Source organism: Eriocheir sinensis, unplaced genomic scaffold, assembly GCF_024679095.1.
Source record: "Eriocheir sinensis breed Jianghai 21 unplaced genomic scaffold, ASM2467909v1 Scaffold708, whole genome shotgun sequence".
Taxonomy (NCBI): domain Eukaryota; kingdom Metazoa; phylum Arthropoda; class Malacostraca; order Decapoda; family Varunidae; genus Eriocheir; species Eriocheir sinensis.
In genome coordinates, this window is record NW_026112063.1 from 77512 (window position 1) to 149600 (window position 72089).

A 72089-nucleotide genomic window follows, 5' to 3' on the forward strand; every position below is an offset into this window, starting at 1 on the left:
GTGTATTCGTATATATTTTGAAACAAATTTACATTGTTTATATGTATAATTAAATTTGCATTAAGACTAATATACAAAATGCGTATATAATAAGGTAAATTTGTATTGAAAAAATATGCAACATACACGTTTACTCATACAAATTTATATTATTTTATTGGTATTTTGTTTATTTATTTTGATACGAATTACATGATTATATGTGTATTTTCTACATATTTTTTTATACGGATTTACATTATTTAATGTGTATTTTGCTTATATATTTTCATTCAAATTTACGTTATTATATGTTTATTTGTATAAATATTTTGATACAAATTTACTTTTTTTCATGTATTTTGTATATATATTTCAATTCAAATTTAGCTTATTTTGTGTGTATTTTGTATATATTTTCATACAAATTTAATTACTTCTGTGTAATTTTGTATATAGTTTTATATAAATTTACGTTATTCTATGTGTATTTTGTATATTCATATTTATACAAATACACATTCTTTTATTGATATTTTGTATATTTATTTTGATGCGAATTTACATAATTTTATGTGTATTTTGTATATATATTTATACAAATACACATTCTTTCATTGATATTTTGTTTATTTATTTTGATACTAATTTACATTATTTTATGTGTATTTTGGATACATTTTTTGTACGTATTTACTTAATTTTATGTGTATTTTGTATATATATTTTTATAGAAATCTACCTTATTTCATGTGTATTCGTATATATATTTTGAAACAAATTTACATTGTTTATATGTATAATTAAATTTGCATTAAGACTAATATACAAAATGCGTATATAATAAGGTAAATTTGTATTGAAAAAATATGCAACATACACGTTTACTCATACAAATTTATATTATTTTATTGGTATTTTGTTTATATATTTTGATACGAATTACATGATTATATGTGTATTTTCTACATATTTTTTTATACGGATTTACATTATTTAATGTGTATTTTGCTTATATATTTTCATTCAAATTTACGTTATTATATGTTTATTTGTATAAATATTTTGATACAAATTTACTTTTTTTCATGTATTTTGTATATATATTTCAATTCAAATTTAGCTTATTTTGTGTGTATTTTGTATATATTTTCATACAAATTTAATTACTTCTGTGTAATTTTGTATATAGTTTTATATAAATTTACGTTATTCTATGTGTATTTTGTATATTCATATTTATACAAATACACATTCTTTTATTGATATTTTGTATATTTATTTTGATGCGAATTTACATAATTTTATGTGTATTTTGTATACATTTTTTTATACGCATTTACTTCATTTTGTGTATTTTGTATATATATTTTTATAGAAATCTATGTTATTTTATGTGTATTCGTAAATATATTTTGAAACAAAATTACATTGTTTTATATGTATTTTGTATCTATTTCAATACAAATTTACCTTATTGTATGTGTTTTTTATATATTTATTTTAATACAAATTTATTTTTTTATGTGTATTTTGGTATATATCGTAAGGTAAATTTGTATTGAAAGAGATATTCAAAAATACATATAAAACAATGTAAATTTGTTTCAAAATATATATACGAATACACATAAAATAACGTAGATTTTTATAAAAATATATACAAAATACACATAAAAAATGTAAATAAAAAATGAATACAAAATACATAAAAAAAATCATAATAAATAAATAAAATACTAGTAAAAAATGTGTATAAATATACAAAATACACAAAAAATATCGTAAATTTGTATAAAACTATATACAAAAATACACAGAAGTAATTAAATTTGTTTGAAAATATATATACAAAATACAGCTAAAATAAGCTAAATTTGAATTGAAATGTACATACAAAATACATAAAATAATGTAAATCTGTATCAAAATATTTATACAAATACATATAATAACGTAGATTTGTTTAAAAATATATAAACAAAATACACATTAAGTAATGTAAATACGTATAAAAAATATGTAGAAAATACACATATAATCATGTAATTCGTATCAAAATAAATAAACAAAATAGCAATAAAATAATGTAAATTTGTATGAGAAAACATATACAAATAACGCATATTTCTATAAAAATATATGTACAAAAATGCACATAAAATAAAATAAATTTGCATAAAAATATATATACAAAACACACACTAAATAATGTAAATGCGTACATAAAATAACCTAAATTTGTATAAAACTATATACAAAAATACACAAAAATAGTTTAAATTTGTTTGAAAAGAAATATACAAAATACACATAAAATTAGGTAAATTTGTATTGAAATACATATACAAAATACACATCATATAATGTAACTTTGAATGAAAATATATAAACAAATACACTTAAAATAACGTAAATTTGTATAAAATATATATGCAAGATACAGATTAAATAATGTAAATGTGTATAAAAAAATATATACAAAAACAAATAGAATAATGTAAAATCGTATCAAAATAAATACACACAATATCAATAAAATAATGTAAATTTGTATGAAAATAAAGATGCAAAATTCCTAAAAATTATCGCATTTTTTATAAAAATATATTTACCAAAATACACATAAAATATTTAAATTTGTATTGAAATAAATATACAAAATGCATATACAGTAAGGTAAATTTGTATTGAAAGAGATATTCAAAAACACATATAAAACAATGTAAATTTGTTTCAAAATATATATACGAATACACATAAAATAAAGTAGATTTCTATAGAAATATATATACAAAATACATATGAAATTATGTAAATACGTATAAAAATATTAATACAAAATACATATCAAATAATGTAAATTCGTGTCAAAATAAATAAACAAAATATCATGAAAAGAATGTGTATTTGTATGAAAATAGATAATAGATAGTAAATTTGTATAAAATATATATGCAAGATACACATTAAATAATGTAAATATGTATAAAAAAGTATATACAAAAAACAAATAGAATAATATAACATCGTATCAAAATAAATACACCGAATATTAATAAAATAATGTAAATTTGTATGAAAATAAAGATGCAAAATTCCCATAAAATAGCGCATTTATTATAAAAATATATATACCAAAATACAAAAAAAATATTTAAATTTGCATAGAAATAAATATACAAAATGCACATACAATAAGGTAAATTTGTATTGAAAGAGATATGCAAAAATACATATAAAACAATGTAAATTTGTTTCAAAATATATATACGAATACAAATAAAAAAAACGTAGATTTCTATAAAAATATATATACAAAATACACATAAAATTAAGTAAATACGTTTAAAAAAAATGTATACAAAATACACATAAAATAATGTAAATTCGAATTAAAATAAATAAACAAAATACCAATAAAAGAATGTGTATTTGGATAAATATAAATATACAAAATACACATACAAAATAAACATAAAATAAGGTAGATTTGTAATAAAATATATGTACAAAATACACATAAAATAATGTAAATTTATATGAAAATATATATACAAATACACATAAAATACCATGAATTTGTATAAAAATATATATTCAAAATAAATATTAATAATGTAAAAGCGTATAAAAATATATATACAAAGTACATATAAAATAATGTAAATTCGTATATATATAAATCAACAAAACACCAATAAAATAATATATATTTGAATGAAAATAAATTTACAAAATACACATAACATAACTAAAATTTGTATTAAAATATATACAAAAATACATAGAAATAATTTGAGTTTGTATGAAAATAGATATACAAAATTCACATAAGACTAGGTAAATTTCTTTTGAAATGTATATACAAAATAGCCATAAAATATTGTAAATTTGTGTCAAAATATATAAACAAATACACAAAAAATAACGTAAATTTGTATGAAAAATATATACAAAATACACATAGAATAATGTCAATTCCTATCAAAATGAATGAGCAGAATATCAATAAAATAACGTAAATTTGTATGAAAATAAAGATGCAAAATACCCATAAAATAAAGCATATTTTTATAAAAATATATATAGAAAAATACACATAGAATAATTAAATTTGTATTAAAATTAATATACAAAATGCATATACAATAAATTTAAATTTGATTATATTGAATGAAATAAATATACAAAATAAACAGAAAATAAGGTAAATTTGTAATAAAATATATGTAAGAATACACATAAAATAATATAAATTTGTATGAAAATATATATACAAATACACATAAAATAACATGAATTTGTATAAAATTTGTTTCAAAATATATACGAATACACACAATATAATAACGTAAATTTGTATGAAAATGTATATATAAAATACACATAAAATAATTTAAATACGTAGAAAAATAAATATACAAAATGCACATAAAATAATGTAAATTCGGAAAAAAATTAAATACACAAAATTCCAATAAAAGAATGTATATTTGTAGGAAAATATATATACAAAAAACAAATAAAATAACTAAAATTTGTATAAAAATATATACAAAAATACACAAAAATAATTTAAATTTGTTTGAAAATTGATATGCAAAATACACATAAAGTTAGGCAAATTTGTATTGAAATACTTATACAAAACTCACATAAAATAATGTAAATTTGTATGAAAATATATAAACAAATACATATAAAATAACGTAAATTTGGATAAAATGTATATACAAAATATACATTAAATATTTTAAATATGTATAAAAATATATTATATTATATATATTTTTATTGATATTTGCGTTATTTATGTGTATTTTGTATATGTTTTCTCATAGAAACTTACATTATTTTATTAGTATTTTGTCTATTTATTTTGATACGAATTACATGATTATTTGTGTATTTTGTACATTTTTTCAAACGTATTTACATTATTTAATGTGTATTTTGTTGATATATTTTTATACAAATTTACGTTATTATATTTGTATTTGTATAAGTATTTTGATACAAATTTACATAATTTTATGTATTTTGTATATATATTTCAATTCAAATTTAGCTTATTTTATGTGTATTTTGTATATCTATTTATTTTAATACAAAATCAAATATTTTATGTTTTTTTGTGTTTATTTTGTATATATTTTCATACAAATTTAATTACTTCTGTGTATTTTTGTATATAGTTTTATATAAATTTACGTTATTTTATGTGTATTTTGTATATTTATATTTATACAAATACACATTCTTTTATTGGTATTTTGTTTATTTATTTTGTTTCGAATTTACATTATTTTATGTGTATTTTGTATATATATACATATATATAAAATACGTTATTTTATGTGTATTCGTACATAAATTTTGAAACAAATTTACATTGTTTTATATGTACAATAACGTAAATTTGTATTGAAATAGATATGCAAAATCCATATAAAGCAATGTAAATTTGTTTCAAAATATGTATACGAATACACATAAAATAACGTAGATTTCTATTAAAACATATATACAAAATACACATAAAATAATGTAAATTCGCATCAAAATAAATAAACAAAATACCAATAAAAGAATGTGTATTTGTATAAATATAAATATACAAAATACACATAAAATAACGTAAATTTATATAAAACTATATACAAAAATACACAGAAGTAATTAAATTTGTATGAAAATATTTACAAAATACACACAAAATAAGCTAAATTTGAATTGAAATATGTATACAAAATACATGAAATAATGTAAATTTGTATCAAAATATTTATACAAATACACATATAATAACGTAAATTTGTATGAAAATATATAAACAAAATTCACATTAAATAATGTAAATACGTATAAAAAAATGTGTACAAAATACACATATAATCATGGAATTCGTATCAAAATAAATGAACAAAATACCAATATAATAATATAAATTTGTGTGAGTAAACATAAATGTACAAAATACACATACAAAATAAACATAAAATAAGGTAGATTTGTAATGAAATATATGTACAAAATACACATAAAATAATGTAAATTTATATGAAAATATATATACAAATACACATAAAATACCATGAATTTGTATAAAATTATATATTCAAAATAAATATTAAATAATGTAAATGCGTATAAAAATATATATAAAAAGTACATATAAAATAATGTAAATTCGTATTAATATAAATCAACAAAATACCAATAAAATAATATATATTTGAATGAAAATAGATTTACAAAATACACATAACCTAACTAAAATTTGTATTGAAATATATACAAAAATACATATAAATAATTTGAGTTTGTATGAAAATAGATATTCAAAATACACATACAACTAGGTAAATTTCTTTAGAAATATATATACAAAATACCCATAAAATATTGTAAATTTGTGTCAAAATATATAAACAAATACACATAAAATAACGTAAATTTGTATGAAAAATATATACAAAATACACATAGAACAATGTCAAATAGTATCAAAATGAATGAGCAGAATATCAATACAATAACGTAAATTTATATGAAAATAAAAATGCAAAATACCCATAAAATAAAGCATATTTCTATAAAAATACATATAGAAAAATACACATAGAATAATTAAATTTGTATTAAAATTAATATACAAAATGCATATACAATAAGGTAAATTTGCATTGAAAAAATATGCAAAATACACATAAAAGTGTAAATTTGTTTAAAAATCTATATACGAATACACATAATATAACGTAGATTTCTATAGAAATATATATACAAAATACACATGAAATGATGTAAATACGTATAAAAATATATATACAAAATACACATTAAATAATTTAAATTCTCGTCAAAATAAATAAACAAAATATCAATAAAAGAATGTGTATTTGTATGAAAATAGATATACAAAATACTCATAAAATAACCTAAGTTTGTATAAAACTATACACAAAAATACACAAAAATAATTTAAATTTGTATGAAAATAAATATACAAAATACACATAAAATTAGGTAAATTTGTATTGAAATACATATACAAAATACACATAAAATAATGGAAATTTAAATGAAAAAATATAAACATATACACTTAAAATAACGTAAATTTGTATCAAATATATATACAAAATACTAATTAAATAATGTAAATATGTATAAAAAAATATATACAAAACACAAATAGAATAATCTAAAATCATATAAAAAAAATACACAGAATATTAATTAAATAATGTAAATTTGTATGAAAATAAAGATGCAAAATAGCCATAAAATAACGCATTTTTTATAAAAATATATATACCAAAATACACATAAAATATTAAAATTTGTATTAAAATAAATATAAAAAATGCACATACTGTAAGGTAAATTTGTATTGAAATAGATATGCAAAATACATATAAAACAATGTAAATTTGTTTCAAAATATATATACGAATACACATAAAATAACGTTGATTTCTATAAAAATACATACAAAATACACATAAAATTAAGTAAATACGTATAAAAAAATGAATACAAAATACACATAAAAATCGTATCAAAATAAATAAACAAAATACCAGTAAAAGAATGTGTATTTGTATAAATATAAATGTACAAAATACACATAAAATATCGTAAATTTGTATAAAACTAAATACAAAAATACACAGAACAAATACACATTCTTTTATTGGTATTTTGTTTATTTATTTTGTTTCGAATTTATATTATTTTATGTGTATTTTGTTTACATTTTTTTATAGAAATCTACGTTATTTTATGTGTATTCGTATATATATTTTGAAACAAATTTACATTGTTTTATATGTATTTTTGCATATCTCTTTCAATAGAAGTTTACCTTATTGTATGTGCATTTTGTATATTTATTTCAATACAAATTTAAATATTTTATGTGTATTCCTACAAATATAGTTCTTTTATCGGATTTTTTTTTATTTATTTTGATACGAATTTTCATTTTTTTAAGATGTATTTGATATATATATTTTTATACTTATTTACATAATTTTATATGTATTTTGAATATATATTTTCATAGAAATTTACTCTATATGTATATGTATAGAAAATACACATGAAATAATCTAAATTCGTATCGAAAAAAATGAACAAAATACCGATAAAATAATGTAATTTTGAATGAAGATATATATAGAAAATACACATAAAATAACGTATATACAAATAAATATATACACATAAAATAATTTGAATTTGAATGAAAATAGATATAAAAATAAACATATAATAAGGCAAATTTGTAATGAAATATATATACAAAATACACATAAAATAATGTTGATTTGTTTCAAAATATATATACGAATACACATAAAATAACGTAGATTTCTATAGAAATATATATACAAAATACACATGAAATGATGTAAATACGAATAAAAATATATATACAAAATAAACATTAAATAATGTAAATTCGTGTCAAAATGAATAAGGAAAATATCAATAAGAGAATCTGTATTTGTATGAAAATACATATATAAAATACAAATAAAATAACGTAAATTTGTATAAAACTATATATAAAAATACAAAAAATAAATTAAATTTGTATGAAAATATATATACAAAATACACATAAAATTAGGTAGATTTGTATTGAAATACATATCAAAAATACACATAAAATAATGTAAATTTGAATGAAAATATATAAACAAATACACTTAAATTAACGTGATTTTGTATAAAATATATATACAAAATACTCATTAAATAATGTAAATATGTATAAAAAATATATATACAAAACACAAATAGAATAATGTAAAATCGTATCAAAAAAATACACAGAATGTTAATTAAATAATGTAAATTTGTATGAAAATAAAGATGCAAAATACCCATAAAATAACGCATTTTTTTTTTAAATATATTTACAAAAATACACATGAAAAAATTAGTTTGTATTAAAATAAATATACAAAATACACATACAATAAGGTAAATCTGTATTGAAATAGATATGAAAAATACATATAAAACAATGTAAATTTGTTTCAAAATATATATACGAATACACATAAAATAACGTAGATTTCTAAAACAATATATATACAAAATACACATAAAATGAGGTAAATACGTATAACAAATGTATACAAAATACACATAATTTAATGTAAATTCGTATCAAAATAAATAAACAATATACCAATAAAAAAATGTGTATTTGTATTAATATAAATATACAAAATACACATAAAATAACGTAAATTTATATAAAACTATATACAAAAATACACAAAAGTAATTAAATTTGTATGAAAAAAGATATACAAAATACACACAAAATAAGCTAAATTTGAATTGAAATATATATACAAAATACATAAAATAAAGTAAATTTGTATCAAAATATTTATACAAATACACATATAATAACGTAAATTTCTATAAAAGTATATAAACAAAATACACATTAAATAATGTAAATACGTATAAAAAATATGTACAAAATACACATATAATCATGTAATTCGTATCAAAATAAATAGACAAAATACCAATGAAATAATATAAATTTGTATGAAAAAACATATACAAAAAACACATAAAATAACGCAAATTTCTATGAAAATATATGTACAAAAATGCACATCAAATAAATTTGCATAAAAATATATATACAAAACACAGATTAGATAATGTAAATGAGTATAAAAATATGTATACAAAATACCTATGAAATAATCTAAATTCGTATCGAATTATATTAAGAAAATACCAATAAAATAATGTAATTTTGGATGAAAATATATATAGAAAATACACATAAAATAACCTAAATACAAATAAAAATATACACATAAAATAATTTAAGATTGAATGAGATGAATATACAAAATAAACATAAAATAAGGTAAATTTGTCATGAAATATATGTAAAATATGTATGAAAATATATATACAAATACACATTAAATAACAAGAATTTGTATAAAATTTGTATCAAAATATATACGAATATACAATAAAATAACGTAAACTTTTATGAAAATGTATATTCAAAATACACATAAAATAATTTAAGTACGTAGAAAAATATATATACAAAATACACATAAAATAATGTAAATTTGTATGAAAATATATAAACAAATACACATTAAATAATGTAAATATGTATAAAAAAAATATATACAAAATACACATAGAATAATGTTAAATCGCATCAAAATAAATAAACAGAATATCAATAAAATAATGTAAATTTGTATGAAAATAAAAATGCAAATTATCCATATAATAACACATATTTGCATAAAAATATATATACAAAAATACATATAAAATAGTTAAATTTGTATTAAAATAAATATACAAAATGCACGTACAGTAAAGTAAATTTGTATTGAAATAGTTATGCAAAATACATATCAATAATGTAAATTTGTATGAAAATATATATACGAATACTCATAAAATAGAGTAAATTTCTATGAAAATATACATAAAAAATAGATACACAAAATACACATATAACTAGTTAAATTTGTATTTCAATACATGTACAAAAAAAAACATAAAATAATGTAAATTTGTATGAAATGAAAACAAATACACATAAAATAACGTATATTTTATATAAAATATATATACAAAATACACATAGAATAATGTAAAATCATATCAAAATAAATACACAGAATATCAATAAAATAATGTAAATTTGTATGAAAAAAAAAATGCAAAATACCCATAAAATAAAGCATATTTTTATAAAAATACATATACGAAAATAAACATAGAATAATCAAATTTGTATTAAAATTAATATATAAAATGCACATACAATAAGGTAAATTTGTATTGAAAAAATATGCAAAATACACTTAAAACAATGTAAATTTGTTTCAAAATAAATATACGAATACACATAAAATAACGTAGATTTCTATAGAAATATATATACAAAATACACATGAAATGATGTAAATACGTATAAAAATGTATATACAAAATACACATTAAATAATGTAAATTCGTGTCAAAATTGATAAACAAAATATCATGAAAAAAATGTGTATTTCTATGAAAATAGATATACAGAATACAAATAAAATAACCTAAATTTGTATAAAACTATATACAAAAATACACAAAAATAATTTAAACTTGTATGAAAATAAATATACAAAAAACACATAGAATTAGGTAATTTTGTTTTGAAATACATATACAAAATACACATAAAATAATGTAAATTTTAAGGAAAATATATAAACATATACACTTAAAATAACGTAAATTTGTATCTAATATATTAATAAAATAATGTAGATTTGTATGAAAATTAAGATGCAAAATACCCATATAAAAAAAAAATATATATATATATATATATATATATATATATATATATATATATATATATATATATATATATATATATATATATATATATATATATATATATATATATATATATATATATATATATATATATATATATATATATATATATATATACGAAAACACATAAAATATCTGATTTTGTATTAAAATAAGTATACAAAATGCACATACAATAAGGTAAATTTGTATTGAAATAGATACGCAAAATACATATAAAACAATGTAAATTTGTTTCAAAATATATAAAGGAATACACATAAAATAACGTAGATTTCTATAAAAATATATATACAAAATACACATATAATTAAGTAAATACGTATAAAAAAATATATACAAAATACACATAAAATAATGTAAATGTATATAAAACTATATACAAAAATACATAATAAATAATAAAAGAATGCGTGTTTGTATAAATATAAATATACAAAATACACATAAAATAACGTAAATTTATATAAAACTATATACAAAAATACATAAAAGTAATTAAATTTGTATTAAAATAGATATACAAAATACACATAAAATAAGCTAAATTTGAATTGAAATATATATACAAAATACATAAAATAATGAAAATTTGTATCAAAAAACTTATAAAAATACACATATAATAATGTAAATTTGTATAAAAATATATAAACAAAATACACATCAAATAATGTAAATACGTATAAAAAAATATGTTCAAAATACACAAATAATCATGTAATTCGTATCAAAATAAATAGACAAAATACCAATAAAATAATGTAAATTTGTATGAGAAAAACATTTACAAAATAAACATAAATAACGCAAATTTCAATGAAAATATATATAATATAATATATTTTTATACATATTTAAAATATTTAAGGTATATTTTGTATATATATTTTATCCAAATTTACGTTATTTTATGTGTATTTGTTTATATATTTTCATACAAATTTACATTATTTTATGTGAGTTTTGTATATGTCTTTCAATACAAATTTGCCTAACATTATGTGTATTTTGCATATCTATTTTCAAATAAATTTAAATTATTTTTGTGTATTTTTGTATATATTTTTATACAAATTTTAGTTATTTTATTTGTATTTTGTATATATAATTTCCTACAAATATACATTCTTTTATTGGAATTTTGTGTATTTAATTTTTTACGAATTTACATTATTTTATGTGCATTTTGTATATATATTTTTCTACGTATTTAAATTATTTTATGTGTATTTTATATATACATTTTCATAAAAATTTACGTTATTTTATTGTGTGTATTCGTATATAATTTGATACAAATTTTAAACAAATTCATGTTATTTTATGTGTATTTTTATATATATTTTCATACAAATTTAAACTATTTTATGTGTATTTTTACATATGTTTCTTTAAAAATTTACCTTAGTTTATGTTTATTTTGTATATTTATTTTATTCAATTTTAAATTATTTAATGTGTATATTTGTATTTGTATTTAGGTTATTTTTGTGTGTTTTCTATATATATTTTCATCCAAAATTACATTATTTTATTAGTATTTTCTTAATTTAACTCGATACGAATTTATATTATTTCATAGGTATTTTGTATACATATTTTTATACTCATTTACATTATCTAATGTGTGTTTTGTATATATTTTTTTATGCAAATTAATTTTATGTGCATTTTTGTACATATATTTTTATAGAAATTTGCTTTATTGTAAGTGTATTTTGTATCGTTTTCTCATACAAAATTACATTATTTTATTGTTTTTTTGTTTATTTATTTTGATACGAATTACATGATTATATGTGTATTTTGTACATATTTTTTTATACGTATTTACATTACTTAATGTGTATTTAGTTTATATATTTTTATACAAATTTACGTTATTATATGTGTATTTATTAAAAATATTTCGATACAAATTTACTTTATTTTACGCATTTTGTATATATATTTCAATTCAAATTTAGCTTATTTTGTGTGTATTTTGTATATCTATTTTCATATAAATTTTATTACTTCTGTTTATTTTTGTATATAGTTTTATATAAATTTACGTTATTTTATGTGCATTTTGTATATTTATATTTATACAAATACACATTATTTTATTGGTATTTTGTTTATTTATATTTATACGAATTTACATTATTTTATGTCTATTTTGTATACATTTTTTATACGTATTTACTTAATTTTATGTGTATTTTGAATATATATTTTTATAGAAATCTACGTTATTTTATGTGTATTCGTATATATATTTTGAAACAAATCTACATTGTTTTATATATATATATATATATATATATATATATATATATATATATATATATATATATATATATATATATATATATATATATATATATATATATATATATATATATATATATATATATATATATATATATATATATATATATATATATATATATATATATATATATATATTTTGATACAAATTCAAATATTTTATGTGTATTTTGGTATATATAATTTTATAAAAAATGCGTTATTTTATAGGTATTTTGCATCTTAATTTTCATACAAATTTACATTATTTTATTAATATTCTGTGTATATATTATGATACGATTTTATATTATTCTATTTGTGTTTTGTATATATTTTTTTATACATATTTACATTATTTAATGTGTATTTTTTATATATATTTTATACAAATTTGTTTTATATATTTTCATTCAAATTTACATTATTTTAAGTGTATTTTGTATATGTATTTCAAAACAAATTTACCTAATTTTATGTGTATTTTGTATATTTATTTTCATACAAATTTAAATTATTTTTGTGTATTTTTGAATATAATTTTATACAAATGTAGGTTATTTTATGTGTATTTTCTATATCTATTTTCATACAAATACACACTCTTTTATTGATATTTTGTTTATTTATTTTGAAGCAAGTTTACATTATTTAATGTGTATTTTGTATATATATTTTTATACGTATTTATATCATTTCATGTGTATTTTGTATATATATATATATATATATATATATATATATATATATATATATATATATATATATATATATATATATATATATATATATTTCTATAGACATTTACGTTATTTTATGTGTATTTGTATATATATTTTGAAACATATATATATATATATATATATATATATATATATATATATATATATATATATATATATATATATATATATATATATATATATATATATATATATATATATATATATATATATATATATATATTTTTTTTTTTTTTTTTACTTATTTACATCATTTTATATGTATTTTGTATGTATATTTTCATAGAAATTTACTCTATTTTATGAGTATCCGTATATATATTTTGATACAAATTTTCTTTATTGATATGTATTTTGCATATCTATTTCAATACAAATTTACTTTATTGTATGTGCATTTTGTATATTTATTTTAATAAAAAAATAATTATTTTATATGTATTTTTGTATATATATTTTTATACAAATATGCGTTATTATATGGGTATTTTGTATCTTTATTCTCATACAAATTTACATTATTTTAATGATATTTTGTTTATTTATTTTGATACGATTTTACTTTATTCTATGTGTATTTTGTATATATATTTTTATACATATTTAAATTATTTAATGTATATTTTGTAAATATATTTTATCTAAATATACGTTATTTTTTGTGTTTTTGTTTATATATTTTCATTCAAATTTATATTATTTTATGTGGGTTTTGTATATGTATTTCAATACAAATTGACTAATTTTATGTGTATTTTCCATATCTATTTTCAAACAAATTTAAATTATTTTTGTGTATTTTTGTATATATTTTTATACAAATTTTTGTTATTTCATTTGTATTTTGTATATATATTTTCCTACAGATCTACATTCTTTTATTGGAATTTTGTTTATTTATTTTGATACAAATTTACATTATTTTATGTGTATTTTGTATATATATTTTTCTCCGTATTTACATTATTTTATGTGTATTTTGTATATATTCTCATAAAAATTTACCTTATTTTATTGTGTGTATTCGTTTATATTTTGTTACAAATTTTATACAAATTCATGTTATTTTATTTATATTTGCATATATATATATATATATATATATATATATATATATATATATATATATATATATATATATATATATATATATATATATATATATATATATATACATTTTTTTTTTCTTTCAAATTTACATTATTTTATGTGCATTTTTACAAATATTTCATTAGAAATTTACCTTATTTTATGTTTATTTTGAATATTTATTTAATTCAATTTTAAATTATTTAATGTGTATATTTGTATTTGTATTTAGGTTAATTTATGTGTATTTTCTATATATATTTACATAAAAAATTACAATATTTTATTGGTATTTTGTTAATTTAATTCGATACGAATTTAGATTATTTCATAGGTATTTTGTATACATATTTTTATACGCATTTACATTATTTAATGTGTGTGTTGTATATTTATTTTTATGCAAATTTAATTTAATTTATGTGCATTTTTGTACATATATTTTTTTTTTTAATTTGCGTTATTTTATGTGTATTTTGTATATGTTTTCTCATAAAAATTTACATTATTTTATTGGTATTTTGTTTATTTATTTTGATACGAATTACATGATTATTTTTATATTTTGTACATATTTTTCTTAACGTATTTACATTATTTAATGTGTATTTTGTTTATATATTTCTATACAAATTTACGTTATTATATGTGTATTTGTATAATTATTTTGATACAAATTTACATTATTTTATGTATGTTGTATATATATTTCAATTCAAATTCAGCTTATTTTATGTGTATTTTGTATATCTATTTTCATACAAATTTAATTACTTCTGTGGATTTTTGTATATAGTTTTATGTAAATTTACGTTATTTTATGTGTATTTTGTATATTCATATTTATACAAATACACATTCTTTTATTAGTATTTTGTTTATTCATTTTGATACGAGTTTATATTATTTAATGTGTATTTTGTATACATTTTTTTATACGTATTTACTTTATTTTATGTGAATTTTGTATATATAGTTTTATAGAAATCTACGTTACTTTATGAAATATACATAAAATAACCTAAATTTGTAATACATGTACAAAATACACATAAAATAATGTAAATTTGTAAGAAATTAAAACAAATACACATAAAATAACGTACATTTGTATAAAATATATATAAAAAATACACATAGAATAATGTAAAATCGTATCAAAATAAATACACAGAATATCAATAAAATAACGTAAATTTTTATGAAAATAAAGGTGCAAAATACCCATAAAATTAAGGATATTTTTTATAAAAATATATATACAAAAATACACATTCAATAATTAAATTTGTATTAAAATTGATATACAAAATGCACATACAATAAGGTAAATTTTTTTTTTTAAATATGCAAAAAACAATGTAAGTTTGTTTCAAAATATATATACGAATACACATAAAATAACGTAGATTTCTATAGAAATATATATAAAAAATGCACTTGAGATGCTTTAAATACGTATAAAAATATATATACAAAATAGACATTGAATAATGTAAATTCGTGTCAAAATAAATAAACAAAATATCAATAAAAGAATGTGTATTTGTATGAAAATTCATATACAAAATACACTTAAAATAACGTAAATTTGTATAAAACTATGTAAATTTGTATTAAAATATATAAACAAATACACATAAAATAACGTAAATTTGGATAAAAATATATATACAAAATACCCATATAATAATGTTAAATCGTATCAAAATAAATAAACAGAATATCAATTAAATAATGTAAAATTGTATGAAAATAAAGATGCAAAATACCCATATAATAACGCATATTTGCATAAATATATATATACAAAAATACACATGAAATAATTAAATTTGTATTGAAATAAATATACAATAAAGTAAATTTGTATTGAAATAGATATGTAAATCAATAATGTAAATTTGTATCAAAATATATATACGAATACATATAAAATAAAGTAAATTTCTATGAAAATATACATACAAAATACACATAAACTTATGTAAATAGTAAAAAATATATATACCAAATACACCTAAAATAATGTAAATTCGTATCAAAATAAATAAACAAAATTCCGATGAAAGAACGTATATTTGTTGGAAAATAAATATACAAAATATACATAAAATAACGAAAATTTGTATAAAAATTTATACAAAAAAAAAACACAAAAATAATTTCAATTTGTATGAAAATAGATACCCAAAATACACATATAATTAGTTAAATTCGTCTTTAAATACATGTACAAAATACATATAAAATAATGTAAATTTTTATGAAATGAAAACATATGAACATAAAATAACGTACATTTGTACAGAATATATATACAAAATACACATAGAATAATGTAAAATCGTTTAAAAAAAATAAACAGAATATCAATATAATAATATAAATTTGTATGAAAATAAAGATGCAAAATACATATAAAATAAAACATATTTTTATAAAAATACATATACAAAAATACACATAGAATAATTAAATTTGTAATAAAATTAATATACAAAATGCATATACAATAAGGTAAATTTGTATTGAAAAAATTTGCAAAATACACATAAAAAAGTGTAAATTTGTTTCAAAATCTATATACGAATACACATAAATCAACGTAGATTTCTATAGAAATATATATACAAAATACACATGAAATGATGTAAATACGTATAAAAATATATATACAAAATACACATTACATAATGTAAATTCGCGACAAAATAAATAAACAAAATATCAATAAAAGAATGTGTATTTGTATGAAAATAGATATACAAAATACACATAAAATAACATAAATTTGTATAAAACTATATACAAAAATACACAAAAATAATTTAAATTTGTATGAAAATATATATCCAAATACACATAAAATTAGGTAAATTTATATTGAAATACATTTACAAAATACACATAAAATAATGTAAATTTGAATGAAAATATATAAACAAATACACTTAAAATAACGTAAATTTGTATAAAATATATATACAAAGTACACATTAAATAATGTAAATATGTATACAAAAATATATACAAAACACAAAGAGAATAATTTAAAATCGTATCAAAATAAATACACAGAATATTAATAAAATAATGTAAATTTGTATGAAAATTAAGATGAAAAATACCCATAAAAAAGCGCATTTTTTTAAAAAATATATATACCAAAACACACATAAAATATTTGAATTTGTATTAAAATAAATATACGAAATGCACACACAATAAGGAAAATTTCTATTGAAAGAGATATGCAAAATACATATAAAACAATGTAAATTTGTTTCAAAATATATATACGAATACACATAAAATAACGTAGATTTCTATAAAAATATAAATACAAAATACATATAAAATGAAGTAAATACGTATAAAAAAATGTATACAAAATACAGATAAAATAATGTAAACTCGTATCAAAATAAATAAATAAAATACTAAAAAAAAAAATGTGTATTTGTATAAATATAAATATACAAAATACACATAAAATAACGTAAATTTATATAAAACTATATACATAAATACACAAAAGCAATTAAATTTGTTTGGAAATAGATATACAAAATACACATAAAATAAGCTAAATTTGAATTGAAATATATATACAAAATACATAAAATAATGTAAATTTGTATCAAAATATTTATAGAATTACACATATAATAACGTAAATTTGTATAAAAATATATAAACAAAATACACATTAAATAATGTAAATACGTAAAAAAAAAATATGTACAAAATACACATATAATCATGTAATTCGTATCAAAATAAATAAACAAAATACCAATAAAATAATGTAAATTTGTATGAGAAAACATATACAAAATATACATAAAATAACGGAAATTTCTATAAAAAATATATGTACAAAAATGCACATAAAATAACCTAATTTTCATAAAAATATATATACAAAACACACATTAGATAATGTAAATGAGTATAAAAATATGTACACAAAATACCTAAGAAAATATCTAATTGTTTTATATGTATTTTGCATATCTTTTTCAATATAAATTTACCTTATTGTATGTGCATTTTGTATATTTATTTTAATACAAATTTAAATTTTTTATGTGTATTTTGGTATATATATTTAAAAAAAAAAACCTTATTTTATGGGTATTTTGCTTCTTTATTTTCATACAAATTTACATTATTTTATTAATATTCTGTGTATTTTTTTTGATACGATTTTACATTATTCTATTTTGGTTTTGTATATATTTTTTTTATACATATTTACATTATTTAATGTGTATTTTGTATATATATTTTATACAAATTTACGTTATTTTAAGTGTATTTGTTTATGTATTTTCATTCAAATTTACATTATTTTATGTGTATTTTGTATATGTATTTCAATACAAATTTACCTAATTTTATGTGTATTTTGCATATTTACTTTCAAACAAATTTAAATTATTTTTGTGTATTTTTGTATATAGTTTCATACAAATTTACGTTATTTTTATGTGTATTTTGTATATCTATTTTCATACAAATACACATTCTTTTACTGATATTTTGTTTATTTATTTTGACACGAATTTACATTATTTAATGTCTATTTTGTATATATATTTTTATACGTATTTACAGCATCTCAAGTGTATTTTGTATATATTTCTATAGAAATCTACGTTATTTTATGTGTATTCATATATATATTTTGAAACAAATTTACATTGTTTTATGTGTATTTTGCATATTTTTTTAATAAAAATTTACCTTATTGTATGTGCATTTTGTATATTAATTTTAATACAAATTTAATTATTGAATGTGTATTTTTGTATATGAATTTTTAAAAAAATATGCTTTATTTTATGTAAATTTATATTATTTTATGTGTATTTTTACATAGTTTTTATTACAAATTTACCTTATCTTATGATTATTTTTTTTATTTATTTCATTCAATCTTGAATTATTTTATGTGTATATTTGTATTTGTATTTAGGTAATTTTATGTGTATTTTCTATATATATTTTCATCCAAAATTACATTATTTTATAGGTATTTTCTTAATTTAATTCGATACGAATTTAGATTTTTTCATAGGCATTTAGTATACATATTATTATACTCATTTACATTATCTAATGTGTGTTTTGTGTATATATTTTTTATGCAAATTTACTTTATTTTATGTGCATTTTTGTACATATATTTTTATAGTATTTTGTATATGTTTTCTCAAAAATTTACATTATTTTATTGGTATTTTATTCATTTATTTTGATACGAATTACATGATTATATGTGTATTTTGTACATATTTTTTTATACGTATTTACATTATTTAATGTGTATTTTGTTTATATATTTTTATACAAATTAGGTTATTATATGTGTATTTGTATAAATATTCTGATACAAATTTACATAGTTTTATGTATTTTGTATATATATTTCAATTCAAATTTAGCTTATTTTATGTGTATTTTGTATATCTATTTTCACACAAATTTAATTACTTATGTGTATTTTGCATATAGTTTTATATATATTTACGTTATTTTATTTGTATTTTGTATATTTATATTTATACAATACACATTCTTTTATTAGTATTTTGTTTATTTATTTTGATACGAGTTTACATTATTTTATGTGTATTTTGTATACCTTTTTTTATACGTATTTACTTCATTTTATGTGTATTTTGTATATTTATTTTCATAGAAATCTACGTTATTTTATGTGTATTCGTATATATATTTTGAAAAAAATTTACATTGTTTTATATGTATTTTGCATATCTATTTCCATACAAATTTACCTTATTGTATGTGCATTTTGTATATTTATTTTAATACAAATTCAAATATTTTATGTGTGTCCTGGTATATATATTTAAAAAAAAAATGCGTTATTTTATGGGTATTTTGCATCATAATTTTCATACAAATTTACATTATTTTATTAATATTCTGTGTATTTATTTTTATACGATTTTATATTATTCTATTTGTGTTTTGTGTTTATTTTTTAATACATATTTACATTATTTAATGTGTATTTTGTATATATATTTTATACAAATTTACGTTATTTTAAGTGTATTTGTTTGTATATTTTCATTCAAATTTACATTATTTTATGTGTATTTTGTAAATGTATTTCAAAACAAATTTACCTAATTTTATGTGTATTTTGTATATTTATTTTCATACAAATTAAAATTATTTTTGTGTATTTTTGTATATAGTTTTATACAAATTTAGGTGATTTTATGTGTATATTGTATATCTATTTTCATACAAATACACATTCTTTTATTGATATTTTGTTTATTTATTTTGACGCGAATGTACATTATTTAATGTGTATTTTATATATATGTTTTTATACGTGTTTACATCATTTGATGTGTATTTTGTATATATATTTCTATAGAAATCTACGTTGATTTATGAGTATTCGTATTTAGATTTTGAAAGAAATTTACACTGTTTTATGTTATTTTGCATATTTTTTCAATACAAATTTACCTTATTGTATATGCATTTTGTATACTAATTTTAATACAAATTTAACTATGCTATGTGTATTTTTTATATGTATTTTTATAAAAAAATATGTTTTATTTTAAGGGTATTTTGCATCTTTATTTTCATACAAAGTTACATTATTTTATTTATATTCAGTTTATTTTTTTTAAACAATTTTACATTATTCTATGTGTATTTTGTATATCTATTTTTATACATATTTACATTATTTAATATATATTTTGTATATATATTTAATGCAATTGTACGTTATTTTATATGTATTTGTTTATATATTTTATATATTTTATATATTTTATATTACATTATTTAATGTGTATTTTGTATATGTATTTCAATTAAAATTTGCCTAATTTTATGTGTAGTTTGCATATATACTTTCAAACAAATTTATATTATTTTTTTGTATTTTTGTATATATTTTTATACAAATTTAAGCTATTTTATTTGTATTTTGTATATATATTTTCCTACAAATATACATTCTTGTATTGGAATTTTGTTCATTTATTTTGATACGAGTTTACATTATTTTATGTGTATTTTAAATATGTATTTTCCTACGTATTTACATTATTTTATGTGTATTTTGTATATATATTTTCATAAAAATTTACGTTATTTTATTTTGTGTATTCGTATATGTTTTGATACAAATTTATATTATTTTATGTGTATTTAGCATATCTATTTCAATAAAAATTTATCTTATTGTATGTGTATTTTGTATATTTATTTTAATACAAATTTAATTATTTGATGTGTATTTTTGTATATATATATTTTTTAAATGAGTAGTTTTATGGGTATTTTGCATCTTTGTTTTCATTTTTACATTACTTTATTGATATTCTGTACATTTATATTGATACAATTTTACATTATTCTAGGTGTATTTTGTATATATTTTCCATACATATTTACATTAATTGATGTGTATTTTGTATATATATTTTTCTACGTATTTACATTATTTTATATGTATTTTGTATATATATTTTCATAAAAAATTACGTTATTTTATTGTGTATTCGTATATATTTTCATAAAAATTTTATACAAATTCATGTTATTTTATGTGTATTTGTATATATATTTTCATACAAATTTATATTATTTGATGTGTATTTTTACATATATTTCATTACAAATTTACCTTATTTTATGTTTTTTTTTATATTTATTTAATTTAATTTTAAATTATTTTATGTGTATATTTGTGTTTGTATTTAGGTTATTTTATATGTATTTTCTATATATATTTTCATCCAAAATTACATTATTTTATTGGTATTTTCTTAATTTAATTCGATACGAATTTAGATTATTTCATAGGTATTTTGTATACATATTTTTTTACTCATTTACATTATCTAATGTGTGTTTTGTATATATATTTTTATGCAAATTTACTTTATTTTATGTGCATTTTTGTACATATATTTTTATAGAAATTTGCGTTATTTTATGTGTATTTTGTATATGTTTTCTCACACAAATTTATATTATTTTATTGGTATTTTGTTTATTTATTTTGATACGAATTACATGATTATATGTGTATTTTGTACATATTTTTTTATACGTATTTACATTATTTAATGTGTATTTTGTTCATATATTAAAAAAAAAATTACGTTATTATATGTGTATTTGTATAAATATTTTGATACAAATTTACATTATTTTATGTATTTTGTATATATATTTCAATTCAAATTTAGCTTACATTTTTATAAAATATATATACAAAATACACATGGAATAATGTAAAATTGTATCAAAATAAATACACAGAATGTCAATAAAATAATGTAAATTTGTTTGAAAATAAAGATGCAAAATACTCATAAAATAAAGCATATTTTTTATAAATATACATATACAAAAATACAAATAAAATAATTAAATTTGTATTAAAATTAATATACAAAATGAAAAAACAATATTGTAAATTTGTATTGAAATAGATATGCAAAACACACATAAAACAAGGAAAATTTATTTCAAAATGTATATACGAATACACATAAAACAACGTAATTTTCTATAAAAATATATATAAAAAATACATAGAAAAATACACAGAAATAATTAAAATTTGTATGAAAATAAATATACAAAATACACATAAAATTAGGTAATTTTGTATTGAAATACATATGCAAAATACACATAAAATAATGTAAATTTGAATGAAAATATATAAACAAATACACTTTAAATAACGTAAATTTGTATAAAATATATATACAAAATACACATTAAATAATGCAAATATGAATGAAAAAAATATATACAAAACACAAATAGAATAGGGTAAAATCGTATCAAAATAAATACACAGAATATTAATAAAATAATGTAAAATTATATGAAAATAAAGATGCAAAATACCCATAAAATAACGTATTTTTTAGAAAATATATATATACCAAAATACACATAAAATATTTAAATTTGTTTAAAAATAATTATACAAAATGCACATTCATTAAGGTAAATTTATGTTGAAAGAGATATGCAAAATACATATAAAAACTAAATTTGTTTAAAATATATATACGAATACACAAAATAATTTCTATAAAATATATATACAAAATACACATAAAATTAAGTAAATACGTATAAAAAATATATACAAAATACATCTAAATTTGTATGAAAATATTTATACAAATACACATAAAATAACATGAATTTGTATAAAATTTGTATCAAAATATATACGAATACACACAAGAAAATAACGTAAATTTTTATGAAAATGTATATACAAAATACACATAAAATAATTTAAATACGTAGAAAAGTATATATACAAAACACACATAAAATAATGTAAATTCATATCAAAACAAATAGAGAAAATTCCAATAAAAGAGTGTATATTTGTATGAAAATATATATTCTAAATACAAATAAAATAACTAAAATTTGTATAAAAAATATATACAAAAATACACAAAAATAAGTTAAATTAGTTTGAAAATAGATATGCAAAATACACATAAAATTAAGCAAATTTGTATTGAAATACATATACAAAATACACATAAAATAATGTAAATATGTATGAAAATATATAAATAAATACACAAAATAACGTAAATTTGAATAAAATATATATACAAAATAAACATTAAATAATGTAAATATGTATAAAAAATATATATACAAAATACACATAGAATAATATTAACTCGTATAAAAATAAATAAACAGAATATCTATAAAATAATGTAAATGTAATAAAAATAAATATACAAAAATACACATGAAATAATTAAATTTGTTTTAAAATAAATATAGAAAATGAACATACAATAAAGTAAATTTATATTAAAATATATATGCAAAATACACATAAATAATGTAATTTTTTTTCAAAAGATATACACGAAAACACGTAAAATAGAGTAAATTTCTATGAAAATATGCATACAAAATATATATATATATATATATATATATATATATATATATATATATATATATATATATATATATATATATATATATATATATATATATATATATATATATATATATATATATATATATATAAGTATAAAAATATATATACCAAATACCCCTAAAATAATGTAAATCCGTATCAAAATAAATAAACAAAATTCCGATAAATGAACGTATATTTTTTGGAAAATAAATATACAAAATACACATAAAATAGCAAAAATTTGTATAAAAATATATACACAAAAAAAAACACAAAAATAATTTCAATTTCTATGAAAATAGATATACAAAATACACATATTATTAGTTAAATTTGAATTTAAATACATGTACAAAATACACATAAAATAATGTAAATTTGTATGAAATGAAAACAATTACACATAAAATAACGTACATTTGTATAAAATATATATACAAAATACACATGGAATAATGTAAAATCGTATCAAAACAAATACAAAGAGTATCAATAAAATAATGTAAATTTGTATGAAAATAAAGATGCAAAATACCCATAAAATCAAGCATATTTTTATAAAATTACATATACAAAAATACACATAGAATAATTATATTTGTATTAAAATTAATATACAAAATGCACATACAATAAGGAAAATTTGCATTGAAAAAATATGCAAAATACACATAAAACAGTGTAAATTTGTTTCAAAATATATATACAAACACACATAAAATAACGTAGATTTCTATAGAAATACATATACAAAATACACATAAAATTATGTAAATACGTATAAAAATATATATACAAAATACACATTAAATAATGTAAATTCGCGTCAAAATAAGTAAACAAAATATCGATAAAAGAATGTGTATTTGTATGAAAATAGATATACAAAATACACATAAAATAACCTAAATTTGTATAAAAAAAATACACAAAAATAATTTAAACTTGTATGAAAATAAATAATAATGTAAATAATGTAAATATGTATAAAAAATATATATACAAAACACAAATAGAATAATGTATAATCGTATCAAAAAAAATACACAGAATGTTAATAAAATAATGTAAATTTGTATGAAAATAGAGATGCAAAATACACATAAAATAACGGATTTTTATTATAAAAATATATTTACAAAAATACACATAAAAAAATTAATTTGTATTAAAATAAATATACAAAATACACATACAATAAGGTAAATCTGTATTGAAATAGATATGCAAAATACATATAAAACAATGTAAATTTGTTTCAAAATATATATATATACCAATACACATAAAATAACGTAGATTTCTATAAAAATATATATACAAAATACACATAAAATGAGGTAAATACGTATAAAAAATGTATACAAGATACACATAATTTAATGAAAATTCGTATCAAAATAAATAAACAATATACCAATAAAAAATGTGTATTTGTATTAATATAAATGTACAAAATACACATAAAATAAAGTAAATTTATATAAAACTATATACAAAAATACACAAAAGTAATTAAATTTGAATGAAAATAGATATACAAAATACACATAAAATAAGCTAAATTTGAATTGAAATATATATACAACATACATAAAATAATGTAAATTTGTATCAAAATAATTATACAAATACACATATAATAACGTAAATTTGTATAGAAATATATAAACAAAATACACATTAAATAATGTAAATACGTATAAAAAAATATGTACAAAATATAAAAATAATCATGTAATTCGTATCAAAATAAATAAACAAAATACCAATAAAATAATGTAAATTTATATGAGAAAACATATACAAAATACACATAAAATAACGCAAATTAAAAAAAAAAACATATATGTACAAAAATGCACATCAATTAAATAAAATTTGCATAAAAATAAATATACAAAGCACACATTAAATAATGTAAATGCGTATAAAAATATGTATACAAAATACCTATGAAATAATCTAAATTCGTATCGAATTAAATTAACAAAATACCAATAAAATATTGTAATTTTTTGTAAATATATATAGAAAATACACATAAATTAACCTAAATACAAATACAAATATACACATTAAATAATTAAAAATTGAATTAAATAAATATTCAAAATAAACATAAAATACGGTAAATTTCTAATGAAATATTTGTAAAAATGCTCATAAAATAATGTAAATTTGTATGAAAAAAAATATATATATATATATATATATATATATATATATATATATATATATATATATATATATATATATATATATATATATATATATATATATATATATATATATATATATATATATATATACAAATACACATAAAATAACATGAATTTGTATAAAATTTGTAACAAATTGTATACGAATACACACAATAAAATAAGGTAAATTTTTATGAGAATATATATACAAAATACACATAAAATAATGTAAATACGTAGAAAAATATATATACAAAATACACATAAAATAATGTAAATTCGCATCAAAATAAATAAACAAAATTCCAATAAAAGAATGTATATCTGTAGGAAAATATATATACAAAATACAAATGAAATAACTAAAATTTGTATAAAAATATATACAAAAATACACAAAAATAATTTAAATTTAAATATATATGTAAAATACACATAAAATTAGTCAATTTGTATTGAAATACATATACAAAACCCACATAAAATAATATAAATTTGTATGAAAATATTTAAACAAATACACATAAAATAACGTAAATTTAGATAAAATATATACAAAATATACATTAAATAGTTTAAATATGTATAAAAATATATATACACAATACACATAGAATAAAGTAAAATCGTATCAAAATAAATAAACAGAATATCATTAAAATTATGTAAATTTGTATGAGAATAAAGATACAAAATACCCATATAATAACGCATATTTGTATAAAAATATATATACAAAAATACATATAAAATAATTATTTTTTTATTAAAATAAATATACAAAATGCACATACAATAAAGCAAATTTGTATTGAAATAGATATGCAAAATACATATCAATAAAGTAAATTTGTATCAAAATATATATACGGATACTCATAAAATAGAGTAAATTTCTATGAAAATATACATACAAAATACATATAAAATGATGTAAATATAAATATAAAAATATATATATACCAAATATACCTCAAATAATGTAAATTCGTATCAAAATAAATAAAGAAAAATCCGATAAGAGAACGTATATTTGTAGGAAAATAAATATACAAAATACACATTCAAATACATGTACAAAATACACATAAAATAATGAAAATTTGTATGATATGAAAACAAATACACATAAAGTAACGTATATTTGTATAAAATATATATACAAAATACACATAGAATAATGTAAAATCGAATTAAAATAAATACACAGAATATCAATAAAAAAATGTAAATTTGTATGAAAATAAAGATGCAAAATACTCATAAAATAGTTAAATTTGTATTAAAATTAACATAAAAAATGTACATACAATAAGGTAAATTTGTATTGAAAAAATATGCAAAATACACATAAAACAGTGTAAATTTGTTTCAAAATATATATACGAATACACATAAAATAACGTAGATTTCTATAGAAATATATATATATATATATATATATATATATATATATATATATATATATATATATATATATATATATATATATATATATATATATATATATATATATATATATATATATATATATATATATATATATATATATATATATAAATACACATGAAATGATATAAATACGTATAAAAATATATATACAAAATACACATTAAATAATGTAAACTCGCGTCAAAATAAATAAACAAAATATCAATAAAAGAGTGTGTATTTGTATGAAAATAGATATAGAAAATACACATAAAATAACCTAAATTTGTATAAAACTATATACAAAAATACACAAAAATAATTTAAATTTGTATGAAAATAAATATACAAAATACACATAAAATTAGGTAAATTTGTATTGAAATACATATATAAAATACACTTAAAATAATGTAAATTTGAATGAAAATATATAAACAAATACATTTAAAATAACGTAAATTTGTATAAAATATATAAAAAAATACACATTAAATAATGTAAATATGTATAAAAAAGTATATACAAAACACAACTAGAATAATATAAAATCGTATCAAAATATATACACTGAATATTAATAAAATAATGTAAATTTGTATGAAAATTAAGATGCAAAATACCTATAAAATAACGCTTTTTTTTTTTAAATTATATATACCAAAATACACATAAAATATTTGAATTTGTATCAAAATAAATATACAAAATGCACATACAATAAGGTAAGTTTGTATTGAAATAGATATGCAAAATATATATATATATATATATATATATATATATATATATATATATATATATATATATATATATATATATATATATATATATATATATATATATATATATATATATATATATATATATATATATATATATATATAAAACAATGTAAATTTGTTTCAAAATATATATACGAATACACATAAAATAACGTAGATTTCTATAAAAATATATATACAAAATACACATAAAATTAAGTAAATACGTATAAAAAATGTATACAAAATACACATAAAATAATGTAAATTCGTATAAATATAAATAAACAAAATACCAATAAAAGAATGTGTATTTGTATAAATATAAATATACAAAATGCACATAAAATAACGTAAATTTATATAAAACTATATACAAAAATACACAGAAGTAATTAAATTTATATGAAAATAGATATACAAAATACACACAAAATAAGCTAAATTTGAATTGAAATATATATACAAAATGCATAAAATAAAGTAAATTTGTATCGAAATATTTTTAATAAATACACATATAATAACGTAAATTTGTATAAAAATATATAAACAAAATACACATTAAGTAATGTAAATACGTATAAAAAAAATATGTACAAAATACACATATACTCATGTAATTCGTATCAAAATAAATAAACAAAAAAACAATAAAATAATGTAAATTTGTATGAGAAAACGATACAAAATACACATACAATAAAGCAAATTTCTATAAAAATATATGTACAAAAATGCACATAAAACTAATTTGCATAAAAAAATATATACAAAACACACATTAGATAATGTAAATGAGTATAAAAATATGTATACAAAATACCTATGAAATAATCTAAATTCGTATCGAGTTAAATTAAGAAAATACCAATAAAATAATGTAATTTTGGATGAAAATATATATAGAAAACACACAAAAATAACCTAAATACAAATACAAAAATACACATTAAATAGTTTAAAATTGAATAAAATAAATATACAAAATAAACATAAACTAAGGTAAATTTGTAATGAAACATATGTAGAAATACACATAAAATAATTTAAATTTGTATGAAAATATATATAGAAATACACATAAAATAACATGAATTCGTATAAAATTTGTATCAAATTATATACGAATACACACAATAAAATAACGTAAATTTTTATGAAAATGTATATATAAAATACACATAAGATAATTTAAATACGTAGAAAAATATATATACAAAATACACATAAAATAATGTAAATTCGTAAAAAATTAAATACACAAAATTCCAATAAAAGAATGTATATTTGTAGGAAAATATATATACAAAATACAAATAAAATAACTAAAATTTGTATAAAAATATATACAAAAATACACAAAAATTATTTAAATTTGTTTGAAAATAGATATGCAAAATACACATAATGTTAGGCAAATTTATATTGAAATACATATACAAAACTCACATAAAATAATGTAAATTTGTATGAAAATATATAAACAAATACACATAAAATAACGTAAATTTGGATAAAATATATATATAAAATATACCTTAAATATTTTAAATATGTATAAAAATATATTATATTATATATATTTTCATTGAAATTTGCGTTATTTATTTGTATTTTGTATATGTTTTCTCATACAAATTTACATTATTTTATTGGTATTTTGTCTATTTATTTTGATACGAATTACATGTTTATTTGTGTATTTTGAACATATTTTTTTATACGTATTTACATTATTTAATGTGTATTTTGTTTATATATTTTAATACAAATTTACGTTATTATATGTGTATTTTTATAAATATTTTGATACAAATTTACATTATTTTATGTATTTTGTATATATATTTCAATTCAAATTTAGCTTATTTTATGTGTATTTTCTATATCTATTTTAATACAAATTTATTTACTTTTATGTATTTTTGTATATAGTTTTATATAAATTTACGTTATTTGATGTGTATTTCGTATATTTATATTTATACAGACACACATTCTTTTATTAGTATTTTGTTTATTTATTTTGATACGAGTTTACATTATTTTGTGTATTTTGTATACATTTTTTTATACGTATTTACTTAATTATATGTGTATTTTGTATATATATTTTTATAGAAATCTACGTTATTTTATGTGTATTCCTTTATATATTTTGAAACAAATTTACATTGTTTTATATGTATTTTGCGCATCTATTTCAATACAAATTTACCTTATTGTATGTGCATTTTGTATACTTATTTTAATACAAAATCTGATATTTTATGTGTTTTCGTATATATTTTTATATAAAATGCGTTATTTTATTGGTATTTTGCATCTTAATTTTCATACAAATTTACATTATTTTATTAATATTTTGTGTATTTATTTTGATACGATTTTACATTATTCTATTTGTGTTTTGTATCTATTTTTTTTTAAATATTTACATTATTTAATGTGTATTTGTATATATTTGATACAAATTTACGTTATTTTAAGTGTATATGTTTATATATTTTCATTCAAATTTACATTATTTTATGTGTATTTTGTATATGTATTTCAATACAAATTTACCTAATTTTATGTGTATTTTGTATATTTATTTTCATACAAATTTAAATTATTTTTGTGTATTTTTGTATATAGTTTTATACAAATTTACGTTATTTTATTTGTATTTTGTATATCTATTTTCATACAAATACACATTCTTTTCATGATATTTTGTTTATTTATTTTGACACGAATTTACAATATTTAATGTGTATTTTGAATATATATTTTTATACGTATTTACATAATTTCATGTGTATTTTGTATATATATTTCTATAGAAATCTACGTTATTTTATGTGTATTCGTTTATATATTTTGAAACAAATTTACCTTGTCTTATGTGTATTTTGCATATTTTTTCAATACAAATTTACCTTATTGTATGTGCATTTTGTATATTAATTTTAATACAAATTTGATTATTCTATGTTTATTTTTATATATGTATTTTTATAAAAATATGCTTTATTTTATTGGTATTTTGCATCTTTATTTTCATACAAATTTACATTATTTTATTGATATTCTGTGTATTTATTTCGATATGATTTTACATTATTCTATATGTATTTTGTATATATATTTTATATAAAATATACGTTATTTTATGTGTATTTGTCTTCATTTCATACAAATTTACATTATTTTATGTGTTTTTTGTACATGTATTTAAATACAAATTTAACTAGTTATATGTGTATTTTGTATATCTATTTTTTATGTATATTTTCATAAAATTTTATTCGTATATACATTTTCATACAAATTTACATTATTGATGTGTATTTTGCATATCTATTTCAATACAAATTTACGTTATTGTACGTGCATTTTGTATATTTATTTGAATACAAATTTAATTATTTTAAATGTATTTTTGTATATATATTTTTATGCAAATATGCATTATTATATGGATATTTTGCATCTTTATTTTCATACAAATTTACATTATTTTATTGATATTCTGTTTATTTATTTTGATACGATTCTATGTGTATTTTGTATATATATTTTTTATACATATTTACATTATTTAATGTGTATTTGTTTATAGAAATTCTTGTTATTTAATGTGTATTTGTATATATATTCTCATACAAATTTATATTATTTTATGTGTATTTTTACATATATTTCATTACAAATTTACCTTATTTTATGTTTATTTTGTATATTTATTTCATTCAATTTTAAATTATTTTATGTGTATATTTGTATTTGTATTTAGGTTATTTTATGTGTATTTTCTATATATATTTTCATCCAAAAAATTACATTATTTTATTGGTATTTTCTTAATTTAATTCGATACGAATTTAGATTATTTCATAGGTATTTTGTATACATATTTTTATTCTCATTTACATTATCTAATCTGTGTTTTGTATATATATTTTTATGCAAATTTATTTGATGTGCATTTTTGTACATATATTTTAATAGAAACTTGCGTTATTTTATGTGTTTTTTGTATATGTTTTCTCATACAAATTTATATTATTTCATTGGTATTTTATTTATTTATTTTGATACGAATTAAATGATTATATGTGTATTTTGTACATATTTTTTATACGTGTTTACATTATTTAATGTGTATTTTGTTTATATATTTTAATACAAATTTACGTTATTATATGTGTATTTGTATAAATATTTTGATACAAATTTACTTTATTTTATGTATTTTGTATATATATTTCAATTCAAATTTAGCTTATTATGTGTGTATTTTGTATATCTATTTTCAAACAAATTTAATTACTTCTGTGTATTTTTGTATATAGTTTTATATAAATCTACGTAATTTTACGTGTATTTTGTATATTTATATTAATACAAATACACATTTTTTTATTGTTATATTGTTTATTTATTTTGATACGAATTTACATTAAATTATGTGTATTTTGTATACATTTTATGTGTATTTTGTATATATATTTTTATAGAAATCTACGTTATTTTGTGTATTCGTATATATATTTTGAAACAAATTTACATTGTTTTATATGTATTTTGCATATCTATTTCAATACAAATTTACTTTATTGTATGTGTATTTTGTATATTTATTATAATACAAATTTAAATTTTTTATGTGTATATTTGTATATATGTTTTTTTAAAAAAGGCGTTATTTATTGGGTATTTTGCTTCTTTATTTTTATACAAATTTACATTATTTTATTAATATTCTGTGTATTTATTTTGATACGATTTTACATTATTCTTTTTGTGTTTTGTATGTATTTTTTTTATACATATTTACATTATTTAATTTGTATTTTGCATATATATTATATACAAATTTACGTTATTTTAAGTGTATTTGTTTATGTATTTTTATTCAAATTTACATTATTTTATGTGTATTTTGTATATGTATTTCAATACAAATTTAGCTAGTTTTATGTGTATTTTGTATATTTATTTTCATACAAATTTAAATTATTTTTGTGTATTTTTGTATATAGTTTTATATAATTTTAGGTTATTTTATGTGTATTATGTATAGCTATTTTCATACAAATACACATTCTTTTATTGATATTTTGTTTATTTATTTTGACGCGAATTTACATTATTTAATGTGTATTTTGTATATATATTTTTATACGTAATAACATCATTTCATGTGTATTTTGTATATATATTTCTATAGAAATCTACGTTATTTTATGTGTATTCGTATATATATTTTGAAACAAATTTACACTGTTTTATGTGTATTTTGCATATTTTTTCAATACAAATTTATCTTATTGTATCTGCATTTTGTATATTAATTTTAATACAAATTTAATTATTCTATGTGTATTTTTGTATTTGTATTTTAAAAAAAAAAATGGATAATTTTATGGTTATTTTGCATCTTTATTTTTATACAAATTTATGTTATTTTATTGATATTCTGTGTATATATTTTGATGCCATTTTGCATTATTCTATGTTTATTTTGTTTATATATTTCATACAAATGTACGTTATTTTATGTGTATTTGTGTTCATTTCATACAAATTTACATTATTTTATGTGTATTTTGTACATGTATTTAAATACAAATTTAACTAATTTTATGTGTATTTTGTATATATATTTTCATACAAATTGAAATTATTGTTGTGGGTTTTTTTTTGTATATATTTTTATACAAATTTTCGGTATTTTATGTGTATTTTCTATATTTATTTTCCTACACATATACGTTCTTTCATCGGAATTTTATTTATTTATTTTGATACGAATTTAAACTATTTTAGGTGTATTTGGTATATATATTTTTATATTTTTTACATCATTTTGTATGTATTTTTTATGTATATTTGCATAGAAATCTACTCTATTTTATGTGTATTCCCATATATATTTTGATTCAAATTTACATTATTTATGTGTATTTTGCATATCTATTTCAATACAAATTTACCTTATTGTACATGCATTTTGTATATTAATTTTAATACAAATTTAATTATTCTATGTGTATTTTTGTATATGTATTTTTATAAAAATATGCTTTATTTTATATGTATTTTGCATCTTTATTTTCATACAAATTTACATTATTATATTGATATTCTGTTTATTTTTTTTTAAATGATTTTACAACATTCTATGTGTATTTTGTATGTATATTTTATACAAATGTACGTTATTTTATGTTTATATGTTTTCATGTCATAAAAATTTACATTATTTTATATGTATTTTGTACATGTATTTAAAGACAAATTTAACTAATTATATGTGTATTTTGTATATCTATTTTCAAACAAATTGAAATTTTTTTTGTTCTGTTTTTGTATAAATTTTTATACAAATTTTCGTTATTTTATGTATATTTTGTATATTTATTTTCCTACAATTATACGTTCTTTCATCGGAGTTTTGTTTATTTATTTTGATACGAATTTACATTATTTTAGGTGTATTTGGTATATATATTTTTTACTATTTACATAAGTTTATGTGTATTTTGTATGTATATTTTCATAGAAATTTACTTTATTTTATGTGTATTCGTATATATATTTTGACACAAATTTACATTATTGATGTGTATTTTACATATCTATTTCAATACAAATTTACTTTATTGTATATTTATTTCAATATAAATTTCATTGTTTCATGTGTATTTTTGTATATATGTTTTTATGCAAATATGCGTTATTATATGGGTATTTTGCATTTTTATTTTCATACAAATTTACATTATTTAATTGGTATTCTGTTTATTTATTTTGATACGATTTAACATTATTCTATGTGTATTTTGTATGTATATTTTTATACATATTTACATTATTTAATGTATATTTTGTATATATATTTTATCCAAATTTACGTTACTTTATGTGTATTTGTTAAATATTTTCATACAAATTTACATAGTTTTAAACAAATTTACATTATTTTATGTGTATTTTTTATATGTATTTTCATACAAATACACATTCTTTTATTGATATTTTGTTTATTTAATTTGACACGAATTCACATTATTTAATGTCTATTTTGTATATATATTTTTATACGTATTTACAGCATCTCAAGTGCATTTTGTATATATATTTCTATAGAAATCTACGTTATTTTATGTGTATTCGTATATATATTTTGAAGCAAATTTACATTGTCTTATGTGTATTTTGCATATTTAAAAAAATAATTACCTTATTGTATGTGCATTTTGTATATCACTTTTAATACAAATTTAATTATTGAATGTGTATTCTTGTATATATATTTTTATATAAATATATTTATATATATATTTTGTATATATATTTTTATACAAATTTACTTTATTTTATGTACATTTGTGTTGTTTTTTCATTCAAATTTACATTATTTTATGTATATTCTGTATTTTTTTAATAAAAATTTGCCTTATTTTATGCGTAATTTGTATATTTTTTTTATGCATATTTAAATTATTTTATGTGCATTTTTCTACATATATTTTTATACAAATTGGCGTTATTTTATGTGTATTTAGTATATATTTTCTCATACAAATTTACATTATCTTATTGGTATTTTGTTTATTTAATTTGATACAAGTTTACATTATAAAATGTGTATTTTGTATTTATTTTGTATACGTATTTACATTATTTAATGTGCATTTTGTTTATATATTTTTATACAAATTTACATTATTTTATGTGTGTTTAGATATATATTTTTATACAAATTTAATTTATTGTATGTGGTTTCTGTTGTTGTTTTTTATACAAATTTACATTATTTTATGGGTAATCTGTATTTTTTAATACATGTTTGCCTTATTTTATGTATATTTTGTGTATTTATTTTCATACAAATTTAAATTATTTCATGTGCATTTTTCTACATATATTTTTATAGAAATTTGCGTTATTTTATGTGTATTTAATATATATTTTCTCATGCAAATTTACGTTATTTTATTGGTATTTTGTTTATTTTATTTGATACGAATTTACATTATAATATGTGTATTTTGTATTTATTTTGTATACGTATTTACATTATTTAATGTGTACTTTGTTTATATATTTTATACAAATTTACGTTATTTTATGTGTATATTTTGATTCAAATTTACATTATTTGATGTGTATTTTGCATATCTATTTCAATACAAATTTACCTTATTTTATATGTATTTTGTATATTTATTTTCATACAAACTTACATTATTTTATTGATATTTTGTTTATTCATATTGATTCGATTTATTAATCTATGTCTATTTTGTATATTTTTTTCTATACATATTTACAATATTTAATGTATAGTTTTGTATATTATTCTATACAAATTTACGTTAATCTATGTGTATTTGTTTATATATTTTATACAAATTTACAATATTTATGGTTTTTGCATATATATTTGAAAACTACCTAATTTTATATGTATTTTCTATATCTATTTCAACAAATTTAAAATTATTTTATGTGTATTTTGTATATATTTTATATATATTTTATATTTTATGTGTATTTTATATTATTTTATTTGTATATTTTATATATATTTTATCAAAATTTACGTTACTTTATGTTTATTTGTTAAATATTTTCATACAAATTTACATAGTTTTAAACAAATTTACATTATTTTATGTGTATTTTTTATATGTATTTTCATACAAATACACATTCTTTATTGATATTTTGTTTATTTATTTTGACACGAATTCACATTATTTAATGTCTATTTTGTATATATATTTTTATACGTATTTACAGCATCTCAAGTGCATTTTGTATATATATTTCTATAGAAATCTACGTTATTTAATGTGTATTCGTATATATATTTTGAAGCAAATTTACATTGTCTTATGTGTATTTTGCATATTTAAAAAAATAATTACCTTATTGTATGTGCATTTTGTATATTACTTTTAATACAAATTTAATTATTGAATGTGTATTCTTGTATATATATTTTTATAAAAATATGCTTACTTTTATGGGTATTTTGCATCTTTATTTTCATACAAATTTACGTTATTTTATTGATATTCTGTGTATTTATTTTGATACGATTTTACTTTATTCGATGTGTATTTTTTATATATATATTTTATACAACTGTACGTTGTTTTATGTGTATTTGTTTTAATTTCTTACAAATTTACATTGTTTTATGTGTATTTTGTACATGTATTTAAAGACAAATTTAACTAATTATATATGTATTTTGTATATCTATTTTCATACAAATTGAAATTATTTCTGTTTATTTTTGTATATATTTTCATACAAATTTTCGTTATTTTATGTGTATTTTGTATATTTATTTTTCTACAAATATACGTTCTTTTATCTGAATTTTGTTTATTGGATTTGATATGAGTTTACATTGTTTTATGTGTATTTTGTATATATTTTTTTATACGTATCTACTTCATTTTATGTGTATTTTGTATATATATTTTTATAAAAATCTACGTTATTTTATGTGTATTCGTATACATATTTTGAAACAAATTTACATTGTTTTATATGTATTTTGCATATCTATTTCAATACAAATTTACCTTATTGTATGTGTTTTTTATATATTTATTTTAATACAAATTTTGTTTTTTTATGTGTATTTTGGTATATATATTTTTATAAATAAAAAAAATGCGTTATATTATGGGTATTTTGCCTCTTTATTTTCATACAAATTTACATTATTTTATTAATATTCTGTATTTATTTTGATACGATTTTACATTATTATATTTGTGTTTTGTATATATTTTTTTTATACAAATTTACGTTATTTTAAGTGTATTTGTTTATGTATTTTCATTCAAATTTACATTATTTTATGTGTATTTTGTATATGTATTTCAATACAAATTTACCTAATTTTATGTGTATTTTGTATATTTATTTTCATACAAATTTAAAATATTTTTGTGTATTTTTGTGTATAGTTTGATACAAATTTTGGTTATTCTATATATATATATATATATATATATATATATATATATATATATATATATATATATATATATATATATATATATATATATATATATATATATATATATATATATATATATATATATATATATATATATATATATATATATATATATATATATATATATATATATATATATATATATATATATATATATATATATATATATATTATATATACAGTGTTGATGTACTTTCAGGTCCCTCTTGCGTCTTTGTCTCTTTGAACAAAGTGAACATGCTGGTCATCCAGCTCTCTCCAGGACAGTGTTGTTTGTGATTTTATCCTGCCAGGTAATGTTCAGGATGCGTCGCAGGCAGCGCATGTGGATGTGTTGAGTTTTCGTTCTTGGCGAGCTCGATATATATATATATATATATATATATATATATATATATATATATATATATATATATATATATATATATATATATATATATATATATATATATATATATATATATATATATATATATATATATATATATATATATATATATATATATATATATATATATATATATATATATATATATATATATATATATATATACATATATATATATATATATATATATATATATATATATATATATATATATATATATATATATATATATATATATATATATATATATACAAATTTACTTAATTTTATGTGGATTTGTGTTGTTTTTTCATTCAAATTTACATTATTTTATGTGTATTTTGTATTTTTTTAATACAAATTTGCCTTCTGCGTACTTTGTATATTTATTTTAATACAAATTTAAATTATTTTATGTGCATTTTTCTACATATATTTTTATAGAAATTTGCGTTATTTTATGTGTATTTTGTATATATTTTCTCATACAAATTTACATTATTTTATTGTTAGTTTATTTATTTTGATTCGAATTTACATTATTATATGTGTATTTTGTATATATTTTGTATACGTATTTACAAAAATAAATGAGAATTTTGAATATATATTTGATACAAATCTACGATATTTTATATGTATTTGTTTATATATTTTCATACAAATTTACATTATTTTATATGTATTTTGTATATATATTTCAATACAGATCTACCTAATTCTATGTGTATTTTGTATATATATTTTCATACATATTTAAATTATTTTTGTGTATTTTTGTATATATTTTTATACAAATTTTAGTTATTTTATGTGTATTTTGTATATTTATTTTCCTACATATATACATTCTTTTATTGGAAATTTGCTCATTTATTTTGATATGAATTTACGTCATTTTAAGTGTATTTTGTATATATAATTTTCTACGTATTTACATCATTTTATGGTTATTTTGTCTATAATTTTTCACAGAAATTTACGTTATTTTATGTGTATTCGTATATATATTTTGATACAAGTTTAGATTATTCTATTTGTATATTGCATATGTATTTCAATACAAATATACCTTATAGTATGTGCATTTTGTATATTTATTTTAATACAAATTTAATTATTTCATGTTTTATTTTGGTATATGTATTTTTTATACAAATATGTTTATTTGATTGGTATTTTGCGTCTTTATTTTCATACAAATCTACATTTTTTTATTGATATTCTGTTTATTTATTTTGATACGATTTAATATTATTCTATGTGTATTTTGTATATATTTTTATACATATTTACATTATTTAATGTATATTTTGTATATAGATTTTTATACAAATTTACGGTATTTTATATGTATTTTTTTTATATATATTTTGATGCAAATTTACAATATTTTATTGGTATTTTGTATATATATTTAAAAAAAAAACTACCTAGTTTTAAGAATATTTTGTATATTAATTTTTATACAAATTTTAAGTATTTCTGTGCATTTTTGTATAGATTTTAAATCAAATTTTAGTTATATTATGTGTATTTTGTAAATTTATTTTCAAATAAATATATATTATTTTATTGGTATTTTGTTGATTTATTTTGATACAAATTTACATTATTTTATTTGTACTTTGTATATATATTTTTATACGAATTTACATTATTTAATGTTTATTTTGTATAGATATTTTTATACAAATTTATATTATTTTATGTGTATTTGTATATATATTTTGATACAAATTTACATTATTTTATGTGTATTTTGTATAGATATTTCATTACAAATTTACGTTATTTCATGTTTATATTATATATTTATTTTCATTCAAATTTAGATTATTTTATGTGCATATTTGTATTTGTATTTTTGTTATTTCATGTGTATTTCTTATATATATTTGCATTCAAAATTAAATTACTTTATTGGTATTTTGTTTACTTATTTCGATACGAATTTAGATTATTTCATGTGTATTTTGTATAGGTACATATTTTTATACGCATTTACATTATTTAATGTGTGTTTTTATATATATTTTTTATACAAATTTACTTTATTTTATGTACATTTGTGTTGTTTTTTCATTCAAATTTACATTATTTTATGTATATTCTGTATTTTTTTAATAAAAATTTGCCTTATTTTATGCGTAATTTGTATATTTTTTTATACATATTTAAATTATTTTATGTGCATTTTTCTACATATATTTTTATACAAATTGGCGTTATTTTATGTGTATTTAGTATATATTTTCTCATACAAATTTACATTATTTTATTGGTATTTTGTTTATTTAATTTGATACAAGTTTACATTATAAAATGTGTATTTTGTATTTATTTTGTATACGTATTTACATTATTTAATGTGCATTTTGTTTATATATTTTTATACAAATTTACGTTATTTTATGTGTATTTTATATATATTTTTTATACAAATTTAATTTATTTTATGTGCATTTGTGTTGTTTTTTCATTCAAATTTACATTATTTTATGTGTATTCTGTATTTTTTTAATACAAATTTGCCTTATTTTATTCGTAATTTGTATATTTATTTTCATATATATTTAAATTATTTTATGTGCATTTTTCTACATATATTTTTATAGAAATTTGCGTTATTTTATGTGTATTTAATATATATTTTCTCATGCAAATTTACGTTATTTTATTGGTATTTTGTTTATTTTATTTGATACGAATTTACATTATAATATGTGTATTTTGTATTTATTTTGTATACGTATTTACATTATTTAATGTGTACTTTGTTTATATAATTTTATACAAATTTACGTTATTTTATGTGTATATTTTGATTCAAATTTACATTATTTGATGTGTATTTTGCATATCTATTTCAATACAAATTTACCTTATTTTATATGTATTTTGTATATTTATTTTCATACAAACTTACATTATTTTATTGATATTTTGTTTATTCATATTGATTCGATTTTACATTAATCTATGTCTATTTTGTATATATTTTCTATACATATTTACAATATTTAATGTATAGTTTGTATATATTATTCTATACAAATTTACGTTAATCTATGTGTATTTGTTTATATATTTTTATACAAATTTACAATATTTATGGTTTTTTGCATATATATTTGAAAAAAAACTACCTAATTTTATATGTATTTTCTATATCTACTTTCATACAAATTAAAATTATTTCCTGGTATTTTTGTATATATTTTAATATATATTTTAGTTATGTTATGTGTATTTTGTAAATTTATTTTCACACAAATTTATATTATTTTATTTGTATTTTGTTGATTTATTTTGATACAATTTTACTTTTTTTATATTTTTATACGTATTTACATTATTTAATGAGTATTTTGTATATATATTTTTACGTTATTTTATGTGTATTCGTTTATATATTTTGATACAAATTTACCTTATTTTATGTGTATTTTGAATATCTATTTCAATACATATCTCCCTTATTGTATGTGGATTTTGTATATTAATTTTAATTCTTCTAATTATTTTGTGTGTATTTTTGTATATATATATATATATATATATATATATATATATATATATATATATATTTTTTTTTTACAAATATGCGTTATTTTATGGGTATTTTGCATCTTTATTTTCATACAAATTTACATTAGTTTATTCATATTCTGTTTATTTATTTTGATACGATTTTAATATATTCTCTGTGCATTTTGTTTATATTTTTTATACATATTTACATTATTTAATGTATATTTTGTATATATATTTTCATACAAAATTACGTTACTTTATGTGTATTTGTTTATATATTTTGATAAAAATTTACAATATTTTATGGGTATTTTGTATAGATATTAAAAAAAAAATTACCTAATTTTATGTGTATTTTGTATTTCTATTTACATACACATTTAATTTATTTCGGTGTATTTTTGTATAGATCTTAATGCAAATTTTAGTTATTTTATGTGTATTTTGTAAATTTATTTTCACACAAATTTATATGACTTTATTGGTATTTCGTTGATTTATTTTGAAACAAATCTATATTATTTTATCTGTACTTTTTATATATATTTTTATACTTATTTACATTATTTAATGTGTTTTTTGTATATATATTTTGATACAAATTTATGTTATTTTATGTGTATTTGTATATATATTTTGATATAAATTTACATTATTTTATGTGTATTTTGTATATATATTTCATTAAAAATTTTCCTTATTTTATGTCTATTTTGTATATTTATTTTCCTTCAAATTTATCTATTTTCTCTGTATATTTGTATTTGTATTTACGTTATTTTATATGTATTTTGTATATATATTTATATTCAAAATTACATTATTTTATTGGTATTTTGTTTATATATTTCGATATATATTTAAATGATTACATGTGTATTTTGTATACATATTGTTATACGCATTTACTTTATTTAATGAGTGTTTTATATATATATATATATATATATATATATATATATATATATATATATATATATATATATATATATATATATATATATATATATATATATATATATATATATATATATATATATATATATATATATATACATATATATATTTTTTATACAAATATATATATATATATATATATATGTATATATATGTATATATATATATATATATATATATATATATATATATATATATATATATTTATATACTTTATAGAAATTTGCATTATTTTATGTGTATTTTGTATACATTTTTTCTTTCAAATTTACATTACGTTATTGGTATTTTGTTTATTTATTTTGAGACTAATTAACATTATTAAATGTGTATTTTGTAAATATTTTGTATTCGTATTTACATGATTTAATATGTCTTTTTTTTTATAAAAATTTACGTTATTTGTGTATTTGATTAAATATTTGAAAGACAATTACATTTTTTAAAGTATTTTGTATATATATTTCAATACAAATGTAGCTTATTTTATGTGTATTTTGTATATTTATTATCATACAAATTTAAATTATTTTTTGTGTATTTTTGTATAGATTTTAATATAAATTTTAATATTTTATGTGTATTTTTGTATATATATTTTTATACAAATATGAGTTATTTTATGGGTATTTTGCATCCTTATTTTCATATTATTTTATGGGTATTTGCATCTTATTTTCAAAATTTATATTATTTTATTGATATTCTGTTTATTTATTTTCTTACGATTTTTCACTATTCTATGTGTATTTTGTATATATATTTTTTTATACATATTTACATTATTTAAGGTTTATTTTGTATATATATTTTATACAAATTTACGTTATTTCATGTATTTTGTATATATATTTCAATACTAATTTAGCTTATTTTATGTGTATTTTGTATATCTATTTTCATATATATATATATATATATATATATATATATATATATATATATATATATATATATATATATATATATATATATATATATATATATATATATATATATATATATATATATATATATATATATATATATATATATATATATATATATATATATATATATATATATATATATATATATATATATAATATGTTTCTTTATTTTCATATATATTTAATTATTTTATTGATATTCTGTTTATTTATTTTGATAAGTTTTTCCATTATTCTATGTGTATTTTATGTATATTTTGTATATATATTTACATTATTTAATGTATATTTTGTATATACGTTTTTATACAAATTAACGCTATTTTATATGTATTTGTTGATATATTTTGATACAAATTTACAGTATTTTCTGGGTATTTTGTTTGTATATTTCAAAACAAATCTACCTTATTTTATGTGTATTTTATATATATATTTTAATTTTATTTAATGTGTATTTTTGTATATATATTTTCATAAAAATATATGCGTTATTTTATGGGTATTTTGCATCTTTATTTTTATACAAATTTATATTATTTTATTGATATTCTGTGTATTTATTTTGTTACGATTTTCACTATTCTCTGTGTATTTTGTATATATTTTTTTTACATATTTACATTATTTAATGTGTATTTTGTATATATATTTTATACAAATTTACGTTATTTTATGTATTTTGTATATATATTTCAATGCAAATTTAGCTTATTGTATGTGTATTTTTTGTATCTATAAGTTTTTTGTATATTTTTGTATATAGTTTTACACAAAAATTTTCGTTATTTTATGTGTATTTCTTATATTTATTTTCATATTAATACACATTCTTTTATTGGTATTTTGTTTATTTATTTTGATACGAGTTTACATTGTTTTATGTGTATTTTGTATATATATATTTATACTTATTTACATCATTTAATGTGTATTTTGTATATATAAATTTATAAAAATTTACGTTATTTTAAGTTTATTCTTATATATATTTTGAAACAAATTTACATTGTTTTATGTGTATTTTGCATATCTATTTCAATTCAAATTTACCTTATTGTATGTACATTTTGTATATTTATTTTCATACAAATTTAATTATTATATTTGTATTTTGTATATATACTTTTATAAAAAAATATGCGTAATCTTATGGGTATTTTGCATCCTTATTTTTGTACAAATTTACATTATTTTATTGATATTCTCTGTATTTATTTTGATACGATTTTACATTATTCTATGTGTATTTTGTATATATTTTTTTATACATATTTACATTATTTAATGTGTATTTTGTATATATATTTTATACAAATATACGTTATTTTATGTGTATATGTGTATTTGCTTATATATTTTTATGCAAATTTACATTATTTTATGTGTATTTTGTATATGTATTTCAGTATAAATTTACCTAATTTTATGTGTATTTTGTATATCTATTTTCATACAAATTTGAATTATTTTTTGTGTGTTTTTGTAGATATTTTTATACAAATTTTAGTTATTTTATGCGTATTTTGATTATCTATTTTCCTTCAAGTTTACATTCTTTTATTGAGATTTACATTAATTTAGGTGTATTTTGTATATATATTATTCTACGTATTTACATCATTTTTTTTGTGTGTATTGTGTATATAAATTTTGATCCAAATTTTTTATGTGTATTTTGCATATCTATTTCAATACAAATTTACCTCATTGTATGTGCATTTTTTATATTTATTTTAATACAAATTTAATTATTTGACGTGTATTTTTGTGTGTGTGTATATATATATATATATATATATATATATATATATATATATATATATATATATATATATATATATATATATATATATATATATATATATATATATATATATATATATATATATATATATATATATATATATATATATATATATATATATATATATATATATATATATATATATATATATATATATATATATATATATATATATATATATATAAATATATATATATATATATATATATATATATATATATATATATATATATATATATATATATATATATATATATATATATATATATATATATATATATACAAATACACATAAAATAAACGTAAATTTGTAAATCTATATACAAAAATACAAAAATAATTTAAATTTGTATGAAAATAGATATACAAACTACACATAAAATAAACTAAAATTGTTTTGAAATATATATACAAAATACATAAAATAATGTAATTTTCTACCAAAATATTTAAACAAATACATAAATAACGTAAAATTGTATAAAATATATAAACAAATACACATTAAATAATGTAAATAAATACAAATATATACAAAATACAAAATAAATAAACAAAATAACAATGAAATAATGTAAATTTATATGAAAATATATATACAAAATACACATAAAATAACGCAAATTTCAATAAAGCTATATATACAAAAATGCACGTGAAATAATTTCAATTATTATGAAAATAAATATACAAAATACACATAAAATAAGACAAATTTGTATTGAAATATATATACAAAATACACATAAAATAATGTAAATTTGTATAAAAAAACAACACAAATGCACATAAAATAAAGTAAATTTGTATAAAAATATATATACAAAACACACATTAAATAATGTAAATGCGTATAAAAATATGTATACAAAATACACATGAAATAATAAAAATTCGTATCGAAATAAATAAACTAAATACCAATAAAATAATGTAATTTTGAATGAAAATATATATACAAAATACAAAAATACACATAAAATAATGTAAATACAAATACAAATATACACATAAAATATTTTAAATTTGACTGAAAATAAATAAACAAGATAAACATAAAATAAGCTAAATTTGTAATGAAATATATATACAAAATATACATAAAAGAATGTAAATTTGTATCAAAATAGATATACAAATACACATAAAATAACATAAATTTGTACAACAATATATATACGAAATACACATTAAATAATGTAAATACGTATAAAAATCTGTATACAAAGTACAGATAAAATAATGTAAACTCCTATCAAAATAAATCAACAAAATAACAATAAAATCATAAAAAATTGTGTGAAAATAAATTTACAAAATACACATAACATAACTAAAATTAGTCTCAAAATCTATACAAAAATATACAGAAATAGTTTAAATTCGCATGAAAATAGATATACAAAATACACATAAAATTAGTTTTTTTTTAATATATATACAAAATACCCATAAAATATTGTAAATTTGTAGCAAAATATATAAACAAATACACATAAAATAACATAAATTTGTGTAAAAATATATATACAAAATACACATTAAATAATGTAAATATGTATAAAAAATATATACAATAATGTAAACTCGTATCAAAATAATTGAGCAGAATATGAATAAAATGCTGTAAATTTGAATGAAAATAGAGATGCAAATACCCATAAAATAACGCTTATTTGTATAAATATATGTATACATATTTTTCGTCTCCCTTTTCTCTCTCCTTCCTTTCTCTTATCTCCCTCCTTATTCATCTTCCAACCCTTTCCCTTCCCTTCTCTTTCTCTTCCTTTCCTCTCCCTTTTCTCTATCCTTCCTTTCTCTTATCTCCCTCCTTATTCATCTTCCAACCCTTTCCCTTCCCTTCTCTTTCTCTTCCTTTCCTCTCCCTTTTCTCTATCCTTCCTTTCTCTTATCTCCCTCCTTATTCATCTTCCAACCCTTTCCCTTCCTTTCTCTTTCTCCTCCTTTCCTCTCCCTTCTCTCTATCCTTCCTTTCTCTTATCTCCCTCTATGTTCATCTTCCAACCCTTTCCCTTCCCTTCTCTTTCTCTTCCTTTCCTCTCTCTTCTCCCTATCCTTCCTTTCTCTTATCTCCCTCTTTGTTCATCTTCCAACCCTTTCCCTTCCCTTCTCTTTCTCTTCCTTTCCTCTCCCTTTTCTCTATCCTTCCTTTCTCTTATCTCCCTCCTTATTCATCTTCCAACCCTTTCCCATCCTTTCTCTTTCTCTTCCTTTCCTCTCCCTTCTCTCTATCCTTCCTTTCTCTTATCTCCCTCATTGTTCATCTTCCAGCCCTTTCCCTTCCCTTCTCTTTCTCTTCCTTTCCTCTCCCTTCTCTCTATCCTTCCTTTCTCTTATCTCCCTCTATGTTCATCTTCCAACCCTTTCCCTTCCCTTCTCTTTCTCTTCCTTTCCTCTCCCTTCTTTCTATCCTTCCTTTCTCTTATCTCCCTCTCTGTTCATCTTCCAACCCTTTCCATTCCCTTCTCTTTCTCTTCCCTCCCTCTCCCTTCTCTCTATCCTTCCTTTCTCTTATCTCCCTCCATATTCATCTTCCAACCCTTTCCATTCCCTTCTCTTTTTTTTATTTTATTTAAACAGGGCTTACACAAGATTGTGCTAAAGTTGAAGGTTTTAAGCTTCATTTATCTATAGCTACATACAAGACATATTGAATTACTGCCTTGAAGTCCTAATCCAGTTGTTCACCTCCCGCTTGAAGTCTTGAAGTGACGCGCGATGGTGGAGGTCGGTGTGGCGAACAAGCTGGTTCCACAGGCGGCTGTAGCGGGGCTGGAAGGAGCGGAAGTGGTGTTCTGTCCTGGAGAAGGGTACAGCCACTTGTTCCTGTCTGTGGGGTGCTGCTCGGGTGGAGTGTATGGGGGTTGGGGGCGCCGGGAGCTTGAGAGCTGCCAGGTGGAGTGTGTTTAGGTTGTGTGCCTTGAACATTACACACAGGCCTGCCACATCCCTGCGCTCCTGGAGAGGTTGCAAGAAGCCACGCGCGTGCTGAGGACCTGTGCCCTGTATCAGACGCTGGGCTCTGGTCTGGACACGATCCAGCGTTGCAAGGTAAGATGGAGGGCAGAAGGACCAGGCGAGGGGGGAGTACTCCATGAGGGGGCGTACTTGTGCCTTGAAGCGCCTCAGTTAGGCTCAGTCCCTTTGGCGTCAAGTAGATGGGAGATGCGCCGTACACAGCTGAGTTTCCATGCTGCATTTTTTTATATTTTTTTAGCATGGTTGGTGAAGGAGAGTCCCGCGTCGAACTCCACTCCGAGAATGAAGATGGAGTCTTGAAGGGGTAGCGTTTTCCCCTCCAGTTGTATCCCCGGCCCGGCTAGATTGTTGACATCTCGCCTGCGGGACATTACCATTGCTTGTGTTTTGTCAGGGGCCAGGGTGATTTGCCAGCAGCCGCTCCAGGCGATAATTTTGTCGAGTGCCATGTTGATGCGACACACTGTACCTTGCCAGTCCTGTCTGTCGCTGGTGAAGGCAAGGGTGCAGTCGTCAGCGTAAGCCTGGGCCTCAGGGATGAGCTGGAGAATGTCATTGAAGTAAACATTCCACAGTAGAGGCCCTAGTACGCTGCCCTGGGGCACGCTTGCATTGATGGGGTGCTGGCTTGAGGTGTGGCCGTTAATCACCACCTGTAACGCCCTGCCCTGGAGGTAGTCCCCAATGAGCTGCAGGAGGGCGCCTCGCACACCTAGGCTCTTCAGCTTGGCGATGAGGCCTTGGTGCCAAACCCTGTCGAAGGCTCCGGCTATGTCAAGAGCCACGACGAAGATGTCGAGTCCCCTGTCCAGCGAGTGGTTCCATGAGGCAGAGTTAAGGAGCAGCAGGTCTGCAGCAGATCTTCCCTGCCGGAAGCCGAATTGCTTGGAGTTGAGGAGACGGTGGGCATCGAGGAAGGCCGTGAGTTTGGCTGTTATAAGGGACTCCAAGATTTTCCCAACAGTGGAGAGGAGGGATACTGGGCGGTAGTGCTTTGGGTTCTGTTTGCCTTTTTTCTTGTATATGGCCACCACTCTTGCTTTCTTCCAAAGTGTGGGCCACTTGGAGGAGGAAAGGATGTTATTGAAGATGGTGGTAAGTGGTAGGGCGAGCTGGCCAGCGCATCTTTTTAGCAGGTGAGGGCTGATGTTGTCAGGCCCTAGGGCTTTCTTGGGGTCTATTTGCAGCAGCAGATTTCTTATCTCCTCTGTGGTGACAGTGAGACTCTCCAGAGAGGCCCTGGTGAGGGATGGCAGCTTCGGGGGGGCGCGGAGGGGATCAGGTACTGACATTTTGGAAGAGAAGTGGGCCGCCAGCAGCTCCGCCTTGTCTTTGTCGCGCATAGCCACTGACCCATCTGGCCTGACGAGGGGGTGGGAGGGGTTGTCGGCTGAGAGGCATTGTTGTTGTTTCACTCCACTCCACCACTCCTTGCTACCCACAGACTGGCCGCTGAGCTTGGTCTTCATTACCTCCTTCCAGCGTTGTATAGCCTGTTTTTGCACCCGGCTCATGTTCTTGCAAGCTTCTCTGTGTAAGGTTTTATTATGCTGAGAAGGATGGGACTTGTAACGCAACCAAGCCCTACTCTTGGTGTCCGCGGCTATCCTGCACTGATAGCCGAACCAGGGCTGATCATTTGGTTTTGATTTATATGACTGGCTGGGCACATATTCTTGTTGCAGAGACAGAAGAAGGTTTGTTAAGATCTCCACTTGGGTGTTGACGTCTCCGTGGAGGATATCCGTCCACACGATGGAGTCCAGATTTGCCTTCAGGCTGTTCCAGTCTCCCCGGGACCACAACCAGTTCACACGGGCGGTGGCTCCGTCGTGTTCTATTGAGGTCTTGATGGTGGTGAGCACAGCAGAATGGTCAGAGGAACCAACCATACCTAGGGGATGACAGGTGACCACTTCCTCTGGCAGCTCTGTAATGACTGGGTCCAGGGAGGAGCCGGAGATATGATTAGGGAAATCAACGTGGTTCGTGAGGCCGTACATGGTCAGAAGGTCTTCGAACTGCCTTGCCACCAAGTACTGATTCATGTCCCCCACCACAATGAGATGTTTGCAGGAATGCTGGAGCAGAAGGGTGTCGAGATTTGTGTGGAGGAAGTGGATGGGGTCGCTCCCCTGCCACTGTGGCCGGTAGCATACACAGAGCAGGATGGAGTCGCGTTGTCTTGTCCACAGCCTGAAGAATGCCATTTCGAGGTGGCGTTCCATGTCGACATCGAGGGCCTCCACAGCAAGACCGTCACGGAAGCAGACTGCGATTCCCCCGAAGGTACTGTGGGCTCGGTCTCTTCGGTGCCATCTAGAGTACCCTTGAATATGCCCAAAGTTGGCGGGAATGGTGGGATTGAGAAAGGTCTCCACTGTGGCTATGATGTCTGGGGAGTGCGGGATAACATAAGAGTGTGTTAGATCTCCTATGTTAGTTTGGAGGCCTCTGATGTTAGTAGACATAATCGTCAGTTTCTCTTGGAAGGTTGGGTCGGCCGGCATAATTCCAAGGTGTGTGGGGGTGTTGAGAGGGATGAGGTGCTTGGCGCTGAGACGTTTGGTAACTGGGGAGAGGAGGCTGTGTGAGGTGCTTGTTTAGTGTCTCGATGAGGAGGGAGGTGACGCCTGTCTGCTCGGACAACTGGCGGTAGATCTTTTCGTGCCTTTCTTGGGCATGGGAGGCACGGCAGTTAGCTGTGGTGTGACCTTCGCGGTAGCAGTAGTCGCACCAGCTTAGCCAGCGGCAGGTGCCTCTAGTATGGCCACTCCTCTTGCAATGGTTGCAAAATTCTTTGGGAGTGGTCCTACTAGGGGAGGGCAGGGACAGGAGTGGAACAGGGTGTGGGCGCAAGGAGGTATAGGTGTTCCTGGGGCGGCTGTGGCGAGGTGTTCTGGGGGGAGGAGGATGACTTTGTCGCCGGGCGGGACTCTTGTTCCTCCGTGTGTCAGCGGTGTCTATGCCTTGGGGAGTGGGCAGGTTCTGGGCGTGACTTCTTCGCTTGCGATGGTCGTCTGAGCTCTGACCGCTCGGTGCTGAGGACCGGGGATTGGCCTGAGAGTCAGGTATAGTGTTGATGGGGATGGATGAGGAATTGGATGATGGGTAATCCTCCCTTGTGATGGTGGCTGCTGTGTTCTTGGGTACAGCGCCTGATGATATTTGGGTGTTTATTACGGATGTATCTATGGGCGAGTCAACTGAGCTTGAGGGTGGGTTGAGTTGAGATTTAATTGTGTGAGGGGTTGATGCCTCAGCGGTGACAGGGGCAGGTCTTGAGGGGTTTGGGAGGGTATCAGGTAAATCACTTTGAGTAGTGGTGGAGACGGTGCCAGTGGAGGCTTTCTGGAGCTGACGCGGCTTGCCTGAGGTCCACCAGTCGTTTGCTCCGCGGTGGTGGGTGACGTGGTGCTTCCAATCATTGTCAATGCTGTGTCCTCGGGCAGAGCAGGATGTGCTGGTGACGGTGAGGTTATTGAGGCTGCTCTGTGTGGCCGCGATGTAGTCGATGAAGTTCAGGATGGTTACTACCGCGTCACGGTTGTCAGCAATGTTTTCGGCGGTTTTGTCGAAAGAGGCGAAGGTGGACCTGTACCTCCTGTTCTCCTTCCTAAGCTGCTTGATGATGTTAACCAGCTCGCCGCTCTTTCTCTTCCTTTCCTCTCCCTTCTCTCTATCCTTCCTTTCTCTTATCTCCCTCTTTGTTCATCTTCCAACCCTTTCCCCTCCCTTTCTCTTTCTCTTCCTTTCCTCTCCCATCTCTCTATTCTTCCTCTCTCTTATCTCCCTCCTTATTCATCTTCCAACCCTCTCCCCTTCCTTTCTCTTTCTCTTCCTTTCCTCTCCTCTCCATCCTTCGTTTCTTTCATCCCCCTTTATCTGCTAGCCATCAACATCTAACCACCAGCATCTTCTACCTCTGCATCCATTTACCTTTCCTTTTCCCTCCCTTCCCCATTCACTTACCTTCCCTTTTCCCTCCCTTCTCTTCTTTCCCTTCACCTTCCCCTTCCCCCGTCTTCTAACCTACCATACTAACTACTAACCATCTATCTTACTAACTATCTCCTAACCACAGCATCTTCTGACCACCTCTCTACCGTCCCCAGCATCTCCTTACCTTGTTGCTCTCACAGATGCTGACGGCGATGAACCACCAGCGCTCCCGAAGACTCTTGAACTTGCGTACGCCCTTGCAGTGGTTGAAGGCCGTGTCGCCCGGCTCCCGCACCAACTCGCACTCGTGGTTGTTGGATATGAGCGTGAGGTTGATCTTCTGGCGATTCCCCTTGATCAAGACGCCCTCCTTCTCTTCGCAAGTCTGGGGAGGGTGAGGGAAGGGAGGGAGATGGAGGAAGAAAGGGAGAACGGTGAAGAATGGATAGGGTAGAGCAGAAGAAGGAAAGGGATTGACGAGGATGGAAAGAGAAAGGAAAGAAAGGGTTGTGAGGGAGATGAGGAGAGGATTGGAAAAGAAGGTAAAGGAAAGGGAAAGGGAAGGGAAAGGAGAAAGAGAGGATGGTGAGGAATGGATAGGGTATAGCAGAAAAAGGAAAGGGATTGAAGAGCGTGGTAAGGGGCGGGGAAGATTGCTCCCTCTTGCACAAGGGAGCAAGGGCCTTTGCCAAAGGCGGCCCGTAGCAGGGAGCCGACAGACCGACTCTATCGGCGATCGAAATCTAGCCGACCAAGTCTGTCTGTCGACGAGGACTGGCGTGTCTCTGGTGGTAAGGGAAAGGGGAAGGAAAGGAATGGTAGTGAGGGAGATGAGGAGAGGATTGTGAAGAAGGTATAGGAAAGGGAAAGGAAAGGGAGGGTAGAGAAAATTAGGATAGAGAAGGGAGAAAGGGAGGTTGGCGAAGAATGGCTAGGGTAGAGCGGAAGAAGGAAAGGGATTGAAGAGGATGGAAAGGGCAAGAAAAGGAAGGGTAGTGTGGGGTCCACGAGACAGTTTTTGGGTCGGAAGTCGGTAAATATATGAGGCTGAGTAAGACAGTCTGGCAACGTTGCTAGATAGTAAAGATGTCCAAGAGTAGAATCCTAAATTAGCCTAACAAAGAAAATAACCTTTCCTAACTTTATCTAACCTAACCGAAAAAGTAGACCGACAGTGGGATGGCAAGATGGAGTAGAGTATATGAGGGAATTTCCCCAGATAGTCAAAAATGCCGGAGAGTAGAATCCTAAATTAGTCTAACGGAGGCAATACTTATCCTAACCCTACCTAATCTAACCAAAAATGTAGACCAAAAGTGAGATGGCAGGATGGAGTAGAGTATATGATAGTAAAAATGCCCAAGAGTAGAATCCTAAATTAGTCTAACGGAGGAAATACCTATCCTAACCCTTTCTAACCTAACCAAAAAGGAGTAGACCGAAAGTGAGATGGCAAGATGGAGCAAAGGGACACATGAGAGACTGATGCCAGGCGGAAGACGAGTGCCGGGTGACGCGGAACAGAGTGGCTTGGGAGTGGCTTGTTTGTGGCCACCTCTTGGCTTAGTGCTGATTAAGTCCTTACAGGTGGAGACAGGTTGCCAAAATGAAATGAATCTCCCAATGCATAAAAAACTAATGCAAATTGAAGTACACGTTTAGAAGTTAAGTATTTATTTATTGTATTTATTATTCATTAGGGTGGTGGGGCCTGATGTGGGGCGAAGAGGAGGCGGCGGTGGGGGGGGGGGGGGGTGAAGCAAAATGCCAGTCACGTACGCGCTGCCTCACGGGCCAAGCACAGGTCTCCGGAGCAAAGTCCATCCAGCTGCGAGCAGGGCCGTGTGATGCAGGAAAGCTGCTGTTGTTTTTTGTACATATTTTTTCCCTTCCCATCTCTACGCATACTCGTGATTTGTTTTATATGATAGTGAGTAAATTGTGATTATTTTTTTTATTTTATGGTAAAGAGATTAACTTAATTCTACAGTAAATCTAGTGAATAGTTTTTATTTTTACATTAAGGGAAGCAGCTCCAAGGCCAAAAATAAAATAAAAAATAAAATAAAGCAGAAAAAAAATAGCCCGGTAATCAATGCCCCACAAAGTGTATGGAAGAGTGGCCAAAAGAGAGGTCAATCTCGAGTGGAGAGGTTTCTTGATACTCTCCTCTTGAAAGAGGTCAAGTCGTAGGCAGGAGGAAATACAGACGAAGGAAGACTATTACAGAGTTTACCAGTGTAAGGGATGAAAGAATGATAATGCTGGTTATCTTTGCAAAAGGGATTTGGAGAGTAGAGGGATGAGCTAGAGTAGAAAGTCGAGTGCAGCGGGGCCGCGGGAGGGGGGGAGGCATGCAGTAAGCAAGTTCAGAAGAGCAGTCTGCATGAAATATCGATAGATGATAAAAAGAGAGGCAACATGGCGGAGGAATTTAAGAAACAAAAGACTGTTAGTAAGAGGAGGGGATTTGAAGAGTCTTATTCTGTGGTAATAAGATCTTATTTTTATTCTAGGGTGGAGTGATTGTCTCTAGTTTCTGGTAAAGAGAGGCTGCTGTAATCAAACAAGAGCGAGAGTAACTAAAACTATGGTTGAAAATGTTTATACCACGTTTGATTATCGCTGCTTTTTACGGTAACTATCAAATCAAGTATGGAAAAAAAGTAAGGATTCTCCGACAAAGTTTTCTTGATTGCCTCGGCCATTTGAAACTTGGTGCAAAGTGCGTCAGAGATGAGGTAGAGAGTTTTTGTGGGAAGATTTGCGAGCGCATGGACTTCAAACGCTAAATTTCAGTTACAAAATTATAATACAAAATGCACATCATAAAAAAGTTGATAATGTTAGTACGATGTTACAATTAATGGAACTACTAAAATTACCACAACTACTACTACTACTACTACTACTACTACTACTACTACAACTACTACTATAACCAACGCAACAACAACTGTAATAATTCGTAACAATAATAATAATAATAATAATAATAATAATAATAATAACAACAACAATCGTATAAAAGACATTTCTAAACACGACTTGGGTACATTTCTTTGCATATCATTTTATTTTCACCTTTATAATAATCTCCATCAACACTTCCTCGCCACGACAGACAAAGGACGGCAAGCAACACTCACAGATAACGGGAGCACCGCTGATTGGCACCAAGAGCCAGCAACAGCACCCAACACACTATCTCTCTGAGCGACCTAACCCAACAGTCTTCTCCGCGATGGTCAGGTTTTCCACTCGACACCTCATACAAAAGAAATTCCCTGTGCTGTGTAACTTCCTCAAAAACCTCTCACCTCAATGAACACTCTATATCATGAGAAGTTTCCTGTATAGTTTCCACGGATTTCTTACCTTTAATACCAACAGCAAATAATATATATATATATATATATATATATATATATATATATATATATATATATATATATATATATATATATATATATATATATATATATATATATATAAATTTCTCTCTTTTATGAACACCCAGCAAAATATTATAAACGATATCCTATATAGTTTCCATTGATTTCATACGTTTAATAACAACACCAAATGCTATATATAAATTACTCTCTTCTATGAGCACCCTGCAAAATATTATAAGAGATATCTCGTATAGTTTCCACAGATTTCTTACCTTTAATATCAACATCAAATGCTATACATACATTTTTCGTAGTTTTTGTGCTTGTGTTTGGTTTCGGAAGCTTATCAACTTGTGTGGAGGTCATTAAAGTGTGTGGCAGATTACACGAATAACAATATCAATAACAATAACGGTGAACATGATGATAATAAGGAATATAATAAAAGATAAAAGCAACATCAACAATAAAGCCAAACCATTATATTCTCCCGTATTTTAAACCATTATATTCTCCCGTATTTTAAACCATTATATTCTCCCGTATTTTAAACCATTATATTCTCCCGTATTTTAAACCATTATATTCTCCTGTATTTTAAACTGTTATATTCTCCTGTATTTTAAACCATTATATTCTCCCGTATTTTAAACCATTATATTCTCCCGTATTTTAAACCATTATATTCTCCCGTATTTTAAACCATTATATTCTCCCGTATTTTAAACCATTATATTCTCCTGTATTTTAAACCATTATATTCTCCCGTATTTTAAACCATTATATTCTCCGTATTTTAAACCATTATATTCTCCCGTATTTTAAACCATTATATTCTCCCGTATTTTAAACCATTATATTCTCCGTATTTTAAACGATTATATTCTCCCGTATTTTAAACCATTATATTCTCCGTATTTTAAACCATTTTATTCTCCCGTATTTTAAACCATTATATTCTCCCGTATTTTAAACCATTATATTCTCCGTATTTTAAACCATTATATTCTCCCGTATTTTAAACCATTATATTCTCCGTATTTTAAACCATTATATTCTCCCGTATTTTAAACCATTATATTCTCCGTATTTTAAACCATTATATTCTCCCGTATTTTAAACCATTATATTCTCCCGTATTTTAAACCATTATATTCTCCCGTATTTTAAACCATTATATTCTCCAGTATTTTAAACCATTATATTCTCCCGTATTTTAAACCATTATATTCTCCCGTATTTTCTAAACCATTATATTCTCCCGTATTTTAAACCATTATATTCTCCCGTATTTTAAACCATTATATTCTCCCGTATTTTAAACCATTATATTCTCCCGTATTTTAAACCATTATATTCTCCCGTATTTCAAACCATTATATTCTCCCGTATTTCAATCCATTATATTCTCCCGTATTCTAAACTGTTATATTCTCCTGTATTTTAATCCATTATATTCTCCCTTTTCTCTTTCTTTAATACGTACAAACTAAGGTAAATATCAATCAACAAAGAGAGGCCAAGTTCATCATCTCTTCTCTCGTGTTCCTTTTCTTTTCCTTCGTTATTATATACAAACAAATAAGACAAACAACAATCAACAAAGACACGAAATCACTACCTTACATTGAGATCGTCGTCGTTGCTGTTATTTTGGTATTTAGGTGCAAACACAACAAGAGTTAACTCGGTTTCGGAGTCTACGTACAGTTAGTAATATAAGGGTTAGTTTTTTACGTTTAATTCTACGGTGTTTCCCTGTTAGTTTCATTACTGGGGACGAGGTAAGGAAGGAAGGAAGGAGGGAGGGAGGAAGGGAGGGAAGGGAAAGGAGAAGTGGGGAGGGAAAGGGAAAAGAGATAAGATAAAGGGAAAAGAAAATAGAAAGTAGAGAGAAAGGGAGAGAAAAGGAAGGGGTGAAGGAGAGGGGTGGAGTGAAAGAAGGGAAGGGAAGCAGGGAGGGAAAGTGGAAGGAGAGAAATGGGAGGAGAGAGAGAGAGAGAGAGAGAGAGAGAGGGGAAGAAAGGGAAGGGAAAGTGGAGGAAAGGGAAGAGATGCAGTAAAGGAGAGAAAGGGAGAGAAAAGGAAGGGAAAGGAGAAGAGGTGAGGGAAGGGAGAGGAAGGAGAGAAAGGGAGAGAAAGTGGAGGGAAAGGGGAAGAGGTGAGGATGGGAGAGGAAAGGGAGAGAAAGGAAGGAAAGAGGGAAGAGGTGAGGGAAGGAGAAGAAAGGGGAGAAAGGAGAGGAAAGGGGAGAGGGAAAGGGGAGGGAAAGGAGAGGAAAGGGGAGGGAAGGGAGAGGAAAAGGGGAAGAGGTGAGAGGTGAGGAAAATGAAAGGGGAAGGAATAAGGGAAAGGGAAATGGGGTGAGAGAAAATGGAAGGAAAGGAGAGGGAAAGGGGAAAGAGGCAAGGGAAAGGGAAGGGAGGGAAGGAAAGGGAGGGGGAAGGAAAGGGTGAGAGAAGGAAAGGGAGGGGTGGTGGAGAGGGAAGGGAAAGGGAAGGAAGGGGAGGGGGAAGGAAAGAGGTAAGAGAAGGAAAGGGAGGGGCGGTGGAGAGGGAGGGAAAGGGAAGGGAGGTATGCGGGTGAATTGTTTTCACCTCAGGGAACTAGACGTCCCTGCCCTGCATAGTCTCAGGTCACCCTTGGACAAGGTGTAATACCTGATCTGTCTTCCGTGCCAGGGTCACGGTGAAGCCTCTGGGCAGCAGCAGTGGTGGATTGGACTGCAGGCAGAGGATGACAATGGCTGGAGTTCCAGGGTTCTAGTCAGCTGGACCGTGCCTAATTATTTAGGCCTGCGGTGTAGAGGAGTGTGGCGACCTCTACACTAAAAAAAAGCCTCCCTGGGAACCAGTTGTCGGTGTGAGCTCCCCGTCCCTCCCCTCTATCGACGGTACTCCCATCCCTATTCTGCATAACAGCTGGTTCTTGTTTTCTCCTGAAAGAGATGTCTTCCGTGGGCCATTTGAGGTTGTACCTCCCGGCTTCTAGGTGGAGTTTCTGAGGGTTTTTCTTATACTCAAGGAATATTTCAGTCTTTTGGTCTCTCAGGAAGGGCGTCTGATACTCTCTAGAGTTGGTGGAGAACACCTGGTGACAGGTGCCACTGGCGAGGCCTCGAAAGGGTCGCAGATTTGGGTTAGACGTTTCGGAAAGTGGGAACGAATTGCTGGTTCCTCTCCTCCCTTGCCAGCTCTGCTCAGTGTGACTACGCCGGCCCCGTTCTATGGGACAAAACTTCGAGGACAATGGCTGAAAAGCGCTGGGTTGTGAAAGTCTCTCTCGTGACTGAGGCTCAGGACAAGCGATTGGTCTTCGAGGCGTTTTCAAGACCCTGTGGGAGCGAACTCCCAGTGTTGGAGGCATCTAACACAGCAGTATCTAATTTCCATGCACAATTTTTATACAATTCAATTTATGGTCACAATTTAAGTTATTTCGAAAGCGCTTTTAAAATTTGCCCACACTGTTAACTCGCTTAAATTTCTAACAATGCCTTCGAACCTTAAGTGTGACGTCTGTCCCGGACGTTTTGCAGCTCAGTTCTTCCAGCTGAGTAAAACTTGCCGCCTCTGCGTTCAAAGATTACATCTTCAGAAGGCTGTGACTGAATGGAAAGTCAAGCATAATGATCTTGAAAATAAATTTGTAGCCCTTCAGGAATTTGTTTTAACTAATGTGGCAGTGACTCCACCATCGATGGTGGAGAGGCCCTCCACCAAGACTGTGTCCTCTCTAGACGACCCTCCTGCTTCACGGGAGGACGTGTTACCTGCCTCACAGGTTGACTCCCAGCCTGCCTCACAGGCTAACCCCCAGCCTGCCTCACAGGCTAACCCCCAGCTTGCCTCACAGGCTAACCCCCGGCCTGCCTCACAGAACAACCGCCAGCCTGCCTCACAGGCTGACCCCCAGCCTGCTTCACAGGCTAACTCCCAGCCTGCCTCACATGACAATTTCCAGCCTGCCCCACTTAACGCTTCTCTTCCTGCTTCACAGGATGTCGGATTCCAACCTGTAAGGAATGGAGCCAAACCGAAGCAGGCAACCAAGGACTTACTGACCCCCACTACCTTCAATAGGTTCCAGGTGCTGGCAGACACCATGGAGGATGAGTTCGAGACTCGCCTAGTTGGGGACTCCATGGTGCGTGGCCAGCTGGTTGAGTTCTGTGGTCGTTCATCAAACGGCCGCAGAAAACGTTACTGCTATCCAGGTGCCAGACTGGACGACATCACCGCAGCGTGCGATGATGTCACGAGAAATGCCGACCGAAACACCCTCTTTGTCATTCACGCGGGGACAAATGACGTAAAGACAACCCTTTCTGAGGAACTGCTTGAGAAATACCGCCGCATGATCAAGCAGTATAAACGTAAAACGGATGCCAGTAATCTCAGGAATCCTCCCGAGGGTCGGTGCCGAATCTAGCTTTTACAATAAGGCCTTCAGCACAAACAACAGACCTCAGTCCCTTTGCTCACAAGAAAACGTCCAGTTCGCTAACTTGTGGAACAATTTTTACTACGATTCAGACTTGTTCCTTCCTGATGGCATTCACTTAAACCCTGTTGGAGCAGCCCGTTTCGGGAGGCTGCTCTGTGACCAAGTGGCTCTTCGAAAGCCAAAAAACGCGGAGGCGAGATCACCAGCAGCTCCACCGTAAGGGATCACTCAACCCGCGAAACCCCCGACTCGAATAACATTAAAGCTTCCTATGTAAACGCTCGTAGCCTACGTAACAAATTTGAAGACTTAGAAGTCCTCGCAGCTACAAATCATTATCACATCATCGGAGTCACAGAATCTTGGATAGACACTTCAAATAGAGATTTCATTGCGGAATATAGATTACCGGGTTATACCATCTTTAGTCATGAAAGAGAGAACAGACAGGGTGGAGGCGTTATCTTTTACATCCAATTGAGGAGGAACCTTAAGCAGGGCACCGAGGCTTAACAACCCGTTCCTCCCTGAGTCGTTCCCATAGGCCTAACAACCACTACCGTCATCAATCATAAGGCAGATGATTTGTGAGGCGTCCGTTGAGGTGCCGCGAAGACCGGTGGAGGTCCACTCTTGCCCGGGGTGTTGGTGGCGAGAGGCGTGCAGGTACTACATCTGGCCAGTGACCTGCAGTCCCTACCCAAATGAGAGGCTAATGAGAAAAAGTAGTACGTCAAGATTCTTTAGTGATTTTCTCTGAGCCACTATTAAAATGTCAGGAAGAATAAGAGCTTAGCGTCGTATGCTGTAGCTCACTCATTCACACACACACACACACACACAGGAAGTATTCTCCCGGACGTTCCACCACCACCTCTATCTTCGTACCGTTTACTTATTCTTGAACGCTTACACTTTGGTTGGTTAGTTATTTGGCTGATAGAGACAGGCGTGCAACAGTACAATCAAATATTCAGTCATTACTCAGATCCTTGAAAAAACTATCTAAAGAGTGTGATAGTTTTGGACCAGTATATATTAGCGTGTCAGTGAATAAAATGATACGCTAAATCTTGAGTCTTTGGTCGGTATTATAAGACACTTTTTGCTCTCACATCGGCTATTTCTAAAGGTCAAAGAGGGAGTCAGTCGGGTTCTAATGAGTGTTTCTTTAGGTTTACGGTACAGAAGAAGGGTCAAACTACCAACAGGGCCATAAAACTACTCCTGGAAATGCCCAAAACTCCTACGAAAGCCTTGTCAAATATGTGAGCTTAAGTGACGAAACGTTTGGTAGTACGGCCCAAATTTATGTTCCCTCGGCCAGTGACTCGACGCGCGTACCCTCGGCGGGGAGTGGCTCCGGTGCTGCCGCCGTACGCCTCAACCTGACCGTCGGCGGCAACATGACTTTCCACGTCACCTCTGTGTTGCTCACCGCCTCAAGGTCACCAGCTGTTCTGTGACCGTGGGGCACAACAAAACGAAATTATTTTAGAAAACGCGATTAATGTCTTATATGAAGGTTAACATTTAACATTTGTACAGGTAAAGGAATACTGTTTCTATTGATTTTCTTGTAAGTGCACTGTAATTACTATCTTATTACTATTATTATGATTATTTATTATTGTTACTATTATTACTTTTATTATCATTATTATTATTATTATTATTATTATTATTATTATTATTATTATTATTATTATTATTATTATTACAAGTACTGCTATTACTCCTTATAATGATGCTGTAAACTTTAGTATATCTATTTAGTAAATGAATACGTTCCTGAACTATGTTTTTGTAGAGTATTTTACTTCATATATCGACTTCGACATGTTCAAAAGATAATCAAAGTTGTCAAGAGGAAAAACTAGGAATGACGGTGTGTGTGTGTGTGTGTGTGTGTGTGTGTGTGTGTGTGTGTGTGTGTGTGTGTGTGTGTGTGTGTGTGTGTGTGTGTTTTAAATCTTACACAACAGCTACACAAACAAAGCTTTAGCAAAGATCCATGTCCGCCACACCGTCAATGCTGCGGCCTTTCCACTAAATCAAGATTACGATCACCGAAACTCCTTGAAAATTCTGGTGCCTGACGATTCTGGGAGTCGCTGAACGAAGAACGAATTTTATGACCTTTACCGTCCAGTATATTCCTTCCAATGCTATAAAACCCAGCAAACTCTGCCACACTTACCCTGTACCTCACTCCATGATCCAAAGACCCATCCCCCCCACCACTCCCCCACCCCGGCCCGAGATCAAACAGCATCTCTACACTCTTCTTCCCAAATGCTGAGGACCTTAAAGAGTTATCGCCACTCATTCCAACGCCATAAAACTCTAGTCTCCCACGCTTCCTCCTGTATTCCTTTACCAATCGCAGAACCACTAACACTTCCCTTACACACTATCCCTCTGCTCGTAACTACGTGAAAACAACCATACCACAGCTCATATTACTCACATCAAATATGACCGTAAGTGCCCATCACCCTCGTGCAGCCAAATCATTGCGAGAAAAAACGACTGGAACAATCAATCAATCAATTAATCAATCAATCAATCAATTGATCGCTGAAATTTCAAACTAATCTATCGATCAATCGATAATACACGACCTCCTGACACCCGGAGGAGAACGAAGCAATGTGAAAATATCAAGACATTTCTTTGGTGGCGGTGAAATTTTTGAACAAAAGAGCCTTCGTATTCCAGACTGCTCTGTACAGAAAAGATGTGACAGGAAATTAAAAAAATGGATATATGTTATGAACAATGAATAGGCATGGAAATGTGTAAAAAATCTTTGCTGCAAGGCCAAGCACTAAGAGGAGCCAACACTTCGTAAATTCAAAGGAAACATTCTTCTAAATTTTGATGGAAATTTATAAGCTTGAGCAGAACTGGAGGGAGCAAGTCAGCCGGTTTACTGAACATTTAAGCCTCTCAGTAAAATTTATTGAGCCTTGATGAGAGGGTGAGCAAAGGCTGAACATTAGTGGTGGGTTTCACAAGAGGTTAAGAAGCCCCTCCTTAGGTCAGCAACTTGATGGAAAGGAAAACAAAATTAGAAGTGGACATGATCAGAACACTTCACTGCAGCCGATCCACCAGCGGGGAAAATGTTGAGCTGAGACTGATTATTTTTTAGGGTGTGGGTGCTCGAGGTGTATAGGGATTTTTTTTTTCGTTTTATGTTCTACCAAGACGAGTGTGTTCGATATATTTTCAGTAACAACACGCACGTCCTAACAATATGGGGACGGTTTTATTTATTTTATTTTTTACAGCAAAGGAGACAGATCAAGGGCTTAAAAAAAACAATAATAAAAAAAGCCCGCTACTTACTGCCCCTAAAAAGATTGGAGAGGAGTGGCCGAAAGAGAAGTTTACTGTTTGACGGAGAGAATCATTGACTGCTTTGCACGTCTGACCCGTGACCCGAGCAAAAGAGTTCCATATTACACACAGACGTATGTACACGGGAGGCGGGTCATAAGATCCGACTGCCACCTGTTACCGATTCATGAAAGGGTGGGCCTGGGAGCGAATGATGGGTGACGGCCTGCCCGTCTCCACTCCGCCTAAAAAAAAACATGTATCGCGCTTATATAAGCACGCATGTGTGCATGAATGTAAATGCGTATACATTCCGTCCCGCTTATAAAACTGCTTATATAGTACGTGTTACCTTTAGTGCAGTGTGCTTGGGGAAAGTTGAAAAAACGTTGAGAGTAAACTTGGCTAACCTCTCCGTAATTGTTTAGTTCTTGAAACAAACCTGCACTTCCTAAATCGAACAAGTTCGGAAATGGGTAAGACACAACAATTACGTATTTTTTATTCGTGTGAGCATTAACTGAAGGGTAGATAAATCTGAGGGGGGAAACCTGCCAGCCAGAGAGGGTTGCCTGCGGTGTAGAAGTCAAGGCCGCTCTACCCTATCCAGTGTAGGCTGACCAGTGGTGTGTGCGTCGCGCGGCACGCCAGATGTTAGGAAGATGAAACCAACGGAACTGTGAACACCTTGCCTAATTAACGAGCAATGGAGTTTCACAAACGGGACGCAACATACATACAAATACTTACATTTTTCCATACTGCATGCATGTCCAACACACACACACACACACACACACACACACACACACACACACACACACACTCACACACACACAACATAGTGGCAGTATTGTCTGAGGCAATAAAACCATAATAAAACAACCTTATGCAGTTTCTTCATAACTGCAAGACGTGAAATTTGCTGACGTGGAAGAGTCTCTGCTGGAGGTGAGACGCGTAGCTTTGAATCAAAATAATTTCAGTAAAGGATAATTCGGTTAGTCTAGTGCAGTACATGCCACTGATAAAGAACAGCTGCAGCGTGGAGGCCAGCTCACTGACTCGACGCACACCGGCGTGCACCTTTCTTCCCCTCGGCAATGTCGACAAAACTGTGCACACACACACACACACACACACACACACACACACACACACACACACACACACACACACACACACACACTCTCTCTCTCTCTCTCTCTCTCTCTCTCTCTCTCTCTCTCTTGGCATCGTCCCTTCGGATTGGAAAAAGGCTAACGTGACACCGATTTTTAAGAAAGGAGACAAAAAAATACCAGGTAACTACCGACCCATTAGTCTAACTGCAATTGTAGGTAAGCTACTCGAGAGCATAATTAGAGACAAAATTGTGAGTTACCTCGAAAGCCACTTATTAATTGGGGATTCACAACATGGCTTCCGTAACAAAAGATCCTGCCTGTCAAACCTACTGACCTTTTATAACGATCTCTTCTCAGTTTATGACGTAACCAAATCATTGGACGTAGTCTATCTTGATTTCCAGAAAGCGTTTGATAAAGTCCCACATCATAAATTACTTTATAAATTAAAGCAAATAGGCATTGACGGTCAAGTAAACCAATGGATCGCGAATTGGTTGAGCAACAGACAACAAAGAGTTGTGATTGACGGATTTAACTCAGAATGGGCGCCAGTCACTAGTGGCGTCCCTCAGGGCTCGGTTCTTGGCCCAGTGCTCTTCATTATTTACATCAACGATGTGGATGTTGGACTCAATAATCGCATTAGTAAATTTGCAGACGACACAAAGATTGGTAACTCGGTTCTCACTGACGAAGACAGGTAAAGCCTCCAAGAGGATTTGCACAAAATTTCAGCTTGGTCGGATAAATGGGAGATGCCCTTTAATTAACGTAGACAAGTGCCAGGTCCTTCAAGTTGGAACAAGAAATAAGAAGTTCGATTACGAAATGCGCGGCGTAAAACTCACAAGCGTTCAATGCGTTAAGGACCTGGGGGTCAAAATCGCGTCAAACCTCAAATTCTCACAGCAATGCATCGATGCAGCAAATAAAGTGAACAGAATGTTGGGCTTCATTAAAAGAAACTTTTTATTCAAGAATAAAGATGTAATACTTCCGCTCTACAATAGTTTAGTCAGTCCTCACTTGGAATATGCGATACAGTTTTGGTCTTCCCACCATGCAAAGGACATTGCTAAACTAGAAGGTGTTCAGCGTCGAGCAACAAAAATGATCCCTTCCTTGCGCAACAAATCCTACGAAGAAAGGCTCTCCACCCTTAACATGTCCTCTCTTGAGAAACGTCGCCTCCGAGGAAAACTGATCGAATGTTTTAAAATACTTAATGGTTTCACGAATATAGACAGAACAAAATTGTTTATGATCGCTGACACTTTGCGAACGAGGAACAATGGCATAAAACTCAAATGTAGACAAGTAAATTCAGACTGCACCAAATTTTTCTTCACCAACGTTGTAGTGCGGGAATGGAATAAGCTCCCACCATCAGTGGTCCAGTGTAACACGATTGACTCCTTTAAAAACAAGCTCGACCGTCACTTCCTTGAACTTAATATTAACTAGAGTAGAAAAGCAACGTTTTGGAGCCATCTGATTAATGTAAAATCACTTAGGTTTAAGGACAGACCACCTAGTCTGGACCATAGGGTCTGTGTGGTCTGATTTTCTATGTAATTATATGTAATTATCTCTCTCTCTCTCTCTCTCTCTCTCTCTCTCTCTCTCTCTCTCTCTCTCTCTCTCTCTCTCTCTCTCTCTCTCTCTCATGTATGAACACGTGTACTTTCCTGCAGGCAATTACTGGATGCACGACATAACGAGTAAACAACAGAGCGTCACACCATTACGGTCTTCAGACAATAATTTCTCTAGACAAATCAAGCTACTGCCTCGCCCTGCCACTTTACGTAGGGACCCACCCGCTGCTGCCTTGCCCGTGTAGGTGGGCGGGGGAGGGTGGGGGGGCGGAGCTGCTAATCAAATGGTGGAAGGGTCAACTTAATTATTCGGCATTATTCAGTGTACCTAAAAGCAGGTTCTTGGTGGTTTCATTTGGATATCTGATGTTAATAGATGGACTGACTTCATTCACCGCCAACTCGTCATTCAGCAGGGAGAACCCGCCGCATTCCAGGCTTTATTTGTAGGGCGTGCCGGGCCACTGGCCTCACAGGCTTTAGTCTGGGTCATTAATCTTCGTGAAAATAAGTTGCAACTGGCACATATCGATCCGTGTGTACAAGTTTAAATAAATAAAAAATAATTCCTCAAAATCCACATGTCCCAGTTTCCACCGGCGGGTTGGTGGGTGGGTCCCTGCGCCCCTTGGCCCCTCCTACCCTGGCACAGGCAGGCAGCGAGTATCTTCTTTTTTTTTGTCGTCTGGCTACATCTAGACCTTGTTCTTTAATGGACAGTGTGCTGCTTCTCATTAGCCCGACACAACTTTCGTTTTTTCTTGATGTTCCTTTATCACCCTACCCATTCTTGGCCGCATCGGACAGGTTGGCGGGTGTGTGGTCACCTGTTTGGTTTGGGCTGCGGTGCTGGGAGTTTCCTTAAAATAAAAAAGTGTGCGACAATACTTTTCGTCGAATAATAAGCTATATATTGAGCTTTCAAGACTGTGTTCACGGTTCTCTGATTTATCAGTACTTGAAAAGCAGGTCATGATGGCTGGTGCATAGCAACGAGTGGAAAAATTAAAACTAGGCTCGGTAATCCTTCTGCTATTGATTAATGGAGCACTGCAAAAAATGGCCTGCCACTGCCATCGGGGCGGCAACAATTAATTATATGCTCGAAAATCGCATCTATGACAAATATACTTTCACACTAATAATGGGGAGGCGGTGGCTGAGTCGTCAGAGTAACGGCCCCGTGTTCAGGAGGACGCGAGTTCAATCCCCGCCCGGTGCCACCAGGCTGGGATTTTTCAACCGCCGCCGAGTGGCGTAAAACTACCCATATGCTGTCCAGAAGACCACCTATCAACCCGGACTCTAGATTCTAGGATCAAAGATGAGCTCTGGGAAGGCAGCATGAGCCAATGCAAGATGGCGCCACTATAAACACTTGCCTGCGCCAGAACGGGCTGGGCCGACCATCAGGACCCACCGGAAAGAAGCCTTGGACCGACCATCAGGATCCACCGGGAAGAAACCTACCGGCGCAATAGGCCACAATGTAAAAAAAAAATAATAATAAATAAAAAAAAATGTGTGTGTGTGTGTGTGTGTGTGTGTGTGTGTGTGTGTGTGTGTGTTTGCTGAATATATCAAAATCCTTTTTTTTTCACAGGAATCCATAATAAAAATATTTGCTTTCACATTTCCGTACAGGCCAAAAACTTTCCAGACTCCAAATTGCTTAGGCTGTTCCTTGCCACAGCCGCCCAGGCACAGTCACTCCCTCCCGAAACCATATCACCGCCACCACCACTGTGCACAGCTCACCAAAGGCATGACTAAAACAATCATTATCTGCCCTTAGATAGATTTCACCTATTATGCATTGTCGAAAGAAATAATTAGAATTTATTATTAGATAAACTACTTAAAAAAGGGTATCACTCTAAAACGTCTTTTTGCTATCATTTCTACTGCCATAAACACTACGCATTCAGCCAATCACCATCATAGCTTGAGATACGTCCATTCCTGTCAGCTGCATCGCTATAATGGGCACTTCTCCGATGGGTCTGATCTTTACCACCGTCCCTGCTGAGCAAACTGGGGATCATACAGACAAGCCACCAGCTCTGTGGGACGCAGCATCACAGCGGTACAAACTAAGGCTTGGGACATGCGCTAACCTGCACGTGGCCTCCAAGCTCATCTCCGTCTCTTTGGCCCTTGAGCTGTGACACTATTCTTTTTTTTAGTGTGCTATAGTGCTTTGCCTCCTCCGTCACCGCCTTTGCAGCGAATACTTGCTGCACATGCTTGAAGCTAAAATAGAAACCTCGAAACCGAGCATAGATAAAGGAGAGATGAACTCACGCTTTTAAACTCTTGTAATGAACCAAACTTTTGAGTCAGATGAAAGTTGTCCAGTATTCTCCTTGGCTAGATTCCATACAATTTATGTACATATTTATATATATTTGAAAAAAGTTTATCAATACATTCAGGAGGCGGTGGGTGAGTGGTTAGCGTGTGGGCGTCGCGTCCAGGAAGACGCGGGTCAGCGTCCCACTCGCCGCCACGAACCGTGATATTTCAGTCGCCGCCGAGTGCCCCAAGACTCCAACATGCTGTTTTGAAGACCACCCATCAACCGGACTCTATATTTTCTCTCTAAAAGAAAGGATCAAAGATGAGCTCCAAGGGGCAGCATGAGCAAAGCAAGATGGTGCCACTATAAGCAGTTCCCTGCGCCGTATCAGGCAGAGGCTGCCCATCAGATCCCAACAAGAAAACCTATCGGCCCCACTGGCAGACAAGTAAAAAAATATATAAATAAAATAAACTATAGACTCTCACAGACTTTCGTACAGTGGTAGGTATCAACTTAATCTCGCTCCTGACAAAGACTACCGGACGAAAGGGCAAAATCACATCGACATCACCGGACTATGCCTTTGGCTATATAGTGGCAATGGCTTCAGCTCCGCCAGACCAAACATCACCACAACCACCACCACCACCACCACTGCACCAAGAGCCATCACTCCTAAATCTCCGTGTCACATTATCCAGCACAGGTCCATCACCATCCCTGTTATCGCTGCTGCCACGTCTAGCATAAAACTACACGACACACATCGGTTCCCATAAAAGATCTACGCTGCCACTGTTCCCACGTATAGAGTGAGACAAAAACACCTCCAACAACACAGTCATAAGAACTACACATGCCACAGTTGTTTCCGACACCAACGTCCCACCTGCAACCGCTGCCCCTAATACTAAACAGACAGGATTACGTCGGTCATCACACCCACGAAACTGATGATCCTTCCAATTAATGGTCGCCGCAAACAGGTTTCCAGCGGTAGTGCAAAAAATGGTATGTTTTAGCAGCATTTCCGCCCTCTCTTTCATCCCTCCATCCCTCCCCTCCCTCTCGTCTCGTCTCGTCTCGTCTCGTCTCGTCTCGTCTCGTCTCTCTCTCTCTCTCTCTCTGCTGACTGAGTTTCATAGGGGGCAGAAGTAGCCCGTGTAACTCTCTTCGTAAACGTTGTCCCATGAAATCAATGAGCTAATCTTGACAGTTCGAAAATGTCTGACTTATTGCCCCGTTTCCACATCTATTTCCGTGCCTCTCTCCGCCCCCCTCCCTACCCATTTCGCCACCCCATCCCCCACCCTTCTGCCCCTCCCCCCCTCCTCCCACCCCCACTGCGCGCTCACCGTCACCCATA